At 36.0% G+C, this 72,089-nt stretch overlaps 4 protein-coding genes and 1 pseudogene across 4 annotated transcripts in view; 2 read left to right on the top strand and 3 right to left on the bottom strand.

The window, feature by feature from the left end:
• The first annotated feature begins 13,093 nt into the window (after window positions 1–13,093).
• Window positions 13,094–19,495, top strand: LOC111992037 (putative polyol transporter 1; annotated as a pseudogene).
• A 7,626-nt stretch (window positions 19,496–27,121) lies between these two features.
• On the bottom strand, window positions 27,122–47,939 carry LOC112020831 (phosphatidylinositol 4-kinase alpha 1). Its single transcript, XM_024053392.2, has 26 exons — window positions 46,767–47,939; window positions 45,527–45,868; window positions 45,257–45,418; window positions 43,492–43,662; window positions 43,161–43,319; window positions 42,933–43,060; window positions 42,440–42,746; window positions 41,502–41,670; window positions 41,080–41,297; window positions 40,373–40,531; window positions 40,108–40,290; window positions 38,263–38,790; window positions 37,804–38,163; window positions 35,704–35,918; window positions 34,825–35,008; window positions 34,506–34,642; window positions 34,203–34,356; window positions 33,840–34,106; window positions 33,149–33,226; window positions 32,155–32,199; window positions 30,837–31,006; window positions 30,562–30,757; window positions 29,991–30,131; window positions 28,320–28,528; window positions 27,928–28,089; window positions 27,122–27,783 (listed from the first exon to the last, which is right to left on the bottom strand). Exons 1-26 carry the CDS (start codon window positions 47,787–47,789, stop codon window positions 27,525–27,527), a joined length of 6,126 nt encoding a protein of 2,041 aa, XP_023909160.2. The 5' UTR covers window positions 47,790–47,939; the 3' UTR covers window positions 27,122–27,524.
• Window positions 47,940–55,441: 7,502 nt separating this feature from the next.
• On the top strand, window positions 55,442–56,389 carry LOC112020743 (uncharacterized). Its single transcript, XM_024053301.1, has one exon. The coding sequence runs from the start codon at window positions 55,442–55,444 to the stop codon at window positions 56,387–56,389; it is 948 nt and encodes a 315-aa protein (XP_023909069.1).
• Window positions 56,390–68,214: 11,825 nt separating this feature from the next.
• On the bottom strand, window positions 68,215–70,943 carry LOC136068463 (uncharacterized). The gene is made up of 3 exons (XM_065775624.1): window positions 70,316–70,943; window positions 68,891–70,169; window positions 68,215–68,770 (listed from the first exon to the last, which is right to left on the bottom strand). The coding sequence occupies exons 1-3, from the start codon at window positions 70,941–70,943 to the stop codon at window positions 68,215–68,217; spliced, it is 2,463 nt and encodes an 820-aa protein (XP_065631696.1).
• Window positions 70,944–71,006: 63 nt separating this feature from the next.
• The window catches only part of LOC136068464 (uncharacterized), a 1,983-nt gene continuing 900 nt past the window's right edge, over window positions 71,007–72,089 (bottom strand). The window contains exons 1-2 of the mRNA XM_065775625.1: window positions 71,918–72,089; window positions 71,007–71,830 (exon numbers count right to left, since the gene is read on the bottom strand). The exon at window positions 71,918–72,089 is cut by the window's right edge and continues 900 nt beyond it. Of these exons, the coding sequence (XP_065631697.1) occupies window positions 71,007–71,830; window positions 71,918–72,089 (996 nt within the window). The remainder of the gene's footprint in view (window positions 71,831–71,917) is intronic.

Raw genomic sequence — 72,089 nt, forward strand, 5'->3', positions numbered from 1 at the left:
GCATTTCCTTAACCCATTGAACCATCTCAAAGCAGTGGGGCTGAGGCTCGAGGGAAATGATTTACACATCAGTGCATCGTTATGAGTGTGCAAAGACATCATTTGAATATAATGGCTTACATATTCTACCGGGTCTGTCTTTCCATCGTAAGAATTGAACGACGTCAATATAAATCTGCTCGGCATAATGTCCCTTGAGAAAGGTGATCGAGCAGCTCATAGTGTCCATGGCCACATTCCAAGGTCATCTCTCCTCTAAGGAAATCGAATCCTGGTCTGCATATTCCTGTGAGCGATCCCGGTGCCGATGAGACCCAGATTGATGGGACCCTGCTCCATGGTGATCCTCAACACTAGTCGACCTTTCCCTTCACTCCCCGTGGTCCTTTCTCTAATGCCTACCTCTCACTTGCAACTCCAAATCCCTTACCAACCTATGAAAACGTTCAAGTTTCTCTTCCCTTTGGTGGAGCTTTTCATCCCTTCTGTTGAAGCGATCACGCCCTAAGGCGCCGGACATTATCCGATACATTTGAAACGACCCTCCTCTAAGGTCGGACTTCCCCTCCTCTTCATATTGCCTATCTTCACATCCCTTCTGCCTTCTTTCCTGCCAAGTGGAGCCCCGAAAAGACCTCCCTGAGCCACTTTCAGCATAACTCCCTAATTGACCTCCAAACATTTTCTCGTTCCTGCCCCCAAAGAACCACAGCTTCGTAGGAGATCCCCACAGACAGCACCAATTGTGCGCACCCAAAATATGGCTATTGGGCTTAACCTTTACTTAGGCTTACAATCTTTTTTTTTTTTTGGTGAGCTTTGGATTTCCTACTATGGGTGGTCCTATGCTCGGTAGGCTTAATTACACTACTATTTCCTCAAGTTTTTCTTCTCACAGAGTCATTCCCTTAACTATCTTTGTGTGCTTGTTCTTTTCTCTCAGTGTTCTCCCCAAAATTGCCAACCCTTTATTCCTCATTCTCTTCCCTTATTTATAGGCTTGGATAAGTGGAGGTGCCATGATTACTTCCCCTCACTAGTGCGAATGGAGGTCCAATTCCATCACTTCAAAGTGGATGCTCCGTCGAGAAAGGTGGGGAATGGCATTGGAACTGATTCCCACCTTCAAAAGTCCGTTCAGCGGCGATGTTCTCAAAGGCACTACCAGGCAGCCAAGGGCAAGGCGTCCCCGAGCAATAACGCTCCCGACCAGGTTAGAAGTGTTCAGGGGGGGGGTTGCTTGAGGTATTCAGGCTAGCGCCGTCCCATTCTAGCTCTTGGCCTCAAATTGGGCCCTAAAATGTCTGGGTCGAGACTAAAGGTCCAAAAATGAGGACAATGGCACATAACATGTAGTAAGGCTTAGGCCCGAGGCATGTGGGACCTAGGGCCCAGCCCCGTACAAAAAGAAAATGCTCAAAGTTACAAAAACTGCCCATTACAATATAATTTCCCAACAAAGACAATTCAACTTAACTACTATCTATTAGTTGCAAGTATAGACAACAACACAACTGAATCAACCTATATATTCCTATAACACTTAACAAACACATAAACGCATGTATGGAAAATACAAGTAAAACAAAATAAATTCTTGATTTCATATAACACAAAATAAAAGACATATATCATGAATAACCTCGTAAATATAAATCAATAATCAATGTAGCACAATGTGAAATAAGAAACAGAAATGAAACAAAAATGTCACCCCCTATCATATACAACTCATAAAAAATAGAGACATCAAAATAAATAAATCATGAGCCAAAAAATAAGTACAATGTGCAGCACTTAGATACAATCTAAAGCTCCAAAACAACAAAAATCTCCCCTTATCTCCATCCATATGTACTCCCCCTTTTTGTGACGAATTGCTAAAGGGCAATCAAGACTCATCATCAAAAGGAGGTGGAGGAGGTGACCATGTAAAACTCGCCAACTCTACACACAAAGCCTAAAGCTCCGTAAGAACGTCCACCAAAAGCTGACCATGAGCCACTTGAATAGTCATGACAATGTCCATCATACGACGAATGCTAGAATTGTCTAAAGTAGAAAATGGAGGAGCAGTAACAACAGTCAGATCAGAAAACTCATCAACAACCGAATCACCTGAAGAAGGAGGAGGAGGAGAAGAAGGTGCAACACCGGAAGAAGAATCAACTCTAGGGCATTTAGAGCTATCTCGCATCTGAGCAGCCTTCTACCTAAGGAATGTGGCACTTATGGGAGCTATAATATGTACGGGCTTAAAAGCAGGAAACTCATCTAAACCTAAATGTAATAAAATCTGATGAATAAAAATGGAAAGAAAAGAGCATGAGCAGAAGAACTACTGCTATGAACCTTAACCAAAGATCAAATAAAAAGATGAGGAAAATTCATTGGAGCATCTGTGACAAGGGCATACAAAAATGCACATTTCTCGATAGGAATAGTATGCAAATGAGAGATTGGCCAGATAGAATGGCAAGAAATCCAGAAAAATAAATAATGAATCTCAGTTAACTCATGAGAAGTGATCCGAGGATCAGTACCCCACTAAATGGAAGTACCGGTTAGATATGACATAATGTCATCAAGTGGAGGAGACTCATCATAAAGATAAACAGGATGCTAGACCTTAGGCACCCCAAGAGCAGAGGTCACTACCGAAGGAGTAATGACATACTCTTCATCCCATATCCAACTCTTCACAAATTGAGTGTTGGAATCATTGGAGTTGATAGAGAGGTTCAAGTAGAACTCTCTGATCAAGATAGCCGAAGGAGGATGGTCTATGTCCATCAAAGGCAACCAGGCCCTACGCTCAAAATTTCTCCTAATTTTTGAGTCAAGCTCATCTAAAATAACTTTCCTCTCAGCCCACACAGATCTAAGAAGGTTCAGCTTCTCTTGGTTTTTCTCACCAAGAAACTTCTCACTAACAAAAGATGGAGTAGAAGAGGAAGTGGATGTCCTATAGGCTCTAGTCTTCCTAACCATGATGCTAAAGATCAGAAGGATAGACAAAAAAAAAAAAAAAAAAAAAAAAAAAAAAAAAAAAAAAAAAAAAAAAAAAAAAAAAAAAAAAAAAAAATAAGCTCAACCAAGCTAAACAAGCTACATAAATATATTATGTAAAGATAATATGGCCAACCTTGATTTCAAATCCAAGAAAAATAATGCAAAATACATTTTTCTTCCATTTTCCTCTTTTTTATTATTATTATTTTTTTAATAACAAAAACAACCTAGCATGAAATGCATGGTCACAAAGAATAGAAAGATGAAGCACAAGTACCATGAAAGCCAAAGATGATTAGAGATACAAAATCACACCAATTACTTGACGAAGTGTCTTAAACTTACTTATATCAAGAGGTTCTGTGAAAATGTCTGCATTCTGACATTCAGTAGGGATATACTCAAGAACCACAATTTTCCTTTCAATAAGATCCCTAATAAAGTGATATCTAGTGTGGGTTTGGATTCAGCGTTTCCGCTGAATTCTGCAGCGCGTTTTCTCTTCTTCTTTTTTTTTTTTTTTTTTTTTTNAAAAAACAAAAAACAAAAACAAAAACAAATTTTTGAAAAACAGAGCAATTTAATGCAAAAACTCCTCAAAGAACAATGTTTTATGAATAAAATGCATGAGTATGAGATAAAAAGGTTTTCAAAAACCCTTTAATTTAACCCAAAACTTCCAAAAACAAGATTTTCAATCAATTTAGCCACAATTCACAAAATTTAAACACATTTTGCATTAAAATCAAAGAACTTTCAATCTTGGCTGGCCACGACAAAATCACACACAATATAATGTACCAAGTTTAGCAAAAAATAACTTGTGTAGTATGTGCAACTAGCAAAAACTTGAGATACATGTGAGGTGATAAGTAAATAGTGATCAATCACAATTTCTACAAAATTCATTACATAAGTTTGAAAGAGACTATCACCTAAAGACTTGTATCATATAACTCTTACATCTCCTTGAAAACAAGCTTACAATCATGTAAGTTTCTTGATTTGCCTCATAATGTACACGCCAATTTTATTTGATTTGAAACTTATTAAAATAGCCAAGATAATGTACACGCCAATTTTAACATTTAATCCGAGGCTACACCTAATGTTCTTTTTGTGCATGCGCCACACTTTCTCAAGCACAAAATCTTATGATATGCATTAAGGTGTTCATAATTGGTTAGTAAACAGTGGTGAGATGGTTATTTATGTCTTTCTCATTAAGTTCAAGTCCAACAATCAAAGACATGTGACTTCAAGATCAAGATCATATGATCAAAAACTATAAACAACTCCCACACAATATGCACTACAAAACTCAAACTAGTAAAGTGCAATAAAATAAGCTCAACCAAGCTAAACAAGCTACATGTAAAGATAATATGGCCAACCTTGATTTCAAATCCAAGAAAAATAATGCAAAATACATTTTTCTTCCATTTTCCTCTTTTTTATTATTATTATTTTTTTAATAACAAAAACAACCTAGCATGAAATGCATGGTCACAAAGAATAGAAAGATGAAGCACAAGTACCATGAAAGCCAAAGATGATTAGAGATACAAAATCACACCAATTACTTGACGAAGTGTCTTAAACTTACTTATATCAAGAGGTTCTGTGAAAATGTCTGCATTCTGACATTCAGTAGGGATATACTCAAGAACCACAATTTTCCTTTCAATAAGATCCCTAATAAAGTGATATCTAGTGTGGGTTTGGATTCAGCGTTTCCGTTGAATTCTGCAGCGCGTTTTCTCTTCTTCTTTTTTTCTTTTTTTTTTTTTTTCTTTTTCATGCGTTTAGGGAATAAAATTTACTATTTATGAGACAAATGTCACTGTTCATGCACTATTCTGGTACTGTTCATGGGACCCACAGCCACTTTATTTAGGAAAAAAAATTAAAAATGGGTCCCACAGTATTATTCATACATTTAAAAATTATTTTGCTACAGTATTTTCAGTAACAATAAGTTGTATCCAAACGGACCCCTAATCTCTATGTGTTTTGTCTTAGAGTGTTGAACAGGGTTCTTAGAGATATCGATAGCACTAGAATTAACACAATAAACAACCACAGTGTCTTATGTTATCTCATAATCACTCAAAAGTTTTTGTATCCAAAGAAGCTGTGAAAAACAACTTCCAGCAGTAATATACTCTACTTCTGCAGTAGACAGAGAGACAGAATTTTATTTTTTACTCATCCAAGCAACAAGATTGGCTCTTACATAAAAACACCCACCAGTGGTGCTTTTTCTATCGTCGGCATTACCGGCCCAATCTGAATCAGAAAATCCAACAAGAGACAAATTTGACTCTTTGCTATAGAGCAATCCATAATCACAAGTTCCACTAACATATTTTATGATTTTTTTAACAACATTCAAATGTGAAACTTTAGGATTAGATTGAAATCTAGAGCATACACTAACACTAAAAGCAATATCTGGATGACTTGCAATTAAATACAAAAGGCAACCAATCATGCTTCTATATAATGTAACATCAACAGACTCACCTGAATGGTCATTGGTTAGCATTGCATTAGCAACCATTGGTGTTCTAGCATGTGCAGCCTTGTCACGTCCAAATCTCTTGACTAGATTTCTAGCATATTTTGCTTGGTTGATGTAAATTCCAGAATCCGTTTGCTTCACCTACAATCCTAAGAAATAAATCAATTCACCAACCATACTCATTTCAAACATCTTCTTCATTTCATCTGCAAAAGATTGAGCGAGAGAATCATTAGTAGCACCAAAAATAATATCATCAACATAAATTTGAGCTACTACAAAACAATTCTTATCCTTTCGTATGAAGAGAGTAGTATCTGCAAATCCTCTTTTAAATCCATACTCAATGAGATATGCAGTTAACCTATCATACCATGCCCTGGGAGCTTGTTTCAAACCATAGAGGGCTCTCTTCAACTTGCAAACATCATCCAGTCTGTGAGGATCAACAAAACCCTTTGGTTGTTCAACATATACCTCTTCTTACAACATCCCATTCAAGAAAGTACTCTTAACATCCATTTGATGCAACTTGAAATTCAAATGACTTGCTATGGCCAATAGTATCCTAATGGATTCCAGTCTTGCTACCAGTGCAAAAGTCTTATCAAAATCAATCCCTTCCACTTGTGTGTATCCTTAAGCAACAAGTCTTGATTTGTTTCAAATAACAGTACCATGTTCATCTGACTTGTTCTTGAAAATCCACTTAATTCCAATCTACACGAACTTTGATCAATCGATCCTTGTAGATTTACATAATAAATCCTACAGTACACTCGATTCCAACTTTACAAATAAATACACTTTGAGCAGCCTAATTCTAGACTCTACGTTTTGATCATAGTTTGCCAACATTACAGATTAAAGTTCTAATACATTTAGATCCTAAATCCTTAGAACCTAACAGTATAAAAGGACAAATTTTTTTTTTCTATGGACAAAATTTAGTTATGGATGGATTTAAGCTTTATTAATATGTAAATTTGAAATAACAAGTTTTTTCATTAGAGCAAAATCTTCAATGCTAGAAATTGTCTTCAAATCCCTTGATTTTAAATCCTCAAATCCAAATGCAACCTAAGTGAAATTTAGTGCCACTAGAAAGGCCAATTGGTCCATACAAAATGCAGCATGAGTAGTAGGACCACATAGTAAACCTGAATCCCCCACGGGAAGCCCATGATACAAACACAGTGGCTAATCTAACTGGCAGCCTCAACTAAAAATCAATTTTATTTATAATTTTAAGCTTTTATTTTGTTGTTTCTATATATATATATATATATAAATTTTTTTTTTTGTCATAAAAAAATTCAAGCAAAGAGGATATTTTTTTTTTTTTTTTTTTTTTTTTTTGCTACAATTTGGGTTGATCTGATATTGGTGAGTAATTGTGATGGTTGGTTTGTAGTAGAGGTGGGTTGTAGTGGTGGTGATGGTGGGTTCTGATATGATGGGTGAGCTGTGGATGATGGTGGGCTGTGGGAGTGGTATGGGTTTTGTGTTTGTTTTTTAAATTGTAGGCAATAGGTGGTGGTTCAGTTGATCTGGGTGGTGGTGGGCTGTGGGCTATGGATGGTGACAGTGGTAGTGGTGGTGGGCTGTGGGGGTGATGGCTGGTGGTGGCTGTCGGTGTTGTTGCGGCAGTGGATAGTGGTGGCTGATGGTTGTGCCATTGATGTTGTTGCTATTGTTGATGATAATGGAGGAGGCGATAATATATTATTTTAATGTGTAGTAAATATTATTTTAAAGTATAGAATTGAATGATAAAACATCTGATAAATGGGATATTGTAAAATGATGTGGTAAAATAATAAAGTAGGTTTTTAGTGTGGCAAAATGACATAATTTTTGCAACATCTGATAAAGATGTTCTAAAAGTATTCGTATCCCATTATTCTATCCTATTCTATTTTACCATCTAAAAAAACTACTTTATCAGTTATACCATACCATTTTACAATGCTCTTAACATCCCAACTTTTATTTTACAATATAACATATTAAAATAATATTTTTACACAATAAAATAATATATCCCAAAACCCAAATAAAAACAAGGCAAAAACACTTTTTTAGTCCCTACATTTTAAAGTTATAATCAATTTAGTCCTTGCATTTTGGTAGCCATCAATTTGGTTCTTATCATTTTCAACATGCAGTCAATTTTGTTTCTACCATTAACTTACTAACGGAAAATGCCTACATGGCAAATGGAATGTACTGTTGGCACACTTGAATTTGACATGTCTATAATAATAATAATAATAATTTAATAGAGACTGAAAAATGCCATGTCATCATATTTTTTTTTAATAACCGTTTATTATTATTTTCAAACCTCCATATCAGCATTCAAATTGAACAAAGAAAAAAGCAATTAGATTAGAAAAATATAACAAGAAAACACAAAATTTAAAAACATCAAGATTTTATTTTATTTTCTTACATTTCTTAGCAACCAAACATACAAAAACACAAACGTATGCTAATCCCAAATCAAACCCAAACTCAACTCTCTACATAAGTTCGAAAACAATGTTACTGAAACTGGAATGTTCCACTTGATTCAGCAGGATCAGACCGAGTCAACTCACCAAAACACAATTCTAGAGAATGACAACAATCTATCTAATCTAGATTCTTGAAGATACTATGAAAACAAAACCCACATTTTTTTTTTAAATAGCCAAACTTTGAACAAAATAACAAATACCCATGAATCATTTACTTGAATAGAGTCAAGCTTAAGGCTGTGTTTGTTTTGGCTTCAAATGGTTTCCGGAAATCATTTTCCGTAAAATAGGCTGTTTGGGTGCGCAAGGAAAATTGGGTCAAACGGAAAATCATTTCCGTTGACCGTAAATAAGCCTTCTGATTACGGAAAACCATTTCCGTTTCTATTTTACCTTCAATTCACTTCCGGAAAAGAGAGAAGGAGAGAGAGAAAGAAGGACCAGACGCGCAACAGGGAGAAAGAGAGAGAGAAAGGACTCAGACGCGCACCCAGACCGCCGTCGTTGTCCCCTCCACGCGACGGCGAGAGAGACCGATCGCACCCAGACCGATCGCACCCCACCGAAGACCGATCCACCCAGACCGATCGTACCCCACCGAGATCGCATCACGCTCTTCGACGTCGCCTGCAAACCCCAAGCTCCAGTCCGACGATCGCACGCACCAGATCGCACCGGTCTCGTCGATCGCAGCACCGCGCCGATCACACCGCGCCGCTCGATCTCGCCTCCGCTCGATCTCGTCGTTTCCCATGACCGATCTCATCGCCCATGACCGATCTCTCCCTTTCCATCCATTTTTGATCACTCTCTCGTCCTCGCTCTCTCAGTTTAACCGAATGTGGATTTGATCGAATGGAGTTGTTGTGATTTTTGTTTTTTGAAGTTTATACGTTGAAATTTCTATTATAAAATTTGTTTGGGGACTGAGAAAATGGCAAAGAAAATGCGAGAAAGTGTAGGAAAATAGCATTTTCAGTATACAACCAAACACATGAAAATATTTTCTAGAAAATTTTTCATAATGCAGCCAAACACTCAGAAAATATTTTCCTTTCCCGAAAATACCATTTCCGGAAAATATTTTACGGCAAACAAACACAGCCAAGAAGCAATTCCATAGCTTTTTGAGAAAGAGCATCAAAATCGAAGTGGGTCTCGCTAGAAATAAACTACTTGAGAGAGTTGAAAGTGGACTTGATAAGAGTGAGGCCTTTGAGGCTTCAAAGGGTTCTTGATCTACGAACAAGAAACACACAGAAATGGGTTTGGATTATACACTTTTAACAAATAGTCTATAGTATTAATTTGAAACACTCGTTGGTCCAATTCCAAAGATGGCATCATCTATCGCTCTTAGAAGGACGCCACCCCAATCCCCTTGTCCAAGCTTCTCAACCTGATTCGCTTCCTCAAATCGGAAGGAAGACAACAATGCTTTGCACTTTGAGCCACGATGGGGGAGGTTGATTTTTCTGGGTTCATGTTCATGGTTCACCAAATCTAGGTTCATGTTTCTTTTTTATCCTATAAAGAAATCATTTTTTTCTTTTAAAATTCAAATTTTAGTTTTTTATTCAATGCTGATATGCCATTTCAAATACAAATTAAAATTTTTTAATGTTATTTTACTAGCCATGTAAAGTATCAAGTGTGCCAGCTATACAAATCGTTTGCCATATAAGATATTTCGTTAGTGGGTTAACGGCAATGACCAAATTGATTACAAGTTAAAAATGATAAGGACTAAATTGACTGTTATAAAAATATATGGACCAAATTGATTGTGGCCTTAAAATGTAGAGGCCAAATCACCTCTGCAACCACCTGCTACCACCACCACCACCACCACAAAGAACATACCTAAACTGATTTTTATCTCCAAAACTCATTACCCAAACTGATATTTATCAATTGAAAACCAAAGTCATTTTCACCACGGGAACCCTAAAATCCCCAGCCACAGACTCATGGCCATTGAAACTCATAAACCCATAGATTAACAAAACCCATAAAATAAAATATAAAATAAAATAAAATAAAAAACCCCAGCCACCGAAACCCATGGCCACGCCACCACCATCACCATGGCAACCCCCCCACCTTCACCACCATGAACCCACGTACCAATATTCCAATTCCTTCAAATTACACACAGCACCAATGGCCGCTATTTCTAATCACCCACAAAGCGAAGAAGAACCAAAAAACCAAGAATTCGACGATGGAGAAGAAGAAGAAGAAGAAAACGAAGACAAAAAGCTCGAAGGCTAGGACGATTGGGAAGCTGAAGACGAAACTGCAGAAGACGGAGATGATGATGAAGGCTCTGATTCCAATCTCCTTCGCTTGTTCTGCGACTCCAAGTACGGTTCCTACGATGTGCTATTCAACCATTGCATTTCGTCACACCATTTCGATTTTTGCGGGGTTCGGACGAAGTTGGGTTTGGATTTCTACGGCGGTTTTAAGCTCATCAATTACGTCCGATCTCAGGTCGGTTTGTTATTTGATTTGAGCTTTTGTTTGGTTGTTGAGAATTTGAGTGAAAAATGGAAGAATGTGTATGAAAAGTTGGGTCTTTGTAAACTCACGCTGAAAATTAGCTACTTTGTTGTTTCATTGAGCACATTTTCTCAGCATTGAGAAAGCATGTTTTTGTTTACTTTATAATTTGTTTGACTGCAGAGAAAATGAATAAGAAAAAGAAAAAGACCACGCCGTGACTTTGCAGAAAAAAAAACACCACCACCGTGACCTTGCCATGCCGAGATCCACCACAAACAGGCCACCACTCCACACCGAGAGAAACAGGGAGTGGGAGACGGAGAGACAGAGTAAGAGTGAGGGAGAGAGGACTGAAGGAGAGAGAGAATCACTGAAGGAAGAGAGAGGACTGGAAAACACAGAAAATAAAGAGAGAGAGAGAGAGAGAGAGAGAGAGAGAGAGAGGGAGAGGGGGAATAAAAAACTGTAGAATACTGTAGCATAATTGCAAATTTTTTTGCAATGGTCTACATTTACAAGTCCGGATGCAGTTTTGGGAGGGGGGGGAGGGGTTTGGTAATTTATGCTAAATTGAACCAACATATGGCATATATTATTTCTAATATAAATGCTCTTAGTTCAGGTTTCTAAACCATACTTCCTTAGGTCCTTTTGGATTTACACATCTGTAAGTTTCTTTAAGACCTTCCCGCTCTATGTATATGTAAAATACTAAGAGACCGTTTGGCTTGGGTGGAAAAGCTGAACGCGTTTGCGTTTCAGGCTTTTTTTTTTTTTTTTTTTTTTTTTTTAGGGACTTTTTGGNCCGTTTGGATACAGCTGAAAACTGAAAACTGAAAACTGAAAACTGAAAACACTGTAGCAAAATAATTTTTAAATGTGTGAATAGTACCGTGGGACCCATTTTTAATGAAAAAGTTGCTGAAAAGTGAAAATTGTGGGTCCGTGAACAGTAAAATTTGGGTTGAAAAGTCAATTATTGCGGCTACTGTTCATTGAACAGTAGCCGCTACAGTGATGCACAGTAAAAAACCGGCTGAAAAGGCTTGAAACGCGTGTGAAAAAAAAAAAAAAGGAGCTGAAAACGTAACGGCCAGACGCAAACGCGCTGGCCAAACGGTCTCTTAGTCAGTGAAAATGAAACAAACAACTACGTAATAAGTGGAGCTAAGAGTGTCATTTATAGGACTTTACAGCCCATGGTGATGTAAGCATTGGTCTATATAATTAAGTATGAGTAGTTTTATTACCATATAAAATACTATAATTTTTGCCACAACTATCTTAGAGCTATTTGCCACCCCAAAAAGTTACTTTATCTATTTTACCTACTCACATGCTACTGCAGTGGATCTATTTTAGCTTTCAACATAATAAAATAATATAAATATCACAATAAAATAGTATATCTACTACATAAAATAATACATCCCACTAAAAAAAAGCACCACAAACTGATCATCGCCCCAATTCACAACCATCGCCAACTAAGAACAACCACCCACAAAAACCTTTTAGCCAGCCACAACCACCAACACAGCCCACGACAACCACAACCACAGCTACCAAACCACCACCAACACAACCAACAAACCGTCATTTCAACCACAATCCACGGTCACAACCAAACCCAAAAAAAAAATCAAACACCAAAAAACCCATGCGAAGAAGAACCAAAAACACCAGCAAAATATATATATATATATATATATATATATCGGAAACCCACAAACCTCGAAATCCAAAACCCATGAACCCAAAATTCCCGCCGTCGTCGATCACGGCGCCGTAGGGATGAGTGATGTTACTAATTACTATTGACATTCTGCGACGAGCTGGAGTTGATGTTACTGTGGGTTCAATGGAGAATCAACCCTACGTCGATGCTGCCCACATTGTCAACATCCTCGCCGTGCTTTGGTTTCCGATTACACTTCAATCTCATCGCTCTACCCGTACATCTCTCTTTCGGCTTAGGACTTAGGGCTTGGGTTGGCGAGCTGGGTTGGCAGATGGGGTGGGTTAGAGATGGGTCTATGGCGGCATGGGTCAAGGGGGCGGTGGCGTGAGAGATCTAAAAGTTGAGAGAGAGAGTTGAGAGTTCTGAGAGTTTTGAGAAGAAAAGAAAAAGAAAAAAAAAAGGAAAAATAATATTTTAATAAGAGGGAGAATAAAATATAAAAAATTAAAAAAAAAATAGCTTTCAGCTGCAGTGCACATTTTTTTATAGATGTGCACTGTAGCAATAAAGGTAAAAATTTTACCTTTAGCTCCACTGCTGTAGTGTGGATTTTTGTATTTTGGTGGAGCTAATATAGCTATATAGCTATTTAACTTCACTACTGTGAGTGCTCTTATATGTCAGACTGTAATTAGATAAATGTCAATTTCATATGGACCCACTATTTATTTTTTCATTGCTCACAATTTGCCACATGGATAGTTGTGGCAGTCACATTTTCACTGCTTACAGTTTGCGACATGAATAGCTGTGGCAGTGGCAGTTTATGTGGTCTTAGATTTTTTTGATATAACCACACTATCTGAACCTCAATCACTACCCAACCTGTGCTAGTTCATGGCCACTTGAATTTCTCTCCAAAATAACACCACAAATTAAGCAAAATCCCTTGTGATAGAAGCCTCTCTTTATCTTCAAATCTCTCCATAGCTAATCAATATGGCTGACCGGGAAGCCGAAACTACTGCCATTTCCGGCCAACCCCAGAAAATTACCATGGATTTTGATCCTCCAAAGAAACCCAAAATTAACAAATATGCTTTTACTTGTGCTCTCTTGGCCACCATGACTTCTGCCTTACTTGGTTATGGTCAGTAATCTTCAACTATGGCCTGTTAATATACATTTAACATTTTTTTTATACTCTTTTTCCAATTCACTTGTCCTTGATTACATAATACAGTTTTGTTTTGTTGGCTGTCTCAAGAGTTTTTATTATGTCCTGTTAATTCATTCAACTTCCGTTAGGTAATGAGTTTCCATTTTTTGTCAATGGACGCCATACTTTATCCCGAAACATTGGTAACTCTTCACTGGTTTGGTTTTCCACTAAACTCTACACGTGTCTTAAAATAGTCAAGTGCAGATCTCAATCTCAAGCACTGAATAGAAGTCTTACCCTTTTTCAATAACTTATGTCTATCATGTTTCATGTCAAAACATACCTTATTTTCTCCGGAAAATGTTATTTTGAATATATAATTGCGATATTGCAATCATACCAATACAAATGCACTAGATCTTTACATTTTTTTTCCTCATGTATGTGTTTGTTTGTTGCTTTCAGATATTGGTGTAATGAGTGGAGCTATGATTTACATCAAAGACGACCTCAAAATCTCAGACATAAAGATTGAAATCCTCGCCGGAATTATCAATCTTTACTCACTCATAGGCTCATGGGCCGCCGGCAGAACCTCCGACTGGATAGGCCGGAGATACACCATACTGGTGGCCCAAGCCATTTTCTTTGCTGGGGCTATTCTTATGGGATTTGCCACCAACTATGCATTTCTCATGGTTGGTCGCTTTGTCGCAGGCATCGGCGTGGGCTATGCACTCATGATTGCCCCTGTCTACACAGCTGAGATCTCTCCGGCTTCCACTCGTGGCTTCCTCACCTCGTTCTTTGAGGTTTGTAGTGCAATGATTGTCTTCATTAAGTTAAAACTACAGCTTATTTCTACTTTGCTTTCGAAGAAAAATAGTAGCGTTTGGATAAGTTACATTGACAAAAATTGAATTAATTACACAACTTTTGTCTTTTTGAATGTCTTTAAAAACCTTTTTTTCTTCTTTTCAACTCACGCACAAGTATACAACTACTTAGGGTCGGCTTAATGCATTTGGAGGCTTAAAGCAACAACTAAAATAGAGGTCTTTTATATATTTAAATATGATTTTTTTTTTAATTAAATATTACTTAAATTCTATTATCTTGTTTTAGATACAAAATTACTATTAATTAACATGAACTACATTTTTTTTTTTTTTAAGTTTATAGACAAAACTTTTTCACACTTGTTGATGTGGCAGATTAATAGTGGTATGATAGTGCAAGCTCAGAATTGAAGATTGAAGAAGAAGGAGCAACTGTTCCAACGGCTAGTTCTCAAACCAAAACGGTGTCGTGTGGAAAAGTAGTCAGACATAAAACACACCCAAAGCATAACGGTGTCGTTTCTCATTAAACTCAACGGTGCTGTTTTTGGTTTATATTAGCTATTGAAGGATTGAAGGAATCAGGCACGTGTGAGAGTTTGTTATGGTTCGTGCCAGACGGTTACAGATTCTGTTGGGCTTCTCTCTTCTTCAACCTCTCATATATCTATATATACTTGTATCTATTCAATTGTAGAATAAGAAAGTGTATTGTATTTTCTCCATAATAAGAATAGTTGAGCTCTCTAGTTCATTGTTGTTTCAGTCTCTGTTTTTCATTTCTGTTTTGGTTAACACAGTAACAGTGAGATTGAGAGTAGTTTTTCAATCTCAGACATAAAGATTGAAATCCTCGCCGGAATTATCAATCTTTACTCACTCATAGGCTCATGGGCCGCCGGCAGAACCTCCGACTGGATAGGCCGGAGATACACCATACTGGTGGCCCAAGCCATTTTCTTTGCTGGGGCTATTCTTATGGGATTTGCCACCAACTATGCATTTCTCATGGTTGGTCGCTTTGTCGCAGGCATCGGCGTGGGCTATGCACTCATGATTGCCCCTGTCTACACAGCTGAGATCTCTCCGGCTTCCACTCGTGGCTTCCTCACCTCGTTCTTTGAGGTTTGTAGTGCAATGATTGTCTTCATTAAGTTAAAACTACAGCTTATTTCTACTTTGCTTTCGAAGAAAAATAGTAGCGTTTGGATAAGTTACATTGACAAAAATTGAATTAATTACACAACTTTTGTCTTTTTGAATGTCTTTAAAAACCTTTTTTTCTTCTTTTCAACTCACGCACAAGTATACAACTACTTAGGGTCGGCTTAATGCATTTGGAGGCTTAAAGCAACAACTAAAATAGAGGTCTTTTATATATTTAAATATGATTTTTTTTTTAATTAAATATTACTTAAATTCTATTATCTTGTTTTAGATACAAAATTACTATTAATTAACATGAACTACATTTTTTTTTTTTTTAAGTTTATAGACAAAACTTTTTCACACTTGTTGATGTGGCAGATTAATAGTGGTAAGGAAAAAAGTGTGTTAGTGGTGGACTTAGTTAGGAACTAGTAAAAGTTTGCCAACTCAACTTATGAAAAATATATGTTATGAATTTTTTTGTGTATTGCTCTTTTTTTTCTTTTCTTCTTTTTTTGTGAAAAGTGTTAAGTTGTTATTGGTTCTAATTTGAACCCAACATTGAAATTAATTTTTTGTAACAACCTATCATTTAGGATTTATTATAAAAGTATTGTAAAAAATATTGTGGATGTAACATGTTATGAAATATATCACATTCTCATCAAATTGTGATATCTCTCCTATTATCTCGACCTCCATTTTTTCCTACTTACTCTTAAATGATGTTTCAAACCTTCCAGAGCCGTCTCTCCACACTTCATAGCTCCAAAATTCAAAGTGGAAAAGAGTTTTACATGCTGATTCAGGCAAGGGTCCTAACCTGGAAGTCATTTCCTGTCATAAACGGGTGACAAAGTCTAATAGTACTCGTCTTGAGTTACCTAAGAAAAAATTTGGTTTCTCAAGGTGACAAGGAAAATTCTTTGGTATTTTGGAGGCTGGTTTCCAGCCCCACCAAGAGCCATGAGTCTCTTATATTAGAACTGTCATGGGCTTAGGAATCGACAGATAATTTAGGAGCTTAGTGACATAGTCTGAGTACAAAATCCTACAGTGGTGTATTTAGTTGTAATATGGCTGGATGAAGTAAGGCTAATTGGTATTTGGGATAATTTGAAGTTTGGACACTGTCAAGGAGTGTCAAAAAATAAGTTGTGGTGGTGGATTGGCTCTTTGTTGGAAACATGGTTTCGACTTACATGTTGAAACTTCTTCTCTACATCACATTGATGGTTTGATCAGCCAAGGAAAGGATAAATGCATGGCAATTCACTGATTTTTATGAGGCACCTAAGACTCATTTGAGAATTGATTCTTGGAATCTTATGAGAGATCTTCATCAGCGTTCATCATTGTCGTGGCTATGTGCTGGCGATTTTATGAACTCTCAAAGTCTAATGAAAAATTAGGTGGTTTAAGACCCTATGATCAAATGAAAATATTTCAAGAAGCACTGGATGAATGTGGTTTAAGGGGGCTTTGTTGGTAGTAAATTAATAAATTTACCTAGTTCAAGAATTACCTAAATGGAGGTACGGTGTGGGAGCGGTTGAATAGAGCTGTTGGTAAAAATGGGTGGCTTGCTCTCTTCCTTGCAACAAAGGTACATTCTCCAGATGTGGGCTCGTCCGATCACAAACCTCTTTTGATTTTACCTAGAGGGTTTGTAGTAAAGTCCCAAAGACCTTGGCGTTTTGAGCAAATGTGACTTAAGAAGGAAGGGCTTCTACCACTCTTCCTTCGAAGGAGACTTAGAGATTGTTATGAATTCCCTAAGACATGGAGATATGGTCCAATCCTTTGTTGGCCACCTTTTAAAAGACACTTTGTCTTATACTAACTCTTTATAGAGCTTTTCTTTCTTTCATGTGGGTAGGCAAGACAATACAGTTGCGCATGTTTTAACCCAAAGAGCAAAGTTTTCTTTTTCTCTTGTAGTTTGGATAAAGTGTGATCTTCCAAGTATAAATTCTTTTGTTTTATCTGATTTTCAAGTAAAGATCTTATGACTTAGACTACACGTCTTTAATCTTAAGAAAAAAAAAATGTACACTACTACTAGTACTACAAGTATTAAAAGTCAAGATCTTATGATTTTTAATATTTTTATCTAATATGTCGAATGTTCAAAATTTCCCCCTTTTATTATTGTAAGTTGTAACTATCTAATCATTTATTTTATATAAAAAAATAATATTAGAAAAAAATTCCATATAACAATTCTTTAATGTTGAGAGCTTGTGACATAGATCGGCTCTTCCTCTCACTGAAATGATACATTTTTAAAGTGGATTGAAATCTCCCAAGTAGGATTACTAAAAATATTATTAAATAAACCTACTTAAATTGATATATCTTTTAATTATATTATTAATGTGTCATTAATCACATGTTTTGTCACCTCAATTTATTTTATTTTTTTTTTTTTTGGATAATTGACAATCATTAAACAATTTCCAAAATACTTTATTATGAATAAAATTAACCAAGTAAATGTAATTACAATTTTATTTTATTTTATATAATTTATAAATAATAGAAAAAGATTAAATTTAGATTAAAGCCAGTAACAGTAATAATTTAAGTTCTGAAATTACTTTCACCAATTTTTTTTTTTTTGTCTTTTTCTTAAAAAAATAAAAGAGGCAATCAAATGTTATAAGATTGGTAAAACTACTTTCACCAATTGAATTGGCTTCAAGAAGCAAAACAGTTGATTCCTTTCCAAAATGACATTATTATTATTATGGAAACAACTTTAAGTCTTTAACCAATCAAGAAATAAAGTTAGCAGCAAAAAGTACGGTACAATCATCTTATCTTACATATTTTATGGTCATACTCATTTTTGATGAACTTTATGGTCATACTCATAAATAATACTAATTGACTTGGTTTAATTATGATTGTAATACACAGGTCTTTATCAATTTTGGCATATTGTTGGGGTATGTGTCAAACTACGTATGCTCAAAGCTCCCAACCTACTGGGGATGGCGTGTCATGCTAGGAGTGGGTGCAGTCGCGGCTATGATACTCGCCTTTGTCGTTTTATGGATGCCCGAGTCACCTCGCTGGCTAGTCATGCAAGGTCGACTCGGTGACGCGAAGCGAGTTTTGGACAAAACCTCGGACTCAGTAGAAGAAGCCCAAGTCAGATTAGCGGATATTAAGGATGCAGCTGGGATTCCCGAGAATCTCACAGACGACGTCGTTCAAGTTCCAAAACACAGTCACGGTGAAGGTGTTGGAAAGAGTTGATCGTCCATCCTACACCGTCCGTTCGTCACATTTTAATCGCATCCGTTGGAATCCACTTCTTCCAACAGTGTTCGGGGATTGATTCAGTGGTTTTGTACAGTCCTAGGATCTTCGAAAAAGCGGGAATCGCTTCCTCAAACGACAAGCTACTCGCTACTGTAGCCGTTGGATTTACTAAAACCATATTCATCTTGGTAGCCACTTTTTTGTTCGATAAGATCGGACGGCGGCCGTTGATTTTGAGCAGTGTGGCTGGGATGATATTCTCACTTGCCACATTGGGATTTGGGCTCACGGTGATTGACCGTTCTGATCATAAAATCACATGGGCTGTGGGGTTGAGCATAGCTATGGTATTGGCTTTTGTGGCATTTTTTTCAATTGGGATGGGACCCAGTCCAGTGGTTTATAGCTCTGAGATTTTCCCGTTGGGCTACGCGCTCAAGGAACGAGTATGGGAATGGCAGCGAATAGGCTGACAAGTGGGGTCATATCTATGACTTTCATCTCACTGTATAAAGGGATTACAATTGGTGGGGCCTTCTTTTTATATGCTGGAGTTGCCTTGGTGTCATGGGTGTTCTTTTATTACATGCTACCTGAAACACGTGGTAGAACCCTTGAAGATATGGAGGGGCTTTTTGGTAATTTCAAGTGGAATTTTCCTAAGAATAAGAATAATGATAATAAGGAAGTTAGTAATGGTGATGAACCTAATGGTCAAGTTCAATTAGGGAGTAAGTTAAGGGGTTTGGGTAAAAAAGGGTATTATTGGTAGATATGTTTTTAGCTTTCTTTCATAACAATGATGTGAGATGCATGGAAAAAAATAATAATAATATAAAACTGATGTTATGAAATATGAATGACAAAGATAATTTACTACAATGTCTTTCTGTTTTATCATGTTTCACGTTTTCAAAGCAATGAGTCCAAGTTTGGATTGGTTTGCCATGTTGGGGGAGATTCAATAGGTGCATTAAAAGAAAAGGTAAAATGTGCATTAAATGCAAAGGTACCAATATTTCATAAAAGAGAAGCTATACATCCATCATATTTTCACAACACTTTCACAATAAATTATATGTAGTAACTTGTTATTGGTTTTAATTTAAATTCACAACTTAAATTACTTTTTTTTTCCACCCATAACAACCAATAACAACTGTCGGGGGCGATTTTTTGCGTGTAGCCACGTGTTTTCCACTAAAGTGTGACTTTACTAAGCCCAGATTTATTTTTGGGAGTTCAACCTGGAACTCGACATTGGGCCACATAAACCAATGGCTTCTAGTGCATTTTTAAACCTACAAAATAAATAAAGCCCAAAATCTTAGAATCATGATAATAGTTGAAATAAATAAATAATATATTTAATTGAATAACTTTGATTAAGTGATTAATTGAACATCATCATTATGTATATTAAGTGATGTCCAATATTAGAAAGTAATTAATTAAGTGTCATATGTCCAGTATGAGATGAGTCCAAAATAGTCCATATCCAGCTGCAGTTTAGTTCATGTTCAATATAATAAAGTATGTCCAGCAATGGTCTATGTCCAAATAATGTATGTCCAACAATGGTTTATGTCCAAATAATACATATCCAGTTGTGGTTCATGTCCAAGTAATATATGTCCAACAGTAATTCATGTCCAAATGATATATATGTCCAGCAGCGGTTTATGTCTGAATAATATATGTCTGGTAGTGAGATGGATTCAATTTATCATTATATATGTTTATTAAAGAAGCATTAGTGAATTCATGCTTAAGAAATTGTGAGACAATATTTAAGTAGTTTGCATCTAGCGGTGCAATAGTGATGAGTTAATGTATACTTAATAATGTAATCTTAAAAATAGGGAAATAGTGACTTATCTTGTATGTTTCTGACTCCAGCGGTATAGCATCACTTTATTCCTTATATGATTTGTGGCTCCAACCGTACAACATTAGTAAGTTGATAATATTCTAGCAGCATAATAATATGAGTATATCGGTACAATGATAATAAAATAAAATATATTCAATAGTTTAAATATAGAAATAAAGATATAATGACTTATCTTTATAGTTTGTGGCTCCAGCTGTATAACATCAATAGACTTATAATATTTCAGCAGCATGGTAAAATGAGTCCACGATGCGATATGATATTATGAATCCTTTTACAGTGACTTCATGATTGAAGGGGAAAAATGGGTGCAACTGGAGGGAGAGAGAATATGTCCAGCCGTGTGCAAAGGTTGGTTAAGTTTGTCCCTATTATCATGCACTTAAATGAAATTCCCGATGATGATGATGCTCTTTTAGTTTTAGTAAGATATGAGTGATATTGCCTTCCATGATAAGGGCTTTTAATATTATAAGTCTGTGTCATTTATAATAATAGGTTTAAGTATTAGAAATGTATGTCTTCAATAAGAATGACTTTAATAAAAAATCTTTGTGCCATTTAGGAGAAGGGCCTTAGTATTTGATGTTCATATGTCTTTCATGAGAAGGGCTTTTGTAATATGTTCTTGGAAGGGTGTTTGGTATCTTTCTAAGATGTATGGAGATAGTAAGAAATATATGTGTTTTGTGAGATATAATGTCTGTAAGATAGATTAGAAATATATGTGAGAAGTATGTATGGATAGTTTGTGAGGAATGTGTTTGTAAAATATATGGAAGTATGAGATAGGTAATATGAAGGTTAAATATAATAAATACATGAGTTATAGCTGCTACTGGAGTGGTTTTTTATGTTATGTCATAAGTTATGTTGCTTACTAAGAAGTGAGATTTTGTATGAAAAATAAAAAAGAGATGTAGATGTGTTTTTAAGCAGCAAAATGATGAAGTTTTAGAATATTAAAGTGTGGGAGAGATGGGTAGTAGCGTGTGTAATAGGTGTTATCTAAGAAGAGAGATTTTGTAAGAGAGATGGAGAAGTATGGAAATGTTTAGAGATATGGCAGCAAAATTAATGAAGTTTCAAAATAAGGGGGTGAGAGAGGGATGGATAGTGTGTATGTTAGTGTGTGGCTTGGTCCTCTTTATATAGAGCCAAGTATGTAACTAGATTAGAATTAGTTGTAGGGAAATTTAGCAAATAAGGAAAAATCTTTGACAAAGTAAATGATTTCATTAGTGGGTTTTTGGTTTTTAGCTAAAATAAGAAAGTTTGAGACTTTAAGGTCTTTTGCTAGCGAAAATATTTTGCATTAAATTCATGGGTTTGGCTAAAAATGGTAAGATAACTTTTATGGGACCTTTCTATTTCTGGTACTGCAGCTGAAGGCTAAGGATCTTAACTTAAAATAGTATGATTTCATTTATAGAACCCTTACTTCTTTGAGTCTGGTAGCAAGCTGCTGGAATTGGGCATTAATTAGTTGATGATGTTACTTTTGGACATGTGTCAGTTGCCTAAGCTGCTGCTGGAGCTACTGCAACTTTTGCTGGAGCTACTACAGCTTCTGCTGGAATTGTTGCTATTTCTAGTAGAGCTGTTGCAGCTTCTACTGGAGTTAAGGCAGTTTCTGCTAGAACTATTGTTGGTATTTTTGGCTAAATTTCCTTTTTTGAAAAATTATATGTTTAGTCCATATATAATTTTGATAAGTAATGGACTAGCTAGTTGATATTTGATGAAATTTTAGAGATGTAATTATGGTCTCTTTGTGTTTTGACCAAATCTTGGAGAGCAAGAAAAGCATTTAATACTAAATATAAGATATTAATATAGATTTAGCCATGTGTTGGGATTGATTTAAATAAAAATAATAATATAATTTATATGAAATAATATAATTACATTTTTAAACTTATATTATATGATAAACATTAATTTTTTATATAAAGAGCATGGGGAGTTTTATTATTTTAAGTGTTATGTGATATGAGAGGCTTACCAGATGTTACCTATTACATATTAACTCGTCAGAGTTCAGGGAATTGGGAAAAACACGCCAAGCAACATCTTTCCTTTATCAACTTTGAACTGCTGAAGTTTTACTGAACATACTTCTCCAAATCACGACTCCCCATATTCCGCCAATAAGACTCATGAGTTTGGATCATGAGCCGAAAATGAGATGTTGTGCCGTGAGCTTGAACTATGGGCTTTGATGAGATAATATCGCCATGGGTTTTGGACTATGGGGTTCGATATCATTTTGTGAATATAGACTATTTTGGGCTTTAAAAGAGGTTTTTTCCAAAATCCATAATAATGTTGATGTGGTGCGAGTTGCTAATGAAATAAAGCCATATGGCGTGAAAAATTTGTCCACAAAACTTATCACATATGATTTGTTGTGAAAGTGTTGTGAAAACATTGTGGACATAACATTTCTCTTCATGAAAATGAAATATACCAATAACAAATAATGATGACTTTTTTAAAGCCCTTAAGAATTAGCCGCACTAAACAAATGGGAATATGTGTAAATTGAATTGGGGTCCTATAAGCTATAATTTTAGCTAAGAAATAAAAAAAAAAAAAAAAAAAAAAAAAATGAAACCCACAAAGGGAGAAGGAGCTCCAATTATTGGTGAAGGGAAAGGAAAGTGGTTATTAGAAATGTGCTCTGTACTTACTTATATTGGATGACATTTTTTTCCATTTGATTGGTTGGTTCCTTTCACATGATCAGTGAAAGCAATGGCTATTGTTATTGTTTCTTTGGTCCTACCTTCTTCTTCTTCATTTTTTTAATTTCTTTCTCTCTTTTATTATTATTTATTATTTTGTGAACAAGGAAATTTGGTAATGTGATGTGGTAACTCTTAGAACAAGTGGATTGATTGAATTTTATTGCCGAAAAAGTAGAGAAAAAGGGACCTTACATTGCTTTCTTTCTTTCTTTTTCTTTCTTTCTTCTCCTTTTTTAAATCTTCGAAAAAAAAAATTCCTCTTTCTTTTTGGCCGGCTAAGTTTCCGTCAAATGCTGAGATGGTTTTTCTCTACTCATAGAATCATAATATTGAAATAGTATATAATTTTACCCAAAAAAAAAAAAAAGTATATAATTCTTAGACTTTTTGTGTGGTTCTTTTGTTACACGTACAAGTTTGAATTTTGATTTTGACCTAAGCCATTAAATTGTTAGCGCGACATGAATGACCAATAAAAGGTGCAAATCAAAAAGTGCTAGGCCTAAAAATTCTTATCAGGAATGGTCTCTATCATAAATTGCAAATTATTAACTGTCGAAAGTAATTGACGTTTGCTATGTGCTATTATACTCTTTCCCTTTCCACCAAAAAAAAAAGCAATGGGTAATTGATTTTTACTGATAATCATAAACTTTACTAACATATTATAAAGTAGGATTCTGTTGCTTTTTCACCACGAAATACATAAAAATTAATTAATAATAAAAATCTCAAAAATAGAGTTCAATCTTGAGCATTTCTAGTAGTGTAGGTATTTTCCCAACCAAATTATAGAGTAAAATTTATTTTTCTTTTATCAACCGGCCTACTTTTTCAAATACAATTTTTAAAAGACTCTTAAATCTTTCTTTATCCTATTTAAATATTATTTTTTCATTATTTCTTAAAAAAAATTAACTCATTCTTTCAAATACGTTTTTTTTTTTCTTTCTTTACTTTGTCATTTTTAAAGCAAAATAAATAAATCTTTTGGTAATAAATAATGACTCTTCTGAGAAAGAGAGTCAATGTTCACAAGGAAAAAAACTTTTTCTATTTTAGAACGATGGTTGGATTTGTATTTTAAAAATTTACTCTCTAAAATAAAGAGAATTTTGGGTTTGCTTATTCTATTAGAGATGCTCGTGAATGAGAGCATAAGGGTATACATAAGGAATATACACAGCTTCATANAACACTCCCTTCAAATTTCGTGCAGAATAATTTCCAGCAACCTTCACCTTCTATATAAGGCACTCTAGGGGGATTGTTCTCGCAAATCTTTGAGTTCAAAAGGAACTTTAAATTCTCAGCCCCTAGATATTCTTTAGGATTTCGTGTAGATGTGATTGAAGCCTAGGGAAATGGGGTGGCTACGATGATGGCAAGGGCAAGGAAGCCGGCCTCTTTCAGAACCAAAAATGCTACCCAGATCCTGAACGACGCAATTGGGGCAAAGGAAGCGGAGGCCGAGGATGTTCCTACCTCCCACCCGAGCAAGGAAGAAGACCCACCTTCTTCAACTAAGAGCCGAAGCGGGGGTGAATCGCATCAGATTTTCGGTCGGCCAAGTTCGGGTCTAGCCTTAATGGTAGGTCACTCGATGGAGGTTTGTAAGATTGTGGGACTGTTGATGCCCAGGTGTTGCCGCCTCCAATGCTTAATTATCATGAAACTGAGAGAGAATCAAGGGAACACTTTGGGACGGGGTCATCAGGCGCTTTTGCTCCTTCTTCTTTCTTGTCGCCAGTACCATCCATCGGTGCTCGGGAGTTGTTGGTAGCCTTAAAACAGGCTTGCCTCAGCCTCTCTTTTTATAATTAGCTTTAGAACAAGCCTGTCTAAGCCACTCTTTTGTAAACAAGTCTGCCTAAGCCACTTAGTGTACGATGTACCTTTCCTTTATTTAATAAAAAGACTGTATTACATATTTTTTTTTTTCTTTACTTTCTGAATCTTTCATTTCTTTGCAATAACTGCTTCATGAGTGAGTGTGTCGTTGTTCTTCCTCCAATGGGACTTGGAGTTGATGTCGTTGATGATAATGAAAAAGTTGTTTTCTCACCTTAACAAAATCAACGGCAATATTCAGCCGCTAACTCTAAACGGGCTAACAACGTAGTAACAATCAGGATCGTAACCACATGTTCCGTACGTTGGTTGCACGATCATCAAAGAACATCACCAGTGCGTCGATCCCACCATCATCTTGACCGCTGCGCCCACTAATGCACAAGTTCTTCCCACAGACGGCGCCAATTGTAAGGACCATGTTCGAGCAGCTCTACTGTTGGATAAGTGAACTCAAGCCCAACTAGCCCAATACAATGAATTTGTAGATGATGGGTTTAAGAACTAGGCCTTAGTGAGGATTACAGCAGCTAATATGATGGTCAACACTATCATACATAGAGGAACTGAGATTTTCTAAGAAGGTTTGTCCTCGACGCAGTCTGAGGAGCTTCTTTGGTCATTCTCCCACGAGCCCCCCTCTCTTGGTCTGTTTTTCCCTATTATATAGTCATTCTCTCATAATCTCTTTCTTCCACTTGTTGATCATCCACGCCCCCCCCCTCTAACTACCTGTCTCATCAACCACTTTACCAGCACTTCTGTGAGTTGCAGCAACCAAGGCAGCACTGTTCAGAGGTCACATCTCTATTAATGCGGCCAGGGATTAGGTGTACGCACTTAATGTGGAGGTGACAGATTCTCCTTTAACCGTTCTCCCACCATGCTTCTCTGCCGACACTTTGTATTTGCTCTTTCCCCTGGGATGCTCCGGGAGGCTACTTTTAATGGCCCGCTGCTTCCTCCTCTCATGGTCTTGATTGGCCAAGGACAAGATTGTCCTCGGCAACTTCTCTGGGCCATTTGTACCTTTCTCACTTCGTCCTCGGACATTTCCTTCTTCTCGGCATGGCCTTGGGCTTAGTACGAAGTGGACTGGGTCACCAGATTCTTAGGCCCCACAATTGTTTTAGATTGTGTAAAACATCCTTGTACATCATTGATTTTATATACCATTTCCACTTTTTATTAATGTTCAATTAGCACATTATGATTATTAAAAAAAAAAAAAAAAAAATTTATATAGTTGTTAACTTATTCATTATAAATAGCTCTCATTGTCAAAGTATTTGTTTATGATACTCGTCTGCTTGTACTAGAATTAATAAACTTATCATGATTGATTGTTAATTATTGTGCATCATTGATATTATAATGAATTTATCTATTAATGATTACTTAATTACTTAATTATAGTTCTGTGTATTTAATTAGAATATTTCTAGCATAATTATGTCATCTATTACACAACGTACTGTATGCTCTCACTATGTGGCACGTTATAAACATATTAAATTTAAGAACAGAACTTTTTTTTTAAGAACAGAACTAAGGTATAAATATAATGTACCATGTAGCATGTACCTAAATTTTGCCCTTACTATATTTACATAATTTGCTTTAAAATTTTAAATTCCTAAATACCTGTAATTTTATCAAACTTGTACAGTTGATCCGTTATGCACATTTTTCCCCCTCACAAAATGACGCTATAACTTTTATTTTATGTAAAAAAAGGACAAGGACAGCTGGACAGGATAATCAATTTCATTTTATGTTAATAGAACCCAATGAGTTACATATACATAGACTGAATGTAATTTAAAAGAAAAACAAAACAAAACAAAACAAAAACCAATATATTTCACTTAATAAATCTTAAAGAGGCTATGGAGACAGTGAAAAGTAGGCACCAAAGAATCATTTTTCTAATTAACAGTATAGACTAAAAACACGAAGAAAATAAAAAGTTCCTGCTCAATGTCTCTATAAAGTACAAACCAAAAAATAAAAATTACATTACAAGAACACTAGCAGCACAGACGTTTAAACAATTCCATCCTGTTGTCCATCTGCTTCAAACATGTTTGTTTGCCAATCAACAGAATAAATTTTGCTAATTTCATTAATAAATATCAACTACAAACTATATTTTTCAAACCTTGGGAGGAATCCCACCTCTAGGTTACAAAGAACTCAATTCAGTGTCTGCCGTTTTTTTTTTTTTTTTTTTTTTTTTTTTGTACTGTACTCACCTCAACGCTACGAAAGTGGGCATCCCCCAGGAAAAATCGCTACTATATGACAATAAATATAATAGAATTACAAGCAAACATGTACAAGTGAGTCAAACTCCAGAAATCTACTTCTCGATACCCTGTTGCAGATATTGTATTAAGTCATAGCCTGCAGTTGTCCACTTGTTGTAAGCATCTGTACACACGCGGATCATGAAGTTGGCTGCCTCGCGCTCACTCATCTCAGGATGAAATCTCTTGCGAAGGTTTCCAATGGGATCACCCCTGCTAAAGCAAGGTAATCCGCTATCCAGCATTAACATCACTGTGTTTATAATCCCATCCATATATCGGCGGGCAGCAAGGTACCCCTTCACGCATAAACTGTGGGCATATGATGGAAAGCACAATGCATAGTTTGGATCAAAACAACAACAAATTGCTTATGTTCGATCTAGAAAATAAGTTGATTCATGAACAGTGATATGAGAGAGACAGAGAGAGGGTAAACAAACACGTCCTCACTACCTTACAAATAGGTTCCAAGTTTCACTCTTCATAGTCCCGGATGGGTCTAGTAATTGCGTCATCTCATGGCTCAGCTTAAAGTGTGCACTTTCAAAACGCATATTTCCACCCGGCGAAGTTTCCAATATGAAACCAAAATCGATATGAACAAGCCTCCCCACACTGCATTGACATGTACATCAGCATTGGTTGTATTTCTACACTATATACCTCATTATTTTGGAAAGACCTTCATACAGTTTTCAAGAAAACTATATAGGTAACGAGATCAAGCAAGAAAATACCGAGTTTAGGTTTGTCATGTTGCACAGAGAGATAAATCAAACTAAATTACGTTATTATCGCAAATCACAATTTACACTAAAAAAATCAGGTCAAAAGTTTAAGCATACTTGTCAAAAAGAAGATTCCCATTGTGCCTATCCTTTGGTTGAAGTAAAAGGCTGGCAACTGCATAACCAGCACTGCTAATGATAAAGTTCTCACGGGCAGCTTCAAAACTAGAAGAGCCAACAGGCCCATAGTCTTGTTGAAAAATCTCATACAAACCACCATCGGTGGTTTCACCCATCTGACTTCTGCTCCGTGTATTAGGCACAACCTGCAAGATAAGAAGATAATATTTAAAGAATGAAGCCTACACCTACCATTATAGTCAGTCTCTTTAAGCTGAAAGAGAAGATTCAAAGAAAAACCCATAAGAGTAAAGTGCAATATTGTAAAAATCTTGTGGAACTGGTGAAACTTTTCATCTTTATAAAATGCAAATTGCCAAGGTTAGAACATTTCCCAAATATTGGTAGGTTAAAACATTTCCCAAAATATAAAATGCAATGCAAAATGCAATCTGCCAAGGTATTTACATCAATATTATTTCTTTCCAATTTAATTCAAATATTAATTTACTTCCTGGAACGTATGCTACCTAGAGACACCAAAATTGACAACTAGCACAACAGGCAGATTGAAACATATTTCAGGTTTCAAGTCTAGTTTTGTGATTAATAATGACACACAAACCCAGATATTGAAACCCAAATGAAGTATGAAACCTGGCAGCAAGCAGACACAAATAAATTATGTTTTTAAATCCTAAATAGCCCCACAAAATCAGTGAATACAATATCAAATGACAATTGATTCATATGGATGGAAGTATTTAAAGAGAAGGACTTGAATTTGAATTTTTAGTTTAAAAGATTTAAACAAAGGACGAAAGGACAAATTTTTTTTCTATGGACAAAATTTAGTTATGGATGGATTTAAGCTTTATTAATATGCAAATTTGAAATAACAAGTTTTTTCATTAGAGCAAAATCTTCAATGCTAGAAATTGTCTTCAAATCCCTTGATTTTAAATCCTCAAATCCAAATGCAACCTAAGTGAAGTGCCACTAGAAAGGCCGATTGGTCCATGCAAAATGCAGAAATGAGTAATAGGACCACATAGTAAACCTGAATTCCCCACAGGAAGCCCATGATACAAACACAGTGGCTAATCTAACTGGCAGCCTCAACTAAAAGTCAATTTTATTTATCATTTAAAGCTTCTATTTTGTTGTTCTATATTTTATTGTCATAAAAAATTCAGGTAAAGAGGATTTTTGCCTCTTTTGCTTTAACTTTGTACAAGAAATTAAAAACTCAAATGAAGATCTGGCAATTCTGACATTCAATTTCAGCCATGTTCATTCAACTAGTAAATCCTAAATAAGACCTTAAAAAATTATAAATAAATAAAAAGCACCATGATATCCAAATCTTCTTCCCTATTCTCTTCATTTTCATAAATCTGAGCCTAACAATTCAAAAAAATTATAATAAAGAATGAGGTAATCTGCCACTTTCTAATTCATGTGTAAATTATTAAGGAAACAATTAAAGAGTGCATGAAATTGCAAAATTCAGTATCCAAAGTTTTAATTTGGCAATTGTGCATGTAACATTCCAGCACAAAAACTACAAGCGCCAAATGTGTACAGTGTACCACATGCACAATATGCATGCACTCAAGGCACAACCCTTCAAAATAGATAGTAAGAGATTGTAAAAAAGGAGGTCACCTCAATTATGCCTCTCTCCGGGCCAGTTGGGAGAACACCATAAGGGAACAGATACAGGTTAATTCCAACTGCTTCAAATATGTCTCTAAGTAGTGCTATCACTTGAAGAGCAAGAACATCCTGTCGACAATCGTCTCCAACCTGGAATAAGAGGTTTCAGTTACACCACATATGACAACAACTCTACACTAAGAATTTAGATTAGTTTTCAGATACATATGATTCGAATACAAGTGATTAAACCTGATAAGTTGATGAGGATCTCTAAAAGCCAAACCAATTTAATAGGGGTTGACACTTAATTAGGTTAAGCATAGATATATAAGGCAAATTAAATTTGAAAGTATTTTTTTTATAAGGTAAAAAAGTCACCCCGGGCTTTAATGTAATCTGTAACAAGACATGCATTAAAGACCATATATGATAAGTACTAACCAGGAAAAAAAGGCCAGTAAACTTGAGAGGTTTAATTGTTCAAATTTGCAATAACTGGTTAAATTTTGAATAGGCATTCAAGATCATAATTGCTGGTTCCTACTCAGTGATCAATGAAAGACAAAAACAAGCTTACCTTGAAAATGCAAGCTTGAGGCTTTATATCATTGTGGTCCCCATCCCGATCTACCACATTAAATGTAATCATAATTGGGACTTTTGCTGCCGATTGTAAGGGTATTCCACTATCCACCCGAATACCCCTGACAAGCTTGTTAGGGGCAGTAGGTAAATAGAGGTCTTCTCCCTCCAGTTCAATTTTCTCCAACTCCCTGTTGTAGAAAGTTAAGCATCAACTTCAACTGCAAGATGCAATACAATGAGCTTAAGATTCACAAATAAGACGCATACCTACGGATACCAGCTCGGCGCTCTTCCTTAGCAAGTGGAAAAAGCACACCAGAAATTGATGTAACTTTGTCAAAGAAATTAAATTCTCTGTTAAACAAATCATGTGCCTTCGGAGTAAAACCATCAATAATGCGATCTTTAACCACTGGCAACAGTGCTTGAAAGCCATTCTGAAATAACAAGAACACGTACAAGTTTTGCAACATTTAGCAACGGGGAACTTTTTTTTGGGGGGGGGGGGGAGGGGGGTGGTGGTGGTGTTAAAAAGTCAAAATCCCAACCATAAAATTGAAAATTCTTTGTACAAATATGATAAAATGCAGTCTTGCAAACACATCTTAGCTTGTAAGCATACATAGAAGAGGTCATATGCATATTATGAAATTTTAATCACCAAAACTGGACTACTCTATTTTTTTTTATACCATAACCTTTGCCCAGCACAACACCACAACATATTGTACCTAACTTGCAATTGAATATCCAAGGCTTCCAAAAGTGAAATATTAGCCCTACAGTAAAATACTTTCATCTAACACTCAATATCTACTTGTGAAGAAGTTGGTAAGAAAACAAACAAACAATAGCACTAAGCAAATCCAAGGATGTGGGTACTCATGAAATACATTGATCAGAGTTGACAGTACTAGCAATTCACAATATCAAATATATCAGTAACGCAAATGCAATTGGTGTCGGCATAATTATCGTAATAGTAACTGCCAGTGGGAGCGTGTGTAACTTACCCATAAAAATAAATAGCAACTGATCTTATAAACATAAGCACATTATACAATTTCCACAATGCACACTAGAAACAGATTATCACCAGCAAAAGAGATACTTTGACTCATCAGACACTAGAAAAAGAGGGAAAAAAAAAATCAAAGCTTAGCTTTGCAAATGAACAATAACCTAGCTTCTTTCAACTGTTTGTGCTAAAAATCTAACCCCATTAATAAATACTTTTCATGTAAAGTAAGATTTCTATTATTTGGGATTTGAACAGACAATAAAGAAATGAGTATTTAATAATTGTTTTTATTAAAATAAATGTTAGTTATGTACTAATATGTTCCAAATTCTTTTATATATACCTTTCCATTTCTGTTTACAATGTCAGGTAAACCAAACAATTGCAGCACACACTAGTTTGTGTGTGTAAATTCGGAGTCAATATAAAACAACATTTTAGCTCAATCACATTGATGACAATAATTTCAATTAGCAGCTACCTTGGCTTTGAGAACAATTTGTATCAAGAATAAAATGGTCATGTGATAATTTACATGAATACTAAACACCCACGCACACATACCTTTCCAGAGACAGCATCTTTCCCTGATTCTGGTACCGCCTCACCCTGCCATTCTTAAACTTAGTGCCAATCAAATAGAAACCAATATAGATTTACAGGAAAGCTGATGCAGTCCACAGTAACCAAAGGTTGCTGGAACTGATTTAGAGCATAGAAAAACAGGAGAATAGAAAGAGTAAATGAACAAACAAACCCAAAATAGGGCTGTAGAGAATTATTCTCTAAAATAGATATATTAATTGGTAAAAATATTATTTACATTAGCCCATACTCAAGTCTCCCTAGAGAATTATTCTCTAGTGACAGCTTGCAAAAATAAAGTCTCCCTAGTTACAAGATCATGCAGTCAAAAGGTCACATAAGACTGTTGACTTCAAATTATGACTTATTGACTGACTTAAATTATACACAAACTACAACATAAAGCACTAAATAATAATATAACCAGACTTCAAGAAATATTAAAGGCATCTTTGGAAAATCATATCTAGCTGGCTGCATCAAAAGCACTCAAAAGCACATTATATTTTACTGAGACAGAGCACTGGCCCATCAAGGTTGCTTAAGTTTCATCCCTTTCTACATATAACAGATATATTATTTATAGATATGAATTTCTCGAATAAATCTATGAAGGATTAGTATTAATAATTCAAATTTTTCTTGAATTAGTGAAGTTAAATATCTATATCTTTGCTTAATTTTGTATGATGAATAATATTTATGCATATGAGCCAAAGAAATTCTTTATTTTCTAATAAAAAGAAGTCTCAGATTTATAATTGTCACTCAGATATCTATCACAAAAGAGATGCTTAACTTATTGAATTGCCTAAATTGGGATTTGTGACAAGGATTCACCATTATAATGTAAATATGGAGTGAGGCACAATTAACCTTGATCAACGCTGCCATGCCTTATCCCAATCAATTAACAAATACTTTGAAACAATTAACTACAGATGCATTAGTCACAGTTGAAAATTTTCCATACCTGTAGATGCCAGATCAGAATATGAGCAAATATGTCACTCCTTTGAGTTGCTCTAAGCAAATATCCTTCAACTAACTTCTGCAAAATAATAAGTAAATATAAGCTAAAATAAGAAATTCACAGTTTCTTTATGGGTAAATAAATTCATTAAAAACAATCAAATAGGAGGCCAACCCTAATACATGGGAGGTACAAAAAGACAGCCAAAAAAAGAATTAAGACATTCACAAATAACGATATGATGTATGCATAATGACATTATTGGGCTTGCTGCTCAAACAAACTTGTGCTTGCAAGAAAAGTGGCTTCAATTAGACTGGGAAAGTACAGTTTGGTAGGTAAAAGGGAAAAATTAACAATAAAACGATACTACACAAAAAGTTAAAAACTAAAATATTTGCTTTTGTTACTATCGTTATTGGTTCTGCATATATTAAATTAATTCAGATGAACAGAATTTTAAGTTTGATGTGGCAAATATTCCATATAACATAAAGACCACTTATCAGGACAGATTAGACAGATAAACCTGTTCAGCATTTAAGCACCGGATTCTAGCTTCAAAATTCCCATGGCAGGGTTCAACTCACCAGTCGCATGCTATTAATGGCTAAAATGAGAAACTATCCATGCATTCCCACCTCCACCCAACAGAAAATGAAACTATGAAAGCCTTTATTAAATAATTAACCTCTTCATCATATCGCAGAGCCTGCACAAGCTGTGGCATGAAGAAGGTTACTCGTTCAGGAGGATAGGACTCCAGTACCCTAAGAACATATGCCATAACACGTGGATGACCCTTATAAGCAGGGGTGAGGAACTCAAGAGCTTGTGTAATTGAACAGGCAGCCCAGTGTGGCAATTGTTGCAGAAGTGCAGAATTCTCATCAACTGCCTTTGGGGTGACAAAATATGGTAATGCCTCAGGAATGCAACGGATGTCCAATATATGTGTCTGCCCAAAAAAAATAACCCCTTAAATTAAGTGACAAGGAGAACATGGCCTTGCATCACCAAGGGACTCATGACAATGCAGTGCCAATAAAAATACCTGAGCCAGCTGAGTTATTTCAGCCTTCAAATGTGTGTTTGATGGGAACCTTGAGGCCAAGGAAAAGGCAATCCGAGGATCTACAGAGAAAGCTGTCCTAGCATATTCAATCCATTTCTCCGAGCTAATTTTAGGCCGGGAAGATGTACTTTCCCTAAATATTTCATAGAAATAAAAAATGAAAATATTTAATCCACAGATTGAATCACCTGCTGCTTAAAAGAACCACCACCCTCCCCACCCCAAAAAAAAATAATAATAATAATAACAATAATAATATTCTCCAGTATAATAAAAGACTACTTTGAGTTAAGGGGTTGAGCCCAAACTTCTAGCCTCTCAGCCTCATGCTGGCATAGCAGTATAAGCAGCTGCTTTCGTTTTTCTCTTCCCACTGCATAGTTCTCCATCTGACCCCACACAGGGTGATGTTGACCATTCTGCCAAAACCAATGTAAATGTAAGGATACATTGCACATAGAACTTGCACAATTAACAGCAGGAAATAGATTAAAGAAGAATGTCCATTAACTATAGGACATGTTTTTTTAAGGATGAAGATCCATGTATCAAACTCCTCAGTGGCTGTAGATTTCATGTGCTGCAAAGATAATCATCTTACCACATCAACCAATAAACTTCCATTTTCTCGTCCCCGTGCTTTAGAATCAGATTGAAGAGTATCAACTTGCTCATTTGACAGGTAGTGCACAAATACAGAGACAGATTGAGCCTCACTCTGAGTGAAATTTATGTTGTTCATGTCATACCATTCAGGCTCATAAGCAAACCAACCCAAAGAGGCCCTGTAACATTCACCAAGGAAACAATCAAAATCCTAAAAATAAATATGCTTGATGAAGTTAACTTGAATATTGAAGCTTGACATCTGCTCTTGTGCAACACTCTGCCAAGACAATTAGTCAAGTGTCCGAATTCCAAACACTGTTAAATTTTTTTTTTTTTTTTTTTTTTTTTGATAAATCAAACACAGTGAAATCTGTTGTAAACCTCAAATCATCAGTGGGCAGACAAAAAAGACAAAATAAAGGTATCTAAATTGCAAAATCGATATTATCAAATATTTCATTCTCATGCTTGTAGCCAATTCTCTCGTTATAGACCATCAGCAATATATATGAAAAAAATCAATAGATTATTTTCCAAAATTGTGACCAAAATTCAATAATCCTGCTAACTAGAACTTGCATTGACTATTGAACCACTCACCCCCTCCTCCTCAAAAAAAAAAAAAAAAAAAAAAAAAAAAAAAAAAAGAAAAAAAAGAAAAGAAGAAGAAAGATGAAGCTAACTATCCTTATTGTATTGCTAATATTTGGGAAAATGCAATAATTATAGAGTTCAAGTCTTATACGTTCATAACTTCATATACAAGCATCAAAATCGAAGACCTTGTTACATGTTTATAGGATGCACTTCATGCTATTGACAAATCCAGAAGAAGAGAGACAAAGAAAAATAAAAGGCCAATTGCCATCACCTATAAATCCGGTCCTCCAGTAGCTGAAGCCCTGTCTTAAAATTTTGCAGATTTCCCTGGGACTGGCATGAGCAGAATTTTAGCCCAAGAAGCATGACAGTGAAAAAAGTACCAGTGGCTGCAGGATGGCTTGAAAAGTTCCAAGGGAGTTTTGTGGTCCCTTGTAACATCCGACCGACGAGCAAGAGTTGCTCAATGCTATTTTGTCGAATTACCTACACAACCAAAACATGATAAAGGACCATAGAGCATCTCACGAAACAGGAAATATATATAAATCTCAATTATTAATTTATAGATGAAGCAACTAGTATAAAAATAGATGAGTAAGAAGATGCCCCACATACTTTGAACAACCATTTTTTAAATTTGTATGTACCAAATGATGATTAAAATACAACTTCAGTGGTTATGTCTTGGCATTATCATAAGAAAAAGATTCAGTGATTAGTAGTCCCTCATCATGTCATATTTTAAGCTTAGAACAAAGTTAAAAGTGCCATGCCCTCTTCAAGCGTATGAAACATTCTCTTCAAGATTTCAAATTTCCAGTTGCATGATATATCCAAATGAACCCATATATTATGGTCACTATGCTTATAGACAGCAAATTTATACAAATCCAAACGATTTGAATTTGCTGAATTCAATATCCTTTAACTATTATGGAGGCACTAAGGTCCCAAGATATTAACCAAGATACCAGCTGTCCAAAAACAGATATTGACCAAGATACAAGCTGTCCAAAAATGCTAAAAACTCTGAATTGAAATCAAAAGAAGGCAAATGAGCTTGCTTCATGCCTTATGGAGTGAAGTGTTTTTGATGTTTAGTTTGCAGTGGGTGATGCCAAGGACGGTTGTTTATCTTCTTTTTTGCATGGGAGAATTTTCTGGGGTTACTCTATTCTTCCATCTGGAATATGGTGCCAGCCTGTTTGATGTGGTTGATTTGGAAGGAACATAATAGCCGCATTTTTGAGGATGTTGAGAAATCTGTTGATTTTTTGAAGTCTTTGCTAGTTGGGACTTTTTTTGGGTGGTCTCGTATTTGGGGTTTTACACAATGTATTTCTGTTTTTGATTTCGTGCAATCTGTTTTTGTTTCTGTTTGATTTGTTTGTATTTGTTCCTAGTACTCTGTTCATCTTCGTGAACATGTTGTACTTTTTTTAATTAAAATATCTATTACCCATCCAAAAATAAATAAATAAATGAGCTTGCTTCCATTCGAATTGTGTCCCCACAAGCTGTGACATAAGTTGAATTACCGAATATTTTTTGCCTTCAAAGTTACGCAAGTTCCTCTCTCTCCAAACAGACCACAAAACAACAAGGAATAGCTTCCAAATTTGTGATTGTCATTTTACAACATAATCCTGTCCAGCTAGATAGTAAATCAGGTACCCGCGTAGGCATCACCCAACACACACCAAAGAGGCTAAGTATGAAATCCCATAGCCTTCTAGGCTTCTAGCTGCAGTACAATGTAGAAAGATCTATAGTCTCCCCATCAGACTTGTGCATACTACATCAATCTGGAATTATAAGACCCCTTTTCCTCAGGTTGTCAAATTTTCACCTTCACTGTAAACCAAATAAAGAAGCCAACATGAGGATGAGATTTAACACAGCACCCTCCAAGGAACATACCTGTGTCCCCCACTTTTCAAAGCTTCAGTACTAACTTTAAAACCTTGAGATTTGGACAGAGTCCAAGTCATCCTATCCTCCTGGAATGGACTTACCTTGGTAGTATACAAATCCTTCAAGAATAAGTCCATATATTCTAATTCCCAATCATGTATTGCCCAAACAAAGGGTTCCAGTGAATGCACCCATTCGACACATTAATTCCGTTAGCCAACTTTGCCTCTTTATTTTGTCAATTAGATTAAAGGCTCCAAGAGTTCTTTTGTAAATAAATGACCAGAGGTTTCATGAAAAAGGAGAAGACAATAAATACACAACACTAAATTGTAAACTAAATGCGCTATACCAACTAATGTGTGCACTCCATTTCATACTCAACAATGAGCAGTTGTGACAATATACGAGTGAGTGAGACATATGTGATAAAAAAAATTTAATAATTTCTAACCTCAAAGCGATCAATAAAAAATCCAAGCCATAGTCTATGAGCCATTATTTGCTCAACAGGATCAGTTTCGGGCTGCATTTCAGGCTCTCCAGGGGCAAGGTGAGGCCTTAATTTTGCAGAAGGCCCTGAACACCTTGCTTCAGATGCAAAAAGACCTCGCTTTGTATCAATTGTCCATAACCATGCATCAACAAGCTCGGCAAGTACAAGAGGTCCCAATTGAGGTGCAGCAGAAACTAACCAGGTCCAAATGAAAACACCAGTTTCCATTGCATCAGGGGTACAAATATAAGCCGGACACCAACAAAGAAGACGCAGAAGTTGTGAAAAGCCCTCTAAATTTGATTTTGAATCAGAACCCTGGCCAGATAAAAGATTTCAGAAAAAGGGAACATGGTCTCATAGAAGATTCTTCCATACTGTGAAAATACTGACATGAAAATAGAAAATATTTTTTACCAGATTTGACAGCAGTAATGCAGTGGCCTGAGAACAAGTTTCACGAAATTGTGACTTGTCCATTTCCCCACCTTTCTCTGCAATGTTGACAAATTGTTGAAGTAAACGCACGAACTTTGTAAGCAACATCCCATTAAATAAATCATCCTCGGCCTGTGACTGTTGAGGAAACGCCCCAGATATCAACCGTTGAAGGCCCCCAAGCCCAAAGCCTGTTGGAGCACCGGATTGAAATCCACCAATGCTATTATACAACCTTCTCATACCAGCAATTTCTCCAGCATGGTTGCATTTCACTGTTGCACTGACTATACCAGTACTGAGAACCTCGAGATTAAAGGCTTCTGTTAATTTTAAGTTCGCTCCTGATGCTGCAGCTGCAGCAGCCATGACCGCTGGAATATTTGCTGTTTGTATGCCTGCCCAGTAATCATTTTTACCAGTTCCAATCCTTATCTCAGATAAAAGAGAAACCACATCAGTTGTATGCTGTGCTCTTTGCCATGTGTTTGCCTTACAAAGCTTTTCCTGAATTAAACAAACAAAAGTCACTAAAATTAAAAAATTTTGAAAAAGTAGTCTCCTATTACAAGTAGTGGACTAAGTTGTAGTAACAGAAATAATAAAAGGATGTTAATTAGATCCCAAAAGAAATTAGAATGGTTCCATTCATTTTTGGCATGGAGTCTGATCTTGAACCATTTTAAAAAGGACAAAGTATAGCTACAAAATTGGTTGTAGCCTTAGGCTACAAACTCACTTAATAAAATAAATATTACTGCATATTTTGAAAATCTAACCGTTGAATTACATGTTCTTTACGCTCTTAATGCACATGTCAATTTTTGTGTCAATCAAATATCATTTACTATATAATCTATAATCTTATATTTTATAGATAATTTTAAATTACAAAAACTTGCAATTTAAAAATTTATTGATGACATAGCTATTGATCTTTAATTTTCTTGAAATTTTGCAAACTTGGAGGATATAAAAAGAAGATGAAATCCAATTGTGGATTTGTCAAAATTCACCTCCAATAAAAAGATATTGAGTGAGTTTGTAGTCTAAGGCTACAATCGATTTTGTAGCTAAACTTTGTCCTTTTAAAAAATAGGAGATTAAAATTATATGTGACATAGAATCATTGAAACTTTTTAAAAAATGTTATAATGATGATCACCATTCTCAGACTATCCATCAAGTAACATACAAAATATGAATTGCGCCACTCAGAAAATGGAGGATAGCCAAACAGACCCTAAAAGGTTTTTAATAAAATAAGGCACCTAACTCAATTCCAAAAGGCCATAATTGTTTACTGAAAATCCGTGTTAGAATAATGGTTAAATAATTAACTTCACACTTTCATGTCAACTTAAGTTTATGGGACAAGTAATAATTTATTATGGTATCAGAACAAGCAGTCTAGAGTTCAAATCCTATCTTCACTTTAACTCCCATTCGAAAGTAAAAAATTCCACATGTTGGGCCCCATCTAGTGAGGGGGAGTGTTAGAACAACAGTTAAGTGATTAAATTCACAATTTCCAATCAACTATCTTTTGGAACCAATGGCAGTTTATGAATGCATAAGACAGCTTCCAATAAATAAAACAATAAAAAAACAATATTAAAAAATAAAAAAATAAAATAAAAACATAAATACAACACACGCAAAGAAGACTAATCAAACAAATTAAGCAGAAAAGAAAATGAGATTACATCTCAACTTCAAAATGAAATTTTTTTTAATTTTTATTGAAAAGAATAACTCCATTGGGTAAATATCAAAAGACCAAACTGCAACCATCCAAGAGCAAGAATGGGTGTATTTACAAACCTGTAGAAGACCCTGGCTAGTGCAAGGAGCATATGAAAGTGATTTGATAATCCATTCCCGAACAACCTTTTGGTACAAAGAACGAATTGCCACCATCCAAGCAGGATCGTTGACAACAGCAGAAGGTGACTCATTATGAATTGAAAACATAAGTGAATCTAGGCAAGATGAATTCCATAGAACCTGTATTCATGTAGTTTCATTTGTTAAAGAAAACAACAACCCATAGTTATATATAAGAATAGCATTACGTATAAGACTTTACCTGTGGAAACTTATCCCTAAGCTGAGTCAAAAGGTTCACAGAGATATCCCGTATGTGTTCCTCCCTTCGGGACATACTCTTGATGAGAAAACAGGTATGGGCAACAAGAGTTGAGTCTCTGACCTCAGCTTCATCGCCTGTATCAGATATTCGATCTTCCTGAACCAAGACCAAAGGAACAGTGATGTTCACAATTCATATATATATATATATATAGAGAGAGAGAGAGAGAGAGAGCAGTAAATTAACATTGTAGTAGGAAAAGAAAAAGATATGGTACAGTTATACTGTTTTATACCATCATCTAAGAGTTTTTTTTTCCCAAGTTTTGGCCCCAAAAAGAGGGAGAAGAGAAGATTCAAACTAGTGACCTCCGTTTCATAAGAGGTGGTCTCCAACTGATTGTGCTACCCATTGACCTTATCTAAGATAGCATGTCTTTACCATCCCATTTAGATGGGATGAGGTTTAATTTGTTGCTAACTATAGAATTTAATTTGTCACACCCCCCTAAACTATATAGGGTTTAGCTGAAGAAGAGTTCAAGAATGTCCCCAGCAATTTTAAAACCAGGTGTTTAGTTCAAAACACAGCAAAAGTGTACACCCAAGGTGTAAAGCTTAAGGCAAATTTGTCTTTACTTTTATAATTTTGATGTATCTAAAAGGAAAAATGCTTCAAAATTTCTATGAAAAACAAAGACATACCAGCCACAGCACAGCCGTTTCAAAAGCCCTGTGGACAATTGCTGTCAAACACTGAAAGACAGCTGGCAGAAGATTTTGAGTTTTTAGGTATTCAAAGACACAACTAAAGGCACTTCTAGAAGCAGTCACAGTAGTGCCACCATTAAGGATGCCACCATTGCTGCTAAAGCGTATAATCTCCAGAAAAGCTACGGCGAGAAGATAGGTAGCCTTTACGCCTGTAAATGAACAAATAAACAATGTTCCAGACATCAAACGGGGTATATTGGATTGAAGTTCTTTGGAGATGGTGAATTTAACTAAACAAAATCCGAATGACCTATTTCCTCAATAACAATAGCAATGAAGTGTCAATTTGCGAACAGTGAATGAATAGAGGGAATTGCATTTCATTCAAGAATATACTAAGGAATTTATCTGACCTGAAATTGTGCTCGTTGCTGCAACATCAACTCGACCTCCTAGAGCCGCACAAAGAGCAGTTCTCTGGTTCAGAGCCGCTTTCTCGTTGCCACTCCCTCGACGACTGTCTGCATTGTGAAGAGCATTGAGCTCCAACTCATCTTCAAGCCATTTCACTGAGCTAACAACCTAAAGAGAAATACATTCTCACATAAAACTACAAATACAGACATGTTTTATGAAAAAAAAAAAAAAAATTTTTTGGTAAGGAAATTAAAAGAGAGGGAGAGAGAGAGAGAACAGAATGCTACTTTCTAGGACAATGTTAATAAATACAGGTTGAGTTTAAATTGGCAGACCAAGAAGAAATAAATATAGTTGAGTGTCTACAATAGTCAAGGTAAGTAGAATCTTAAATGGTGCAGAACTCTTATATAACTATCTTAAATTGAACCCAACAAAAAAAAAAATGTCCCATTACCTAATTTTGGCCCCAACAAGAAGCCAAGGAGGAAGGGGTGAGCACTATCCAATCCTAACCTTAGACTATCATTAGATGAAGTGTCTACACTCAACGGCCAAACAAAACATGAAATGTGATCAGTCGGCATACAACTCATCATCGAGGCATCAATGCCCACCCATAACACATATGCAAGCAAAAGTCAGCCTACCAATGCAAGGCAACATCATTGCAATCATTTACATGCACTCATAAACAAAATTTCACATATTCATATGTGCAAGTAAAATTAAGAATCCAAAAAAGAAAATGACATAATTACTCCAGAACAGCAACCTGACAAAGCAATTCCTAGTGGCAACAAAACATGCAGTTAGATAAAGAAGTAACAGAATAACTCCCACAAACCCAAAGCAAACAAACAAAAGATGCTAATAATTACTGGTATGAAGAGCAAACAAGCATCACATAAAAAACTCTTCAGAATCAACATACTAGTGGAGGAGTCCCCTGAGCAATTCGCTGTACAGCAGAAGACCACTGTGTATTCCACATGTATGGTCCACCCACAGCTTGAAGAGCAATAGCACCCATGCTTCCCACGCTATTCAGTGTACTGGATACTGACTTTGTTGGTAGTTGAATCTTCTGTATGGGAGGTGCTAAGCCAAAAAGGGCAACATAAAACCACAAGTTGCGATATAACTTCAAAAGTGAAGGTTCCACATCTACAGTAGGATCAAAGTCAGAACATATTTCAGCAACAGCAGGAAGCAGAGGCCCCAGAAAATCTGCTCCACTCCTGCAACAGTAGCATCAGCTATGAAGTCTCCAACATAAATGCAACCATTAAAATCAGGCAGTTGAAATAAGTACTATATAACTAAAGCCTCCAGAAGACCTGCACAGATTGTCAAAATTAATATGGGAAATAGAAGCGCCATCATTCAAGCAATCAGCATGAATGTAATTACAAACAGAGATCTACCTTCCACTTTTGGATTCAGCAGCCAGGCCTACATCTGAGCACAAAGATAGCAGACGATGACGATAGTCTGAACGCAATTTTGGACTCGTAAGACCACTAGCAATCAGAAGAAATCCTGCAGGAAGAGTCTATAAAGTGATTGAACCAGTGAGCATCCATTTGAGAAAATAAAATAGTCAAGCAACTTAACAGTATCAAGCACAGTTCAATTTATTAGACAATAAGTACCTCAACACGTTCTGTAGTGGCTTCGCGTGCCACTGTTTTGCTTTCGGCAGATCCTAGACTTGAAAGTTTACCTAAGTAACTTCTTGTCAACAGAACTACTGTTTCTCGATATGACTTCTCAAACCCTAAACTTGCAATGCGAGATACAGCATCAAGAAGCTGCAGTAAGTTTAGCGATAGAAAAGTTACGAAATCAAGCCACTGATTCCAATAGAGCAACGGCTAATTGATAAATGTTATAGTGACCAATACTAAACCAAAAAAAAAGAAAGATAAAAAGATGTAAAATTCACATCAGAAGATACATGCTCTGAAGACAAAGATTCCATACTCGGAGTCGCAATAAACTAGGAGTTGAAGCATCACCCTCTTCTAAGCTTTCAACAAAAAGCGGTAATATCATGTCCACCACTTCAGACTTCTTGACTGCCACATTCAAGTCAGCTAATAGTCGTATAACATTAAGCTGCACAATAGGAACTGCCTCTTTCTCTTTATCACCCTGAAATTGGTAAAGATTAAAGGCATGCAGTGAAATTGAAGTATAACAAATAATATTAACTAAGCAAGAAGATCTCAAAAACATCAAATAAGATAGGACACAACAACTCTGTTTCTTTGTCTTTCTTTTCTTTTATTTTTGGCCATATAAAAAAGGGTGGAGGGCCAGGTGTTTGCCTTTCGCATTCTTTCAATCAAGAATTATTGGGTAAATGGCTTTGGTGTTTTGCCAAGGAAAAAGATGCCCTTTGGAGAAGAGTTATTGCTACCAAGTATGGTGTTGAGTGGGGTGGCTGGTCCTCAAGGAGTTTGCCTTTGGAAACATATTCAGAGGGGTCAGAATCAGTTCTCTGGATCTATTTTCTTTGAGCTTGGGCTTGGTACAAATGTTCAGTTTTGGCATGCCAGATGGTGCAGGGATAGGGACCTCAAAGATATGCTTCCACGACTGTATACTTTTGCTAAGAGGAAGGATGCTGCAGTAGCAGATTTAATTAGTTGGAGGGTGGACCAGAATGTATTGGACGTTTCCTTTTATAGAGCCATGCATGACTGGGAGCAAGGAGTAATGCGTAATGACCAGTTTCCTCTCTCATTTACTCTATAAAGTTTTGTCTGGGAGAAGATAATATCTATTGGAACCCAACAAAGAGCAAGATTTTTAAAGTTAAATCATTCTATAAAGTGTTTCATGGGGAAGGTGCAGCTGAGTTTTCATGGAAGAGTATTTGGAAGGTAAAAACTCCATCAAAGTAGCTTTTATTGTCAGGCCAGCTGCTTCAGGGAAGATTCTCCCTAGGGAAAATTTACAATGGCAAGGTGTCATCCTAGTTAATTGGTGTTGTATGTGTAAGAAAGATCAGGAGTCCGTCGACCATTTACTGTTACATTGCTCTATGGCCAGAGAACTTTGGGCACTAGCTCTTTCTTTATTTGGCATTCATTGGGTTATGCCAAAGAGGGTGGCGGATTTTTGGAAGGGGAGGTTTGATAGACATCATAATGGAGACAATTGGAATGCAATCCCTCTTTGTGTAATGGGGATAATTTGGTGGGAAAGGAATGGCCAGACATTTGAAGACACTGAATGAACTATGCTGGCGGTGAAACTGGTTTTTTTGCGAACCTTATACGAGTGGATTGCTACTATGAGTGGTCATTCATTATCTAGTTTGCTAGAACTTTTAGATTTTTGTACCTTTATGTAACATTGATACGCGACCAGTACACTTCCTGTGTAGTGCTGTCATCTATTTTTTGTCACTAAAAAATTACTTATCGAAAAAAAAAAAGGTGTGGGGCCACCAGCAGGACCCAACAGATGTTGTTGATAAAACAGTCATTGACCTGATAGGAAGGTACAGATACTGCTAATATTATTAGCTTCTCACTCCAAAATAACCACAATATCAGTTTCACCAACAGTAAACACATGGGGGACGAAAGGTTCAAGCAATCCCAAGGCCAGACTCAAAACAGCCCAAAAACCAATAACATAATAAATCTAATAAACATTCCAAACTACAAACACAAGCATAATCATCCCTACATATACGCATTATGGATCTGCCACAGTCATCAGATATAAGACCAACCTGTTCCTCATAATCATTTCGTTCACGTATACTCGTAGCCAATCCCATGATATATGTGTCAACAGGAGCCCGCTCCTTGGTCCAGCATGATTCAATTATTTGACAACTAGTCTTCATGACACTCTGAAACATGGCTCCCTGGCTGCTGCCCCAAGTATCAGCCTGTTACAATTACATTGTACGAAAATACAATAAAAATAGTAACAAAAAGACTACCACCATTGCACACCAATTGATATGCAAAATTTAATCACAACCAAACAAATGTACCTGTGCACAAACAGCCAGCGCAATGGGTTTAAGGCGGATGAGCAAAACACGTAGTGGCTGACCTCCTCGAGCAACGGCAACTTGTGCAACCCCAGCAAGCAAAGAACCAAAGAGCTCTTCACAAACTCTCAACTTCCTCCAGACAGACAACAAACATGCTTCAGCAGCATCGATCAACAACGCAACTGCCTCGTGCACCAACCTTTTGGTAGATTTCCCATCAGAATCAAAGACTGCAATGCTCTTAATTTGCAACTTCGCAGCAGCCTCATAAACTGCCAATTTTGTATTGATTCTGGCCTTTAAAACCGCCCCTTGTTCATTCCAATCCCGCTTCCTAATCTGCCCATATATAAGCCAACAATAAAAACATCTTCCCTTCTCTTTTTAACAATCACAGTTTATAATTTATTTTCCCAAATGACTTGACTAGCTACACCTACATTACATAACAATTAAAAAACACAATGCAAATTTCAAAGATTTCAAAATTTTAACATTTAAACATAAACCCCATTACCTTCAGAAATCCAAATTTCAAATTTTTTGTCAATTGACCATCACACTAGCTATACCTACAGACACCTACATTACATAACAATTAACAAACACAATGCAAATTTCAAAACATTCCAAAATTGTAACACCCACACATAAGCCCCATTTCCTAAAGAAACACCAAATTTCTAATTTCTTTTTCCCAATTTACTATCACACTAGCTATACCTCAGACACCTCCATTACATAACAATTAACAAACACAATGCAAATTTCAAAACACTCCAAAATTGTAAAACCTACACATAAACCCCATTACCTTTATAAAGACCAAATTTCTTCTCTTTTTTTTTTTTCCCAATTGATAGGTATACCTAAAGACACCTACATTAACATAAAAATTAACAAACACAATGCAAATTTCAAAGATTTCAAAATTGTAACATTTATTCATAAACCCCCATGACCTTCAGAAAAACCAAATTTCGAATTTTTTGTCAATTGACTAGAAGACTATCTATACCTACAGATACCTACATTACATAACAATTAACAAACACAACTCAAATTTCAAAAACTGTAACGTTTAAACATAAACCCCATTACCTTTAGAAAACCAATTTTTGAATCTTTTTTTCTCAATTGACTATCACACTAGCTATACCTACAAAAACCTACATTACATAACGATTAACAAAAACAATGCCAAAATTTCAAAATTTTCAAATGTGTAACGTTTTACCTTTAGAAAAACTGACAAAGATTGAAGCTGCTTCTTGGTGATCAACCTCACCTGCTCCAAAACCCTGGTATCAACATGTACCTTATCCAAAATGTGTGCAATCAATTTGAAAGCAATCTCTTGCTTCTCCAAGCTTTCAACTGACTCGTCCTCGAACGAAACCACTTGTTGCCTAAACACAGCAGCTCCACCTCCGCCTCCACCGCCACCTCCATCATTGAACCCAAAATTCAAACCCAACTGATCAACACCACTCTTCCACAAAATGCTGCTACCACCATTCATCACCACCGATCCTTTCGACGACGTCGCACTAGTCACCTCATCACCGACCCTCGAGCTCGACGAGCCGGACAAGTGGCTAACCTCATTCCCCGGGCTCGTACTCTCATTCTGTTGGTAATGATGGTTCGCGTTCGCACTCAAAGGCGAGCTCTGCGCAGACGAGGCCTCGGAATTATTCGCCGGAGCATGTTCTCTCGGAGTCCCCGGCGCCGCCGCTATAGCCACCTGATCGATCAGGCACGTGACGAGCTTATCAGCGTCGGAATTCGAAATCGGCAAGAAATTCTGCGACAGAGCGGTAAGAAAAACCCTAGAGATCGCGGAATTCTCGCCAATCGAGCACAAAACGACGTCACCGGAGAAATCCGCGATCTCGGAAGCGAAATCGGGAGACGAATCGGCCGCTTTCGACACATATCTCAAGAAATCGGCGAAGAAAGAACCGATCGAGTCCGTGCTGTACGACTGCGGCCAAAACGACGGCGAAAACGAAGCCGGAACAGCCCTGAGGAACCCGAGTGCGACCGATTTGGGCCGGGGGTCCGATAAATCGGAGCATTTGGAGAGGAAGCGAGCGACGGCGAGAATGGCATTGAGCTGAGAGCGAGAGACCCGAGGAGGAGATCCGGATAAGAGCGAATCGGGTTGCGGACACCCGTTGCAAATCCACGACAACTTGTCGGAGAATTGGGTCGGGTTTTGCGCCACCAAATCGCATAGCTCCGTCATAGCCTCCATTTTCGAAGATCGAATCCAAAAGACTCAACCAAAAAAAAAAATGAAATGAAATGAGTATAAATTTAGGGTTTCCACATTGGTTTTTTCTAAATTCGGTTATTTCATATTTTTGGCATTTTGGCTTGCCTTTGGTTTGGTTTGGTTTGCTCTGTGCTTTTTATTGGTTCGGTTTTGTTTTTGTACGTTCAGTGAAAGTTTTTTTTTGAATTTTTTTAGATTCTGTTTTTGGTTTGAGTTTCTTGGATTCTTTTTTTCTTTTTCTTTTTCTTTTTTTATTAATTTGATTTGGTTTGCTTTCTGTGTCGTTGTCGTTGGCTTTGTCTATTCTCTGTGAAAGTAACTAAATTTGATCCGTCGTCGTTTGGGACCAGTCACGTGATATTGACCGAATGATCTGTACCACTGCTGGTGCTACTCATAAGTCATAAGTATTGGTAGATGGAATGGTTGGGAGTTTTCTACTTTTTTTTTTTTTTTGAGGGTGCAGCTGTACGACTGCGGCCAAAACGACGGCGAAAACGAAGCCGGAACAGCCCGGAGGAACCCGAGTGCGACCGATTTGGGCCGGGGGTCCGATAAATCGGAGCATTTGGAGAGGAAGCGAGCGACGGCGAGAATGGCATTGAGCTGAGAGCGAGAGACCCGAGGAGGAGATCCGGATAAGAGCGAATCGGGTTGCGGACACCCGTTGCAAATCCACGACAACTTGTCGGAGAATTGGGTCGGGTTTTGCGCCACCAAATCGCATAGCTCCGTCATAGCCTCCATTTTCGAAGATCGAATCCAAAAGACTCAACCAAAAAAAAAAATGAAATGAAATGAGTATAAATTTAGGGTTTCCACATTGGTTTTTTCTAAATTCGGTTATTTCATATTTTTGGCATTTTGGCTTGCCTTTGGTTTGGTTTGGTTTGCTCTGTGCTTTTTATTGGTTCGGTTTTGTTTTTGTACGTTCAGTGAAAGTTTTTTTTTGAATTTTTTTAGATTCTGTTTTTGGTTTGAGTTTCTTGGATTCTTTTTTTCTTTTTCTTTTTCTTTTTTTATTAATTTGATTTGGTTTGCTTTCTGTGTCGTTGTCGTTGGCTTTGTCTATTCTCTGTGAAAGTAACTAAATTTGATCCGTCGTCGTTTGGGACCAGTCACGTGATATTGACCGAATGATCTGTACCACTGCTGGTGCTACTCATAAGTCATAAGTATTGGTAGATGGAATGGTTGGGAGTTTTCTACTTTTTTTTTTTTTTTGAGGGTGCGGTTTGGAGTTTTCTGGTTTCCAATATTTGACTTTCTAATAATCTATTATATGCTTTTCTCTTTTTTTTCTTTTTTCTTTTTCAATGGTTTAGATGGGAAATTTTTTGATTTATTTTTGTTGGGGCCAATAGCCCAAATGCTGGATTACAGGAATGGTTCCAATTTCTTACTTAGGGTGTGTTTGGATTGAACTTATTGTTGCTGAAACTGAAAACTGAAAACTGAAAACTGAAAATACTGTAGCAAAATAATTTTTAAATGTGTAAATAGTACCGTGAGACCCATTTTTAATATTTTTTTAGTGCGTAAACAGTGCCAAAACAGTGCATAAACAGTATTTTTGTCTCCTGAACAGTAAAATCATGTGATTTTACTGTTCACTTTTCCGGAAAAAAAAAAAAAAAAAAAAAATGCGGCCAAAACGACGGCGAAAACGAAGCCGGAACAGCCCTGAGGAACCCGAGTGCGACCGATTTGGGCCGGGGGTCCGACAAATCGGAGCATTTGGAGAGGAAGCGAGCGACGGCGAGAATGGCATTGAGCTGAGAGCGAGAGACCCGAGGAGGAGATCCGGATAAGAGCGAATCGGGTTGCGGACACCCGTTGCAAATCCACGACAACTTGTCGGAGAATTGGGTCGGGTTTTGCGCCACCAAATCGCATAGCTCCGTCATAGCCTCCATTTTCGAAGATCGAATCCAAAAGACTCAACCAAAAAAAAAAAATGAAATGAAATGAATATAAATTTAGGGTTTCCACATTGGTTTTTTCTAAATTCGGTTATTTCATATTTTTGGCATTTTGGCTTGCCTTTGGTTTGGTTTGGTTTGCTCTGTGCTTTATATTGGTTCGGTTTTGTTTTTGTACGTTCAGTGAAAGTTTTTTCTGAATTTTTTTAGATTCTGTTTTTGGTTTGAGTTTCTTGGATTCTTTTTTTTTTTCTTTTTCTTTTTTTTATTAATTTGATTTGGTTTGCTTTCTGTGTCGTTGTCGTTGGCTTTGTCTATTCTCTGTGAAAGTAACTAAATTTGATCCGTCGCCGTTTTGGGACCAGTCACGTGATATTGACCGAATGATCTGTACCTGTGCTGGTGCTACTCATAAGTCATAAGTATTGGTAGATGGAATGGTTGGGAGTTTTCTTCTTTTTTTTTTTTTTTGAGGGTGCGGTTTGGAGTTTTCTGGTTTCCAATATTTGACTTTCTAATAATCTATTATATGCTTTTCTCTTTTTTTCTTTTTTTCCTTTTCAATGGTTTAGATGGGAAATTTTTTGATTTATTTTTGTTGGGGCCAATAGCCCAAATGCTGGATTACAGGAATGGTTCCAATTTCTTACTTACTGCAAAGGGATTTGATTCTCTCCATTTTGTAATTTGCTTTTTGTTTTTATTCTCAATGCTTGTTTAGAAAGAAAAAAAAATGCTGGTTTAGAGAATGGCCCATTTGATACATATATTTAAAAATTGAAAATTATTATTTAAAAATATTTGTAGAAGTACGTGTAAGAAAAAAAATACGTATAAATACGTGTAATATTGTTTAAAAACTAAAAATTGTTGTTTAAAAACACAAACCAAATACCTTTATAAGTTTGACAAGAATACAACTCTAATTAAGCCAGAAGTACAGCTGAATAAATTGTGATCAATGAGTAACACATTTGCTTGGCCTTGATTGTCTTTTTGATACACAAAGTTTGAGGACATTTATCACGAGTTAGTTGAGTCGAATGGTACCCAGTGTTGGCTCTAGAAATTTTGTTCAAAATGGTCATTAAGAAACTTAAACCAAACAAAATTTAAGAAAAAATAATAATTGAATATATTGAGTTATCAAAAAAAAAAAAAGGCAAATATACAAAATTTTACAATTTTCTTATGAGTTTTCATATTTTAAAATCATTACAAGATAGTTTATTATCAATTGTCATTATTTATTGTCAATGTTGGTAAGTGTGACAATTTTATTTTATTAAGTTTGTATAACATTTTTAATTTTTATGAAGTTGTCATTATCTATTTGTCATTGTTTTTATAAAAAATATTTTAAATTAAATGACAAAACACAACTCATTGTCACTGTATTAAATTGGTCCACACAGTCACACTCATCTATATATAAATAATACACTAAGTATCTACATAACTAATAAAATGCTTAAACAATTAGTGTTTTTGGTTCTTGAATCACTAACTTTATAACAAAAAGTTATTATAATATGATAATAATATACATATATGTAACAAACCCTCCATCTAAAAAAAAATGTAACAAACCCTCCGTATTTTCTAATTATTAAATTATATAATGTTATATTATATGTAGTACACAATACACATTCACATACATCACAATTCGCACAAATAACATAATAGGAAATATAAAACAACACACACAATCAGTATTAAACATACACTCACACACACTCACACACATATAATATGAATTTATAATAAAGAAAGACGTCTACGACTTACAAACATTCTCTTTTTACTCTTAGAAAGACCTGTTATCTATGTTGTTTGATTTTTGAGCTAGGCTAATATGGTGGTTAGAGTGTACAAGATTTAAGTCAGAGTATAAAAATATATCTTCAGGGGTAAATTATACTAATAAAAAAATTATATATAATTTTTTTTTTTTTTTTAAAAATCAACTTTGGGGGTTCGATTAAAACCCCTGAGCATAAAGTAACACCAACCATGATGGTACCTCCTCATACTTGTCAAGGCCTCGATTTGTGCCTGAAGGGAAGGATGAGGTATATATATATATATATATATAGAGATTAAATTCTATAAGGATTGGGTGTAAAACCTATGTTTTACACCATCCAATAAGTTATTGCCACATTAACATTTTATTTAAAATTTATTAAAATTCAATACATCTTATCATACCTAATAACATCTCAATAGATTCCCAATTTGATTGGATTTATATATGGGTATTAGAATTGATTGAGTATGATTGTGTTTATTCTTAAATATGTGATAAGATGATGTGGCATGTTAGGATTGGAGGGGTAAAACATGGGTTTTACACCACATCCTTATAGAATTTAATCTCATATATATATAGTAATATTTCTAACAAGTTCAACCAAAAAAAAAAAAAAGGTTAGGAACACTTAGTTGGCATTTGGTAAAGAGAAATCCACATTATTCTCAATATTTAGATTCCTAAAAATGCGATATATGACTTCTAGATGTCTAAGAATATAATTATTTCTATATTTGCTTTGATTTGGAATTTAATAAAAATCTTGGAATATGAGATGTTTTTCCCAAAATACCATTTGATTCGTAAATACAATAACAACATTTTTTTTTTAAATCTTACTCCAAACAATTTTGATAAACAAAATATAAACTATGAATCATAGGAAAATTCAATAAAATTTTAGTATTACATTTTTTTAAATGACATTTATAATACAAAATTAATTATTTGAATTGTCAATTTATAATAATAATAATAATAATAATTTTATTTATATTGGTGAAAAGGTAAGGAGAATGGGTAAAATTGTCATTTTATACAAAATGCAACTTTATCCATACATGAGAATGTGGATACTAGATACTCACCTTTTTAAAAGGAAATCCACATTTCCACAAAAATGGCATTGAGAGAGAATCTAGATTCTCCTGATATCTGATTTTTTTTGCAATCAAATAATACGAGAATCTCCTATCAAATAAATAAATAATATGAGAATCTTTTAATATTCTCAAGAATCTTAAAACATTACTCTATACCAAACACCACATTAAAGTAAACTTATTTGAGTTTAAAAGAGTTCATCATTTTTACAACTAAAATATCAACACAACCATTAGCTTTGTGTGTGTATGTGTGAATGTGATCAATGCTAATTTGTCGTACTAGTTTTATAGTTCAATTGTTACTTATTAGTGATTTAACAAATTTGTCTAGATTCAAATCTTTTTTTCCAACTATTAATTTTTTATATATAAAAAAAAAATGCCATTCCTTTAAAAGACGGTTTCCACAATCAAAAATCAAATTTAAAAATCTCCAAATGTGAAGAAGTTGTTAGAAATTTAAAATGTTAGTAAATAATAATTTAATTCAAATATAAAATCTCACCCAATTTCTTAGCTACTTGATGTTCAAAAGAAATAATTCAAAGCTACTTAGCCTCTATTTGACTGCTCACAATTCCATTATTGGACCGATGGAATAACCAATGTTTATAACGAACCTACAACACACAATTCAATTACTATATTCGATGGTTGGGGTTTGCCCTTATTTAATATTGTATGCTTTATTAATATATAGGTTTCGGGGAAAATATGATTTGCTTTTAAGTTGGTGAAGGGGCAAGCCAATTTTCTAGACCTTAAATTGCTCTTAAAACTTATGAGAAACTCGTCAAATGTCTGATTAATTTTTCTTAAAAAGAAGTGTCTTATTAATTCCATCTAATATTTAATGTTTCAAGGCAAAAATTTTATATACACTCAACATAAAATTCACATATCAAAGCCACCGTGGTGCTCCCCCTATGGGGTCCAAGTTTCAACTTTAAGAGCTTTTGATTTGTTTGGTGGCTCACTTTCACTTTCGATGCAATTGATTGCGGTGTGAAATATCAGTGTGACCCGTGCTACACTGCACGAGTAACATAATTAGTGAGAGAGAAAAGGAAAACTCCAAAAGAAATAGATGAGCTATTTATGATGAATAAATGGACTTTAATATGACTATTTAATATTTATATATACTTCTGAATCTTTTTTTCTTTTTTTTGAGAAAATACTTTTGAATCTTTGATCATACTTCAACAACTAAAAAGAAGAAGAATATTATAGAATTTAGCCCAAGGGGCCAAGCCATCTCATATCACGGAGAAAAGCACAAACTCTAGGATTACAATGTACAACCCAAAGGACATCAATATCACGGGCTAAGAGATTAGTATCACTAGGAAGACAATTAAAATCCCAAACTACTAGATAACAATGACAAGATTTCTTTTACATTAGCTTGGATTTTCCCAATCCACCAATCCAATAAACTTCTAAAACGGCCAAACGAGTCAGCTTCAGCCCAAAGAGGCTTTGAGAAGTGTTATAGCTTTTAAGCATCTAGAGGAGGAAGGTGAATTCATTGGATGCATTAGGCTGTATGATTATCAAAGAGTTGCTCCTGTTTTTCCCTATTCCATTGCCTAACATTCTGTGAATAAAGATCAACAACCCAATTAACATCATAAGGTCATGAGACAAAGAAAGTATTTTACATGCTAAGTGTATAAGACTTATGTGAGACTGATATGTGAATTTTATGTTGAGTGTATATAAAATTTTTGCCTTGAAACATTAAATATTAGATGGAATTAATAAGACACTTCTTTTTAAGAAAAATTAATCAGACATTTGACGAGTTTCTCATAAGTTTTAAGAGCAATTTAAGGTCTAGAAAATTGGCTTGCCCCTTCACCAACTTAAAAGCAAATCATATTTTCCCCGAAACCTATATATTAATAAAGCATACAATATTAAATAAGGGCAAACCCCAACCATCGAATATAGTAATTGAATTGTGTGTTGTAGGTTCGTTATNAATATGTAAACTAAGATTCATAATTCATATATGAGATAGCATAAATAAAAACAAAAATATGAGAAGTATTGCACATCATATCATTGTTCCACCCATAATCAAGTGAAAAATCTCAATATTCTCAACCAAAAAAAAAAAAAAAAAGTGAAAATCTCAAAGTCACTCTATACCACCCTTAAAAAAAAAAAAAAAAAAAAAAAAAAAAAAAAAAACCTATTTTTGTTTCACGTAGAATACCCAAGAAATTTTAGGTATTTGTTTGTGTCTATCATTAAACACACATGTTAATTAGAATTAGAATTCTAATAGAACTCAAAACACATTTCTGTAGAGATAAACAGAGGATTGAGGAATGTTTTTTTTTTTTTTTTTTTTTTAAAGAATTATCTCAATTAATTTAGGAGTTAGCACTCTCTTTTTTCGGCTTAATGATAGGGTAGAGCTTTTTTATGGTTGTTGAAATTTTAACACCAAATTGAAAAGCAAAAGAAATTTGGTGTTTAAAACTTTTGATGAAGACAAAATTGCTGCATGTACGGATGCACCACTTCAGTGTAAACCATTTTCAAGGAAAACAAAGAATTCGAATAGCCATTTGCTTCGAAATTCGAAAAGAACTCTAATCCATTCGAAATTCCACAGAGTATTCTGTTTTTCCCCATCTCTATCTCTCCCTATATTTTAGCATATTTTCCCAAATCCCCATATTCTTGAATTCCCACTTTTCTTTGTTGCACTGTTTCATTCTCTTTCTCTCCCTTTCTTTCTCTCCAAACCCTCAAACACTACAGTTTTTAGACATGATGAACGAAGAAGACAAGAACCAAGAAATCGACAGGAAGAGAAAGCATATAAACACCACCACCAACAACAACAATCAAGATTTCACATTCACAAACACATACCATCAAGAATTTGAAGATGAGCTTGAACTTACGCTTTCTTTACCTAGGCAAAAATCTTCATTACTATCTCCATCACCATCATCATCACCACCATCACCACCACCACCATCATCTCCATCACAACTATCAATGCAAGCCCTTTTAGCCCAAAACCCATCTCAACTTCCTCTTCAACTCCCTCCTTCACACCCTCTTTACATGCCTTTCATGTCGCCGCTACCGTCACCACCAAATCGCGAGTCTTTGACATCAACAACCCCGATGGTGTACCGTCAAGAGAGTACTCTTGCCTCTGTCCCGTCCCGCCCTTCACGTGCTCGTCGTAACCCGACACAGGCCCCACGTGATGGGAAGAGTGACACCGTGCCGGCCCCCTTCCCGTGGGCCACAACGCACCGTGCCACAGTTCACACTATCGATTACTTGCTGTCCAAGGAAATAGTTTCCATCACTGGTGAAGTGCAATGCAAGCGTTGTGAGCATCAGTATGAGATGGAGTTTGATCTCAAAGAAAAGTTCATTGAAATTGGAAGCTTTATAGCCGATCACAAAAACACGATGCGTGATAGGGCCCCAAGTGTTTGGATGAATCCAGTTCTTCCAACTTGCAAGTTCTGTAATCAAGAAAATAGTGTGAAGCCGCTTATTGCTGATAAGAAGAAGGAAATCAATTGGCTTTTTTTGCTTCTGGGACAAATCCTTGGTTGCTGCACGCTTGAGCAGTTGAAGTATTTCTGCAAACACACCAGGAATCATCGAACCGGCGCCAAGGATCGAGTTCTTTATCTCGCATATCTTGGATTGTGTAAACAACTTGACCCAGATGGCCCTTTTGATCGATAAGAATTTCAGTATGTATACTGGGGGCTAGGCTGCAATCTCTCTTTTCTTTTCTTTTTTTCTTTTTTTTTTAATCAATGTTTTTTGGATTTTCTGGGCTACCCTTTTTCTTTTTTTGGACCTTGATTCGATTTTCTTTAGGATTTGTGCAAGAAATTTGGCAATTGTAATCTTCTGTATTGAATGATTCAATTGCCATGCAGTTGCCATGTCTAATTCAATAGCCATGCAGTTTGTTTCTGTTATACTATAATGCTAATAATATTATTTTGTTTCTTTGAATTTTACTGAGTGTATTGGATTTGGCTCAATCATTTATAGTCAAAGCATGACTATGAGATATAAATATGCCATCATGCATGATCTGTATGTGCTGAGGATCTCCTGGAATTTAATAGGCTAAAACTTCCCATATGTATCTACTTTTTACTGCTTTTAAGGTATTTAGAGAAATGGGTTGTAGAACGAGTCAATGAGATTTCTTCCACGATTTTAATGGTTTCTTGTATACATATGCTTTGGAAAAGTTTGGCTTCGCCATATATACCCAAATCACATGAAGGTCAGGTGTATGTGAAATATATCATATGCCAAATTTTTTGCCAAAGTTGGTATTATGAATTAGTTATTGGTGCAAAACTTGATTCTAACAAATATATCAAAGGAGTTTGAGATTTATGCCTTGAAAGCAGACTTGTAGGAAGAGAAATGTCTGACCACAGAAAAGCTAGCTGTCTTGGTGCAAAGTGTCAATTCGTGGTTTGTTGCTGGTAGTACTGGATGTTGTTCTCTCTCGCTCTTCAGTCTTACTCAATGCAAACCTATGTGAAATCTTCTTTTAGTTGAAGAGTGTGATAAACAAGTCCAGAATTCCCCAACTCCGATGACAAACCTGTATCAGATGGATCGTGCATCTTAAGGATGATCTGATGTCTTCTTTGAAGGCAGTGTGCAAGTTTCCTATCAAGTATCAAGATAACAATACCGACTCAAAAACCTTTGAGCCATTAAGAATATATTCAACTATTGATTATTTTTTCATGCATTGAGTTTAGCAGTTCGAAAACATAGTAACTATCTGTAACTTGGTGGCCTTTAGGAAACGAATATTGAACTTGGACAGTAACACACAGCAAGCCTCTTCTGTGTGTTGAAGCAGTCATTTTTTTTTTTTTTTTGGTTGAGAATATTGAGATTTTTCACTTGATTATGGGTGGAACAATGATATGATGTGCAATACTTCTCATATTTTTGTTTTTATTTATGCTATCTCATATATGAATTATGAATCTTAGTTTACATATTTTCTTGGCCATGAAATCCTTTCGGATTAATCTATACATATATGTTGAGTAACTATATTATAGTACATATTATTGAAATTTCCATAAAAAATACATATTAAAAAAGGATAGTAAAACGTTAGGAACCATAGAGTATAGACTCATTTATAAAAAAATTAATTAATCATTTATTATATTATCAGATTCATCACTTCGTGTATAAACTGTATATGGCTATATGCTAAGAGATAACTCGTGTTAAACAGAGTATTTTACTCTGCATCATTTAATTTATCTTGATAAAAACAAAGTCATTAATTTTATTTATCTTTCCAGGCTGCAGGTTCAGCCAGTTGAACCTTTTTTTTTTTTTTTTGCATTGTTCATTAATTTTCTATTTCTTCCTCTGTCTTTTCTTTTCCTTTTATGATTTTATAGAATTTTCTCTAATTTATATATCTGATGATATTGTATAAAATATAAAATCAATAGTACATAGTTACCATCACTGCTGCCTCTCTCACCTTTATCTTTTAATGAATCATCGTAAATCTATTTAATTATTTATTTATATAAAACAAATTCATCCGAAGTCATATGATATTTCTATCATGTAGAGTAGTCTAAGAAATTAAAATTAATTTTATTTCTTAAAGAGTAATGCTACCGCTGTAAACTATTTTACTTATTTTTATTAAAAAGTTACATTAAATATGAAAAAAAAAAAAAAAAAACCATCTCAAACAACAATAGAGCATTAAAGTTTTGACATATTTACCTTCTTTTTTTTCTCATTCTCATGGTCAATTGGTTATTCATTATGTTTTTTAAATGGGTCTTGTTAACACAAGTGTTTTTTGAAAAACAACAAGTTAAAAATTAACAAATGCTTCTTCTTTTTTTTTCTTTTTCTTTTTTTTAGTATGAGTTGTAATATACATTTTTGAAGAAAAAAAATACACTTGCTAATGATTTTTTCGCTTGCACACACAAATTCATTGTGATTGTGTGTGTGTATTTAATGTATTTTTTGACTTTATTTTTAAAAATGTATAAAAATATTATTTAATAAAACATTTAATGTACCTTAACTACTACCCTTAGGGTATTCATTAACAAAATATATTGTTTATGTAAGTGATTTTTTTGGGGAGCTTTATTTGAGTAATTAACTCCTCATGTTTGGATTTATGACAAATCAAGCCTATTTATATATACTTTTTTTTTGCGTGAATATTTATATATACTTAGTTAATTAATGGATTTACTCACATGATGTGCATATAATTTTTGCCATATACATATATAGTTAATTTTGAAATATAAGTATGGATTAAAAGGGGGGTTATTTTTTTTAAAATTGAAAGTAAAATGGCCAAATCATATGATTTCTATTTATAACTCATACTTTTTTACACGTTTTTTTTTTTTTAAACAACTTGTTGAGGTGTTAGATTGCCATTAGTCTAATAACTTTCCAACATGGATCCACAATTGACAAAAACTATTTGGATTCTAATTACAACAAATTACGAAAAAATTTAAACAATAGTGTTTGTACATTTACCTTATCTTCATAAAAATTTGCCTTAAAAATTAAAATGATAATTGAAGTTAAAATTCTATTCGGACTAATTGAGGAGATGATTGTCAATGTAAGTACCATATTTGTAAAGCCTTTTTTTTTTTTTTTTTTAGGAATACTAAGTATTTTTAACATACACACAAGGAGAGGGGAGAAGGTTTTTTAAAGAAATTTACAGTTGTGTATATCTAAAAGGGTCTAACTCTTTTTTCTTTTGAAAATACGAAGTATTTTTAATATACACACACGGGGAGAAGGGAAACAGTTTTAAAAAAAAAACTTACAGTGGTGTATATTCAAAATGACCTAACTCTTTGATACACAGTACAAGCTTTGAACCTCTTTAACTCACACTCATTTTCCAACGTGGGATTACCTTAGACATTTGTCAAGTCCAATTAAGATGTTTTAATTATGTGAATTGTGTGTTTAGATGCGGCATTTTTAGGCAGGGTCTCATTGTATATAGGATTTAAAATTCTATCATGAAAAAGAGACCAGGCAACTCTATAGAAGATGAACACCAGTTAAAAAACCAAATCGCGCAAAAAGTCAGGCAAACTAGCCCAAGCAATCACTTCCCAGGTCTCCAGCTCCTTTTAGGGTAAGGTAGTACCGTAGAAGTATGAAATATGAGTGATCATAATCCTTCATTTCAAATATTTTAATTTTAATATTTCATTAATATTCATGAAAAAATAAAAACACTTTAAAGTACATTATTATGACTAGTGCATGTTTAGACAAACTTTTACGTTAATAAAATTTTTATAAAATAATAATTTAACATTTTTCTGATAATTCTACCATTGGGGTTGGGGAATTTAAACTTTAGATGTTTCTGTTGGAAAAGCTAGAAGGTATTAGCAATTTAACACTTTTAGGTGGTATTTGGTACGGAGGAATTCACATTACTTCTAGCATCAAGATTTCTGGAAATGTGATGACTTGCAATCTGGATGCCTAGGAATGTAATTATTCTTATGTCTGGTTTAATTGGAAATCTAATAAGATTCTTAGGAATGTGAGATTATAATACTTGGTTTATTCCTAAGAATCTTAACTGAATTATTTATTTTTCCCATTCTATCTTTAGATTTGTAAATCCAATATAAGTCTTCTTCTTTTTTTAATCTTCCCCTAAATAATTAATGAAAAACAAAATATAAACTATAAATTATGACAAATTCATTAAAACTATAGTCCAAAAAAAGAAAAGGTGAATACATCAACATAATTGTCTATCCTATTTATATTATTTTGGCGGGAAGAGATAAAGACAAATGAAAATATATTAATAATTTGTTTAATATTTTATTTCAATTACTTGAATGATAAGGAAAAAGGGTTGGTTAAAATTGTCAATCTATAAAAAAATAAAAAAAATAAAAAAATACAATTTCTTTTAAGTTTGGGGATCTAGATACCCCTTGTTTTAAAGGGAATCCACATTCCTACTGAAAAGGGTTAAAGGGGAAATCTAAATTCCCCTGGCATCTGATTCTCTAATGTGATTTGCAACCAAACATGAGAATCTTTAAATATTATTGGGAATCCTAAAATATTACCCCGTACCAAACGCCACATTAAGTTGTAACTTGTAACCACTAACCACAAGTACTGCATCCCCTCTCCCCTTGTGTATGTGTATTGAAAATTTGTAACCACAAGTAGTTTAACCATAAAATTTGCGTCATGATTTAATGGAATTTGAATTTAAAACTTTAATTTATCAATTTACCTTTATATTTATAATATGTCGTGTTGCCCTAATTTTGTTTTTTTGAAAATTTTTTTATACAAGATAAAAATTATACTTTAGTCTAATCTAAGTATATATATGTGTGAAGCTCTCTCCTGAAAATTTAAACCTTGGCTCTTTCCTCCTCACCCCATAAGCATTTATACTTGTAGAATAACCATCGCATTAAGGGTGCATAGTGGTTGTTGCCCTAACTTTGAATTAGAAAATAATGTTATCCTTTTTTAGTATAGAAAAGTGGACATTGAAGAATGTCCCTTCTTCTTTTTCTTTTTCTTTTTCCACTAAAAATAGTGTCCCTAGTCTTATACACCATGAAAATTACAGGGAAGAATCCTTTAAGAAGGGGTCTCCCCATATTCCCAATATATGGTTTAGAGATTTCAAACTCAATACATTATGAATTTCATGAGACCTTAAGAACTATAATTTTATTATACATAAAAGTTTTTCTAAACACGCACTAGTCATAGATGTAGATATAGCTTTGAATAGAGACTATACCTTTTAACAAACAAATGCTTAGGCACCAATGTAAACTATTATTAATCATTAAATTAAATATATGGAATTTATGATATTCATTCCATGATAATTGTTTTTTATCATGATTGTTGCTCTTTATCATCAAGTCGGGACACCAATTAATTTGTGGTAACCCCAAATTTCTTGCTTGACTACAACAGACTTTATCAATAAGCTACAATTTTAGAGACAAATAGATATGATTTATGAGTTCTAATTTCTAATTGGCTCAACGCCTCAACCTAATATATATATATATATATAATTTAATAAAAGATGAATTGCTAAATCATTAATGATAGAAAATAAAGAAATAAGAATTTAAGAATCTTGGGTGAAACTTGCGTCTAGTGCAAAAACGTATCATAGTGCCTTTTGGCCCGGACACAAGCCATATCAAAGAATCTTTGTAACTTAACTAATTGACATCTCTTATATTTTTGACATCCAAGATTCAAAACTCCTTTCTTATCTTAACACACACACATGCACATATATATTAATGGAAATGACAAAACTTATGTACAGTATTTTAGGTGTTGTTCCTTAGTTTTCCCTCTTAAGATTCTGCCATGTGACTACTTAACTTAAAAAATACACTTCCATCCATGAGAAAAAAGTCAAATGGCAGAATTCTAAGAGATGAACCTAAGGAATAGCACTTAAGTCTTGCTCTAATGGAAAATAAAGTAAATTATTACTACATATATAACTAGAGAGTGCATGAGTTATTATCATATTTTGACATCTAAATGCATTGGTTGATATATATATATATATATTGGAGAACTGATTAGATATTTGATACACAAGAAAAATTGCAAACTAACACCAATCACCAAACAATTTCGCTAGTTAGCAACATTTTCAAACTATTTAGAAAACTAACATCTCGAATATAATTGAGTCAAGTTCACTGTAACAAATCAAGTATAAAAGAATCAATATCTATGAAAATTGAGTCCCTAACGCTCGAGTTCCACGAAACCAAGAAATCAAAAATCGTCCTTCTTCTTCTTATGGTCTCCTTCTTCTCCCGCCGAAACAAAAACACAAATACAAACACAAGCAATAAATCAAAGCAAAAACCACACGAAGCAAGAGATCAAAACAGAAACCATGAACCCAGGTGGCGAATCTAGTAGCGAACCCATGAACCTAGCATCTAACCCACAAACCCAGGTAGCAAAATCCTCGAACCCAAGCTCGGATGGAACCCACGAACGTGTGATTCCTTAGGCAAATGTTTTGTTTTCCCTTTATTTCTCTCGTTTTCCTTTGATTCCTTAGGCTGAGTTCTTGGCAAAATCGAGTGTCTTGAACTTGAGATGCTAATTTCCTAAATAGTTTGGAAACGTTACTAACTAACGTAATTGTTTGGTGATTGACGTTAGTTTGCAATTTTTTTTTTTGATACACCATAAAAGGAGTTAAAAATCCTAACCAATTGTCAAAAAGAAAAAGAAAGTCACACAGACGCACTCCATCACTCTCTCCTCTTTTACACACCTTATCCTTTGGTTACCACCACCACCCTCCTCCGGCGAAAAATTCCGACGAGCTCACTGGAGCTAGGACCCAGTAATCCTTCTAGCCTTAGCACCCGTATAAAGAAACCCATGGTAATTCGAAATTTCCTCAATCTAAACTATTTGATTATTATTTACACATTATGATAGGTACGAAATTTTTCAATGGAATGAAAATTGATAGTGCCCATTTGAAGGGCTGTAAAGCATGAATCGAATTTGGGTTTAGGGCTGGGGAAAGTCTAATAAGCAAAGACCCACAATTTTTTTTTTTTTTTTTTTTTTGCGTTTCTGATTGTCCCATAAACATAAACAGTTAGTAAAAGGTTAATTTAGTAAATTGCTAGAAAATAGTGTATAACTTGCTGTTATGATATCATGATAAATTGTGAACGGCCCCAAAAGCTTAAACGGTTAGGAAATAGTGCATTTAATCATTTGTAACCATAATTCTAACTATTTCAGTTCTTAACTTGTGCATTTCCTTGGGGTTTTTGTGCAATTGAGCCTTGTGATCAGGGGCAGCCCTAGACATTTTAGGGTTTGAGGTGAGAACTAAAAATGTATGTATATGTGTATGTGTGTTTATGTATGTGTATGTGTATGAGTGTGTGTGTGTGTGTGTGTGTGTGTGTGTGTATTTATGTTTATATTTATGTTTATAAATATAAACATACATGAACATAAACACAAACAAATATATACAAAAACAAACAAACATAAACACACATGCACATAAACACGCATAAACAAATATAAACACACATATACATAAACACACACATAAACAGAAACATACATAGACATAAACACATATACAGATTGAGAAAAATTAAACCCTCATATAGATTGGAAAAAATCACAAACTAACACCAATCCTCAAACAATTTTGTTAGTTACTTTCGATAATTCTGGAAAATCAGTGGGTTGAAAATCTTCGGACTTCGATAATCTTGAGAGTTAAATCCTGTAAAACCAAATTCAATCAGAGAAAAGACCGGTGGAGGCCAGCCTATGATCCTCCGATGATGAAGTTAGTGGGCTGGAATAGAAAGGAAAAATTTCTAAGTGTTTATTCCCTTCTCAAAATGAAAAATCCGAAAAAATCCCTTACCTCTATGCAGAGTCATGTTTATATAGTGCATGGAACGGTTATTTGCTCTGATAACCGTTCCTATTGTCGAGGAGTTCACCAAAATCGGAGGTAACTTCCATAACTTCCATGGAAGTTACTTTATCCGAATCGGTGCCTTATTACGAGCAATGGAGATTTTGATTTGTAGGTAAGGTTCAAGTCATTGAATGCTTGGCTCGTCCGTCCCTAGCTAGAGGTGGATGTGCCTTAGCATAAGCATGCTTGCCTCGTCCGTCCTTCGGGACAGACGAGGCCTCGTCCGTCCTTATCCAGTTTATGACGGACGAGGTAATTTGGCTGTGCCCATGCTTCTTTCTCTTCCCTGTAGACGAGCCATATGGACAATTTTTAAGGTGGTATTTTATAGCATCATCAGTTGCCCCCTTGTCCATGGGTCGTCCTAAGACAAGTAAGACGTGTGTTAGTAGCAGCTTGGTGTGCCACGTGTCAAGAATTTGTTGGTGGAAAAGTCTCGTTGATTGATCTAACCGAGGAGCATGCCACGTGTCTCTTGATGATTCGGTTGTGTCGCTTCAGATGCTTGAGTTTGTTCCCTATAAATAGTCGAATACCTCCGGTACCCTCTTCATTTCTGAAATTTCTTCCCTTGTCCTTCCTCGTCCTAGATATTCGTCTAGAAGCTTCTCGCGTCTATAGCCTTCCTTCGTCCTAAATCCAGGTATTTCTCTTTTTCTCGTCCTTAGTTTTCCTGTTAAGATGGTAGACATTGTACTTTCCTCGTCTAGTGATAGTATAGATAAGGCCATAGACGAATATAATGACGAGACTAGTTATGATAGTTCTAGTAGTAATAGTGACAGTAGTGGGGGGAATACCACGGACGAAGAGTATGTTTCTGGCATCCCTGGGCTTCCTATGGAAGTTATACAGGAACAACTTAGGAAGGCCTCAGGGTCTCAAGCTGGTACTTTGTCCATTGTCCCTCGTTCTGGTCCTTTAGACGAGGAGGAGGTTACCGTGTATAGTTGTGCCATAGATATCCCTTCCAGGACGGATGAGCAGAGACTAAAAAACCTTAGGAAGTGGTACCAAATCCCAGACGAGTTTAACCCTAGGTTGCCCGTCCGAGGAGAATGGTGTTGCAACCCTCACTTTGGGATTGACGTCTATGAAGCTTACCTCTTGGGGGGTTTAAGATTCCCTTTAAACGCCTTTACTAGGGAGTTGTTGGTTATGTTAGGTTTAGGAATATGCCAATTCAACCCTAATGCATGGAGACTAATTGTTTCAATGCAAGTTTTGTGGGGTGAAGTATTTGGGAAGGATCGTCCTCTTACTGTGGACGAGTTCCTTTATTGTTACAAGCCTTCAGAGATACACCAATCCCCTGGCTTCCATCAATTTACAGCCAGGGGTAAAGATAGTAGGTTGATCAAGTCCTTAGCCTCGTCTGACAGAAAATGGAAGACGGAATTTTTCTTCGTCTCCGGCTTCTGGGCTGGGAATCCTGTAGACGTTGGCCAGGACTCGTTTGGTCGTTATACCGGGGACCTAGGAAACCTTCGTCCTGAGGGTAAGTTGTTCCCCTTTTTCCTTTCACTTTTCTCTTTACATTTTTTTTTTTTTATGCCAACGATCAATTAACAGGAGTGTATCTGTTTCATTCCAGTTGTTGAACGACCGTCCTTAAGCAATTTTTTCCGTGACTGCGTCCACAGGGCTCGTCTTCACGTGGATAGGGACTTTCACTCTTTGGTCGCGCTTAGACGTCTTGCCAAGTGGGGTTTGGGTCCTAATCCATCAGATGAAGCAATTGCACACAAGGTCACAGTAAGAAAAAGTAAGTTTTAGGTTCTCAACGTCTTTGCACTTTGCTTGCTTTGTTTTAATTCTAAAGGTGTTTTCATCTTTTCTCTTTCTTTTTTTTTTTTTTTTTTTTTGAATGGCAACAATGAAAGGGAACAAAGGAAAAGATGTGGCAGCTGAGGGGGATCGTCCTGAGAGTGAGGTTCAAGCTTGTCCTACGACTGGGGAAAAAAGGAAGACATTGTCAAAGAACCTGGACTTGGGAAATCTCCCCAGTCGTCGAGACAAAAAAGCCAAGCCCAGCTCGTCCCAAGTGATCAAACCTACCCCTCCCTCGTCTCAACAGCCAGTGCACATAGTTGATGTGGACTCATCCACTCCAATCGAGACCACTCCGTCCCAGACCACTCCGTCCAAGACCGTGTCAACCCCGTCTCAGCCTTCCAGAACGGCCCCCTCAAATATTATTAAGAATGAGGACTTGGCCTGGGAACGTTTTAAGAAGGCTGTGACCGACGAAGACATAAATGTTTGCTATGATATGTCTCTTAAAGATTTTGAACACTCTGGTGTTCATGATCTGTTTAAGGTAAACTTATATCTCGTCTTTATCCAATGATTCATTTTTCTTCCTCGTCTTACTTTTTTTTTTTTAACTTTTATTTGCTGTTTCTTTTTTATAGGGCATGTCAAAGTTTATAGCTGCGTCCAGGCAAGCCACGGGGTTGGACAAGACGAGGATCCTGCTGGAGACGAGGGTCCAGGAGCTGAAGGCCAATGCGAGGCAATGGGCTGAGGTGGCTGCCAAAACTATGGACGAGGTGAAGGAGTTGAAGACATTGGTTGAGGAGCTGCAAACCAGGGCTGCAGAGAAGGACGCTCGTCTTGAGGCCCTGCAAAAGAAGTAATGATGAGTATGGCGCCCTTCTCTCCAACCCGAAGGAGGACACAATGGCTGAGTTTAGATCGTCCAAACAGTATATTGAAGTTTTGGACACTAATTACGCGGCAGGGTTTGAGGATTTCAGAAGTGAAGCTATGGAAAGGTTCCCTGACATTGACTTCAGTTCCATTCTTCTTAACCTGAATGCTGCTGCCACTAGATCTCTCGTCCAGACTGGCTCCGATGACGTCAATGTTGAAGACAACGCTACGACCTTGCCCCCTCAGGACGCCCCCAATGTTTCTCCCTCTAGTTGAAAGTTTTTTTTTTAAAAAACGTATTTCTATTTGGTCCATTTTGTAACCTTTATGTAATTTTAATACATTTGTCTCGTCCAAGGTTTTAGGACGAGGTTTTAAACAATTATCTTAGTTTATTTTGCAAGGATTTTTTTTAACGTTAGATATACATTCTTGACTCAATATTATTCTCTTGTAGCATATGTATGGACGAGTTTTATTTATTTTGCTTGCTTGACTTCGTCCATCTTTTATATATATTTGTCTACCATTTTCATTAGAATTTCAAATGTAGTTCATCCATGTGAAATGGTAACAACCAACATTACTGGTCTAAGGACCTGTTAAAAAATGATAAGAACCAGCCTGCCTTGTTCATGGACTTGGCTAATTTTTATACTTTGAAGTTTTAAGGCTTTCATTGTACTCGTCCATAGCATGGATTGTTTTAACAAAAGCCTTAATAGGATTAAAATATAGCCATATGTTTCTCTCGTCCATGGCTTAATATGCACTCGTCTATGCATTCTTGCCCACGTATTAGACGTATTGTGCTTTACCTCATCCCTGGTATGGACGAGTATGCTTGGGACTTAAGGCTTTGCTTCATCCTCTGATTTGGACGAGAATGTCTTGATGCTTTTCCCTTAGGAAAGCTTGTCATTGTATCCCTGCATTCAGAGAATTGTCTCATGTTTTTTTTTTAACTTTTCAAGGGTAAACTTCAAACGAATGTAGTATGGGAATCAGTGAATTACACAACATTATGTACATTCCACAAATACCATTCATATCACAAGCATTGTTCAAAGATGAGGCAGACACCTTAGAGGCCAATGCCTTTATTTAAACATAAACTATAACGTCGTCCACAAATTTAACATAACATAATAATAAAGTTTTCAATTGCTGAGCTCGTCCAGGCTGTTATTCTACTGGTAATACTCTCTCAAGTGCTCACATTCCAAGGATGCTCGAACTTCCTCCCATCAAGGGCTTCTAAGTAATAGGATCCTTGCCTTTTGCAGTTGACGACTCTATAGGGGCCTTCCCAATTTGGTCACAACTTTCCATGAGTTGGGTTCTTTGTTGCTAAGGAAACCCTTTTTAGGACGAGGTCCCCTATGTTGAATCGCCTTGGCTTTACCATTGCATCATACCGCCTAGCCATAAGATTCTTATACCTTGCCATCCTTTGCTCAGCGTCCATCCTTACCTCGTTTATCAAATCGAGGTTCAGACGTAGTTGTTCATCATTAGCTTCGTCCTGGTAGGTCGTCACCCTATGGTTGGCCGCGTGCACTTCCGCTGGTATAACTGCTTCAGTTCCATATGCTAGCTTGAAAGGAGTTTCTCCCGTAGAAGTTCTTACTATCGTTCTATATGCCCACAGAACGCCTGGAAGCTCATCTGGCCATACTCCCTTAGCCCCCTCAAGCCGAGTCTTGATTATTTTCAACAAGGATCGGTTTGCAACTTCTGCCTGGCCATTAGCTTGCGGGTGGGCTGGTGAGGAGTAGTGATTTTGAATTCCAAAGTGTATGCAAAAATCTCTGAAAATTGCATTGTCAAATTGCTGTCCGTTGTCCGATACCAGCACCCTAGGTACTCCAAATCTGCACACAATATTTTTTCACAAAAAGTTCTTGACATTCTGCTGTGTGATGTTGGCCAAAGGTTCTGCTTCTACCCACTTGGTAAAATAATCAATACCAACTACAAGGAATTTCATTTGCCTTATACCCAGTGGAAATGGACCTAAAATGTCTAGTCCCCATTGCGCAAAAGGCCACGGGGCCGTCATTGGAGTTAAATACTCTGATGGTTGCCTGGGGACATTGCTAAACCTTTGGCATTGATCGGAGACCTTGACGTATGCCTTAGCGTTGGCTTGCATATTTGGCCAATAATATCCCGTACGGACGACTTTGTGGACGAGCGATCTGGCGCCTGAATGATTGCCACATGCTCCCTCATGAATTTCTCTCAATATGTAGTTTACTTCGTCTGGGGCCAAACATCTGAGATAAGGCTGGGAAAAACCTCTTCGATAGAGAATCTCGTCCATAAGAACATACCTGGCCGCCCTTGCCCTCAGTTTTCTAGCTTCGTCCTTTTCTTCCGGGAGCTGTCCATCTTTCAAGTACGACACAATTGGAACCATCCAATTCATTCCACTTTCCACCTGTTGTATTTCTGGGATGTCTATACTCGGCATATAATGGATTTCATCAAACTTATCTACAGCTTCGCTCGACGAGGCTTCTTTTGCCAAGGCATCAGCTTCCATGTTTTCCTCCCTTGGGATTTGAACGAAGCTAACTTCTTCGAACTTCTTTACAAGGCGCGTCACTCTGTTTAGATACTTCCTCATTCGTTCTTCTTTAGCTTCAAACATTCCATTCACCTGGCCTATAATCAACTGAGAATCTCCCAAGACGAGGAGTGACTTTGCTTCTACAGATTTGGCCAATTCCAGTCCTTTAAGAAGAGCTTCGTACTCGACTTCATTATTAGTTGTCTGGTACTGCAAACGAACTCTATGTTTTAATTTGTCCCCCTCTGGAGATTGCAAAACCACACCTATTCCGTCTGCGTGCAGCATAGACGAGCCATCCACATGGACGATCCACTTGCTATTTTCCATTTCACCTTCATCATCACAACTTAAGGTAAATTCAGCAATGAAATCTGCCAGAGCTTGGGCTTTTATGGCATGCCTTGGCTGGTATTTTATATCAAACTCACTGAGCTCGACGGCCCATTGGATCAAACGTCCTGCAGCCTCTAACTTGTTCATGGCCTTCTTAAGTGGGTGATCTGTCATGACGTTAATAACATGAGCTTGAAAATAATGCCTTAGTTTTCTGGAAGCCATTATCAACGCAAAAGCCAATTTCTCCATTAACGGGTACCGTCCTTCTGCTCCCCTCAATGCTTTGCTAGTATAGTACACAGGTCTCTGCACCTTGCTCTCTTCCCTCACCAGTGCTGAACTCACAGTGTGTGGAGTGACTGCCAAATATAAGTACAACTCTTCTCCGGGCACAAACAGGCTCAATAATGGGGCTTTGGTGAGATATATCTTCAAATCTTCAAAAGCTTTCTGACACTCGTCGGTCCATTCAAATGCTTTTTAAGGACCTTAAAAAATGGCAAACATTTGTCAGTAGCTTTAGAAACAAACCTGTTGAGGGCGGCAACTCGTCCGGTGAGGGGCTGAACTTCTTTAACATTGCTCGGAGGCTTCATATCCAATATTGCTTGAATTTTGTCAGGGTTTGCTTCGATTCCTCTGTAGGAAACCATAAATCCTAAGAACTTCCCCGATGATACTCCGAAAGCACACTTGCTAGGGTTCAACTTCATATGATACTGCCTCAGCGTGTCAAATGTTTCCTGCAAATCGACCAAATGCCTCTCCTCGTCCTGAGTTTTTACCAACATATCATCTATGTATACTTCCATATTCCTCCCGATCTGCGGACGAAACATGTGATTGACCAGACGTTGATATGTCGCCTCAGCATTCTTTAAACCGAAAGGCATTACTTCATAACAAAACAGTCCCCGACTAGTGATAAAGGACGTCTTCTCTTGGTCCACTTCATCCATCCTAATTTGATTGTAACCAGAGAAAGCATCAAGGAAACTAAGCAACTTGTGGCCTGCGGTAGAATCTACCAATTGATCAACACGCGACAACGGGTAACTGTCCTTAGGACAAGCCTTATTTAAGTCAGTGAAATCAACGCACATTCTCCATTTGCCGTTCGCCTTCTTGACCATGACCACGTTGGCTAACCAGTCAGGATAGTATACCTCTCGAATAAACTTCGCCGCAATCAACTTCTAAACTTCCTCCTTAACAGCATTGTCTCTCTCCGGGGCAAACACTCTCTTTTTTTGTCGCACTGGTTTGGAGGAAGAGCATACACTCAGACGGTGGGTAATGACACTAGGATCTATACCCGGCATGTCTTCTTGACTCCATGCGAACACATCTCTGTTTCTTTTCAAAAAACAAATGAAATCTTTCTTGATCTTCACTTCCAGATCTGCTCCAACCCTGGTACACCTCTCAGGGTTATCATCATCTAAAGGAATATCTTCCAACGCTTCAATGGGTTCTGCTACAACTTTCTTTTCTTCGATATTCATTGTTTGAACTTGCTCGTCCGTAGCCAACATGGCTTGGTAACACTCTCTTGCTGCTAATTGGTCTCCCTGTACTTGGCCTACCCCATGTTCCGTTGGGAACTTGACTGACAAGTGGTAAGTAAATGTAACTGCCTTCCACCTATTTAGGGTTGGCCTCCCAATTATTGCATTGTAAGAAGACGAACAATCAACTACGAGGAAGTTCACCTCCTTGGTAACTTGCTGCGGATATGCCCCCACTATTACTGGTAGTGAAATACTACCCACAGGTTGCACCTTCATTCCACCAAAACCTACTAGAGGGGAGCTCGCTGGACGGAGCAAGTCTCGTCCTAACCTCATCTGTTGAAAGGCTGGATAGTACAAGATATCAGCAGAACTTCCATTATCTATCAACACCCTTCTAGTCTTGTAGTCCGCAATAAGGAGGGTGATGACAATAGCATCGTCACGAGGGTGATGGACTTTCTCTGCATCCTCGTCCGTGAAAGTGATCGCCTGCTCGTCCGTAGTCCCTGCACTCGGTGATCATCCAGAAAGCTGAATGCTCTGTACTGCTTTCAAATATGCTTTCTTTGACTTAGACGACTGTCTTGCAGTACTTCCCCCCAGAATGATTCTTATTTCTCCAAGCGGTGGCCGTGACGATTCTTCTACCTTGGCTTTCAATTTCTCGTCTTTGTGATCTCGTCCAAGGAAATTTTTCAGCTTCCCTTGTCTGATGAGATTCTCAATCTGCTGCTTCAGATCGAAACACTCGTCCGTGTCGTGCCC

This window comes from Quercus suber, unplaced genomic scaffold, assembly GCF_002906115.3.
Source record: "Quercus suber isolate HL8 unplaced genomic scaffold, Cork oak 2.0 scaffold_116, whole genome shotgun sequence".
NCBI classification, from domain to species: domain Eukaryota; kingdom Viridiplantae; phylum Streptophyta; class Magnoliopsida; order Fagales; family Fagaceae; genus Quercus; species Quercus suber.

Coding starts and splice junctions, on each gene's coding strand:
- LOC112020831 (XM_024053392.2), bottom strand. CDS start 47,789: ATGGAGGCTATGACGGAGCTATGCGATTTGGTGGCGCAAAACCCGACC. Junction 41,671..42,439: donor CTCAGGGGACTCCTCCACTA/GTATGTTGATTC, acceptor ATTTCTCTTTAG/GTTGTTAGCTCAGTGAAATG. Junction 28,090..28,319: donor GGGAATCTTCTTTTTGACAA/GTATGCTTAAAC, acceptor ATGTCAATGCAG/TGTGGGGAGGCTTGTTCATA.
- LOC112020743 (XM_024053301.1), top strand. CDS start 55,442: ATGATGAACGAAGAAGACAAGAACCAAGAAATCGACAGGAAGAGAAAG.
- LOC136068463 (XM_065775624.1), bottom strand. CDS start 70,943: ATGGTCAAGAAGGCGAACGGCAAATGGAGAATGTGCGTTGATTTCACT. Junction 70,170..70,315: donor TTCTAAAGCTACTGACAAAT/GTTTGCCATTTT, acceptor TATATTTGGCAG/TCACTCCACACACTGTGAGT. Junction 68,771..68,890: donor CCATTTCCACTGGGTATAAG/GCAAATGAAATT, acceptor TATTGTGTGCAG/ATTTGGAGTACCTAGGGTGC.